The 72,089-nt window shown below is 36.3% G+C and overlaps 3 protein-coding genes, 1 long non-coding RNA gene and 1 pseudogene across 5 annotated transcripts; 4 read left to right on the forward strand and 1 right to left on the reverse strand.

The window, feature by feature from the left end:
- LOC146937869 (trifunctional UDP-glucose 4,6-dehydratase/UDP-4-keto-6-deoxy-D-glucose 3,5-epimerase/UDP-4-keto-L-rhamnose-reductase RHM2-like) overlaps positions 1-9,877 on the reverse strand; it is a 10,913-nt pseudogene extending 1,036 nt beyond the window's left edge.
- Positions 9,878-22,662: 12,785 nt separating this feature from the next.
- LOC146937870 (putative pentatricopeptide repeat-containing protein At1g16830) lies at positions 22,663-24,266 on the forward strand. Its single transcript, XM_085751965.1, has 2 exons — positions 22,663-22,710; positions 23,070-24,266. Exon 2 carries the CDS (start codon positions 23,072-23,074, stop codon positions 24,077-24,079), a length of 1,008 nt encoding a protein of 335 aa, XP_085608091.1. The 5' UTR covers positions 22,663-22,710; positions 23,070-23,071; the 3' UTR covers positions 24,080-24,266.
- Positions 24,267-29,293: 5,027 nt separating this feature from the next.
- Positions 29,294-31,972, forward strand: LOC146937871 (uncharacterized). The gene is made up of 4 exons (XM_085757803.1): positions 29,294-29,626; positions 29,766-30,072; positions 31,206-31,267; positions 31,708-31,972. The coding sequence occupies exons 1-3, from the start codon at positions 29,610-29,612 to the stop codon at positions 31,236-31,238; spliced, it is 357 nt and encodes a 118-aa protein (XP_085613929.1). The 5' UTR covers positions 29,294-29,609; the 3' UTR covers positions 31,239-31,267; positions 31,708-31,972.
- Positions 31,973-34,545: 2,573 nt separating this feature from the next.
- Positions 34,546-36,486, forward strand: HVA22F (HVA22-like protein F). The gene is made up of 5 exons (XM_085757804.1): positions 34,546-34,672; positions 34,980-35,006; positions 35,144-35,266; positions 35,955-36,207; positions 36,336-36,486. Exons 1-5 carry the CDS (start codon positions 34,626-34,628, stop codon positions 36,360-36,362), a joined length of 477 nt encoding a protein of 158 aa, XP_085613930.1. The 5' UTR covers positions 34,546-34,625; the 3' UTR covers positions 36,363-36,486.
- Positions 36,487-49,015: 12,529 nt separating this feature from the next.
- LOC146937873 (uncharacterized) lies at positions 49,016-53,000 on the forward strand. 2 transcript variants are annotated; one of them, XR_015031056.1, is made up of 7 exons: positions 49,016-49,521; positions 49,637-49,783; positions 50,678-50,765; positions 51,201-51,273; positions 51,518-51,654; positions 52,171-52,287; positions 52,783-53,000. It is a non-coding gene; the product is annotated as an uncharacterized LOC146937873 (long non-coding RNA). The 2 variants fall into 2 exon arrangements; XR_015031057.1 differs by having other exon boundaries at positions 49,239-49,544.
- The last annotated feature ends 19,089 nt before the right edge of the window (positions 53,001-72,089 follow it).

The following is a 72,089-nucleotide window of genomic DNA, read 5'->3' on the forward strand; positions in this document are numbered from 1 at the left end:
TGAGACATCGGAGACGGCTAGAAGGGCGATTTCTTCATCCTTTTACCAATTCATGTATGTTTTAATTATTTCATTGATTATGCTATTTGTAAACTCGATTATGAGTAGCTAAATCTCTTAGAGATTAGATCCGAGATGAATCTTTGTAACCCTAATTGACACATGTTGCTGTGAAACTCTATTTTGTTTATGAATTCAATTCTAGTTTATTCAATTCAATTGTTCTTAATGCTTTTTATATCTTGATCACATATAACTTGATTTCGTGAGAATGAATGACCACTGACCATGGCTTTCAACTTAGACCTAATTGAATTGTTCTAATAAACAGGGTTAGTCTAGGAATAGATAATCGTTTGTTAGTGATAATAGGTTAACGTTCGGTAAAACCTTCAAGAATTAATAGACCACCTAAGGAATTAGGGGCTGTAGTTTAAGAAGAGAGTCCTAACTCAAGGGATTGATTAGGGCTATTTTGTTAATCATCGTAAACTAGAAGAGGGTTCATAACAAATAGGTGCAGTAGACCAATTAGGGGAACTTAGAGGATTCGACGGATCTGATCTCATCTTTCTCTCTTATTTTCTTAATCAAATCTAATTTCTTTTATTTGATTTCATAAAATCAAACCAAATCTTCTGCCTAGTGGCAAACTAAAAATAAACTTTACACATCCTAATTATATAACGAAATTGAATTATTGAAGTTAAAAACAGTCCTCGTGGGATCGATATTTTTACTACTTCGATAGTATTTGGTGCACTTGCCAGAGATCTATCAAGTTTTTGGCGCCGTTGCCGGGGACTGTTGATTTATTTCAACAAGGCAATTACGTTATTATTTAGGATTTCTGTCTTTTATATTTTTGTATATATATATTAAAAAAATATTATGCTTTTTTTTTTCTTCTCATTGTACTGTGCTACTGAAAAGTTTATCCAAGTTTTGCAGCTATGATAGACAGGGTACTCCTCTATGACACAGAAGAGATTGCTAAGTTGCAGTATGAAAAATATATGCTATCTTTTAAGATCAAAATTTTGGACAACAAAATCTCGAGTTGTGGTCATTATGAGGCGAATCAACCAGGTAGTGATGGTGAAGGGAAGAAAGAGGTGATCAACATCGATTACAATACTCAACTTCAGAATATTTTAGATGACTTCTTGGTGTCAAATCAAGTTTCATTTGAGAAGTTTGATGTTCAGTGTGGTGATCTTGTTGAGAAAGCACATGAGTCTCAGATGAAGCTGGTTCAGATGGAGATTGAGTGTCACAAGGTTGTGGTGGAAGAAAATCCAAAAGTGAGGAGTGCTGACATTTTCCCGAAGTCTGAACAAACAGGGGTTAAGGAAATCACTCGTGTGCAAATGGATGCATGTCCTTCTCTAAGGTGGGAGAGCTTAAATTCCAAAGGTTTAACTGTGAGTGCATGGGAGCATCTACTTCTTTGTTACAAATTCATGGAATTCCTACCAAACAATAGGAAGAAGAAGGATGATGTGTTCTTTTTGACATATTTGCCACCCTAACAGTGGTTGAAACGTCAAGCTCAATGACGTAAAAGAAAGCGCTTGGTGGGAGGCAACCCACTATTTATTTTTCAGGTATGATTTTATTGCTTTCAAAAACAAAAACACAAAAATATTTTTCTTTTCTTTTAATACAAGGCAGGAAAGTCTAAAAATTTGTTCAAGTATACCTCCTGCCAAGAAAATCATGCAAGGTACTGATGTCTTGCATGATTCTCTCCTCAAAAGTTTTTCAGAAATTAAAGGAACTCAGGCATTTTTCAAGAAAACAAAAATTTTGGCCTGAGGAAGCAAAACATGCTCCCTGTTTGACCAAAATCGCGCCGCGCCTGTATATGGCCGCAGCGCGATTTTCACAAGCAAAGAACCAAACTCCCTGTTTTGAGGAAATCGTGGCACGCCTGATATTAGCCGCGGCGCGATTTTCCTCCTCAGCCTATAAAAACCTCACTATTCATCATCATTTTCATTCCATTTTTCCTACTTTTCTCTACCAAAAATTTCCCTAGACTTCCCATTCACGAATTTTTCCCATCTTAATCTACCTTATCACTTCCTAAACATCATCAAACCACAATCCAATCACAAATTCATCAATCCAAACCATTATCATTCACAATCCATCACAATCCATCATAATTTTCCCAAACTTCACAAAACTTCCTTTTCACCATCTTCCTTAACCACAAATGGCCTCCAATCCACGAAACACCCGCTCAAAGAAAGCCACCAACCCCAAGCCATCCACAAGCAAAGCCAAACGCCCTCGTACCGCATCCGAACCACCCAAAAACGCCATTCATTTTATCAATGACCAAGCCCAAGAGTTCCACAAAGCCATGAAAAGTTTTGAAGTTGTGGGGTTGAGGAAGTTTGAATTCACAAAGCTTGTGAATTATCCGTTCTTTGAGGCTGAGTTACAAAGGAGAGGGTGGACGAAGTTGAATGAGATGATCGATGAAGCGAACAACAAAACCGTGATCGTCAAATTCTTTGCAAATGCACGGGTTTCCGATACACCCTTTCAATTTTTTGTTTGGGGCAAGATCATTGATTTCAGCCCTGAAGCCATTAATGCATTGTTGAATGTTCAACCGCCGGAGGAGTGTTGGGTTGAGAAACTGAGGAGGGAAATCACTGACGATTTCAATGCCACCGAGCAAGATCAAGGGGATGGCATCTTTGAAGGATTGAGGACACCGGGGGCTGGACACTCGGATGATGATCAGGACATGGGCTGATCTACTGATGGATTAGCATTTTCTGCTTTGTATTTTATTTTTCAGTCATTTTTCTTTTGGTGTATTTTCTTTTTATTTTCTTTTTAATGTCGAAGTCCATTGAACTTATTTCCCTATTGTAATTGCTCCTGCACTTGTTTATTATTAATGAATTTGTTTTGTTTCATGTGACCTATTCCAGTTTAGTAACAGTTGTTTGATGAAACGGTGTTCCAAAAGTTCTAAAGGAGGGGTGACTTGATTCAAAGGCGAAGTGTACGGCGTTGCTAGGTAGTCACATACTCCCAGAAATCTCAGCCATAAGGTTCATTGCCAAATCTTGTTTTTCAATTTACTTATATTTAGATTAGTTTTCCATGCGACTACATTTCTAGAACTTGCATTGTTTCTCTATTATTGATTGGTCTCTGTCAATTACACACTGAGGCAAAAGTGCTTGGTCCTGTGAGCCTTTTTGAAGCCTACCCTGTTTTAATTTGTTGAATTTATCCTTTCTTAACCAATTGTGAGCCGGTAGGATTAGAACTTTTTGTTCGGTGACAAACTACATTACAAGCCTAGAGACTTTAGGACTTGTCCCTTAATGAATTTCTGAGTTAAGGCATTGTAGAATGTTGCTAAAGATTAAGTTTGGGGTTGCTATTGGAATTTGCAACCAACTAAGTTTGGGGTGGGGGTACTAGAGAATAAGAGAACAAAAATATGAAATTGACATGCAAAATACACACAAAAATGGTGTATCAAAAAAAAAAAGAGAAATTGAATGATGAAAAAGGGACAAAACATTGAAAATCCGAGTAACTTCAAACTCGATTGTCCCTAAATATTAAAAATGTTCTCTAGTACCTTTGCATTGATTGTATTTCCACAAGGTGAATGAATGAAGGATTGAATTTTGTACTTTAACTTTCGTAGGAATGCCTAACTCAAATATTGTGTAGCCTACTTATCCAAATATATCCCACCTTTCACCTAAGCCCCGTTATAACCCTAAAGACCTCAAAAGTGTGTAATGATATTGACTTTGATTGATGTTTAGAAACTTTTCAAGCGTATGGTAATATGTAGACCTGCATGTCGACTGGTAGAACCCTATTTCATATTGATGCGTGGAGTTGTGAACTGGTGGATGCGAACAAGCCAAACTAGCTCATCTTTAGCTAGAAGGAGAATGAACTTTTGGGTACTATCGTTTTGTCAGGTAACTGTTATTTTACTGTCGTTTGTCACTGTTGCAAGCAAATTCCTTGAGGACAAGGAATGGTTTAAGTTTGGGGTTGTGATGACATCCTGTCATTACGTAATATTAGGGACTTATTGTGACATTTTGATAGAGTTCTCATGCAATTTATACTGTTCTGGAGTGCAAAAAGCTTAAAATTTGAAGTCTGTTCGAAGGAAATCGCGCCACGCCAATTTACAGCCGTGCTGCGATTTTTGAAACAAAATTACACACTTCCTGTAAAGAGGAAATCGCGGCACGCCATAATACAAGGCGCGGCACGATTTTGATGGGTCAGGCCCATGACTTCTATAAATACTGCACTCAAGCTGAAGAACAGGGGTTACGATTTTGGAGAGCAAAGTGCGATTTTGAGACATCGGAGACGGCTAGAAGGGCGATTTCTTCATCCTTTTACCAATTCATGTATGTTTTAATTATTTCATTGATTATGCTATTTGTAAACTCGATTATGAGTAGCTAAATCTCTTAGAGATTAGATCCGAGATGAATCTTTGTAACCCTAATTGACACATGTTGCTGTGAAACTCTATTTTGTTTATGAATTCAATTCTAGTTTATTTAATTCAATTGTTCTTAATGCTTTTTATATCTTGATCACATATAACTTGATTTCGTGAGAATGAATGACCACTGACCATGGCTTTCAACTTAGACCTAATTGAATTGTTCTAATAAACAGGGTTAGTCTAGGAATAGATAATCGTTTGTTAGTGATAATAGGTTAACGTTCGGTAAAACCTTCAAGAATTAATAGACCACCTAAGGAATTAGGGGCTGTAGTTTAAGAAGAGAGTCCTAACTCAAGGGATTGATTAGGGCTATTTTGTTAATCATCGTAAACTAGAAGAGGGTTCATAACAAATAGGTGCAGTAGACCAATTAGGGGAACTTAGAGGATTCGACGGATCTGATCTCATCTTTCTCTCTTATTTTCTTAATCAAATCTAATTTCTTTTATTTGATTTCATAAAATCAAACCAAATCTTCTGCCTAGTGGCAAACTAAAAATAAACTTTACACATCCTAATTATATAACGAAATTGAATTATTGAAGTTAAAAACAGTCCTCGTGGGATCGATATTTTTACTACTTCGATAGTATTTGGTGCACTTGCCAGAGATCTATCAAGAATCATCACCATGAATCGATAGATTCTTTCCTTTCATGGCTAAAAGCATAAAATTTGGAATCAATTTCTCTAGAAACTGATTTGGCTCATAAACTTTGTTCCCTCTAGTCGTTATAACTGGTAAACCATATAATCTACCATAAGCAATAACAAAGCATTTCGGCACCGGCTTTCGTTGCAGAATAAGGGTTTGTTGGTAAAAGTTGAGAGGCTTCATGGTTTCCAACAACTGCATTTTCATTGGTTTCGCCATAAACTTTGTTGGTGCTAATATGAATAAACCTCTTGACTTGATTTTTTGAGACTTTGCAGGCTTCTAAAAGGACGTGAGTTCCATAAATGTTGTTTTCTTGAACTCAAAACTATTTCCGAAAGAGTTGTCAACCCAAGTTTGAGTGGCAAAATTCATTATTATATCAATGGATTCAGTTAATATGATGTAGGTCAGCACTTCTGCAATGTCTCCTTTGATGAACTTTGGGAGATGAATTTAAGGAATTTAATTCTTTAGATTTCACCAGTAATTAAGTTTGTCTAAAACTATGATTTTATATGCTGCGTATTTTTGGACCAGTCTGTTGTATACATGGGATGCTATGAAGCATGTTGCTCCAGTTATGAGAATGTTCTTTGGATTGTAGTTGCAGGACAACTTTAATTAATGAAAAACCACTTCATTATATAGTGGAGGTTGGATAGCTCAGCTGGTTGAGTTAAGGGTAAGAAGTTGAAGATCATGGGTTCAGACCCGAACAAAGGAGAAAAAATTACTCTAACAAATAACCATTAACATTATTGTAAACAACCAACAATGTCATTTACACATGAATGCCAATCTGATCGAGTGTTAATTTGTGGTTCCAAAGCGGTTCTACCATAAACTACTCAAGACAGCAGCCCCTTGACCTCAAACATTCTTGTCTTTCTTACTACAGATGTTCAAAACCACCTCCTTCTCCACCAAATTAAAGGTGCTGGTTTATGACAGGCAGCTGGCCTGCAGCGCTCCAACAGCTCACAATCATAGAAAGCATGCCAATTGTCTTTGATCTCTGCCGATCATATCGTCATTGGATGTGTTGCTCTCTCTGTCTCGTACAGGTTGGGATGCAGAATGTAGTTCCTGCATACACACCATGTCAAATAATGAACTTTTGGCGGCGCACACACTCTCCATAAACTATTCCAATCGTCCGGCTCATGAAGTTTACAGTTCTCATTGTCTATTATATCCAGACATAACTGAGTAACATCCATTGCTGTGGTATTAATATATGTCCCAGATTTTTTTTCATGTGTTTCGAAATATTAATCACTTTTGCTATGAAAATACTAAGATTAAGAATAGCCTTTATGGATTGAAACAAGCCAGCTGAAAATGGATTAAAAATGGTTTACAACATTTTTAATGTATGTGGATGACATCAAAAGGTAAATTATCTTTCGTTCTGATTTTTATTTTTGTTCTACCCAAAGCTTTTTCTTATGATGAAAAAATAGAGATTGGTAGAAATACACCACAAAAGGTCAAGAAAAAACACTATCTCCTTGAAGATCTACGTACTTTAAAAAAAACAAATATTAACGTATTAACAAGTGCATCTTATTTTGATTTTTTTTTTTTCATTCTTTGCTAATTGGGCACAATTTTTCATTCTTTGCGATACATACTCAATTGGGTGCAAGTAACTTTCGAATCCTTGTAACATACATCAAGGCTGTAAAAAAATCTTGCACGTTGGAATTCTATAACATGAGAAAAGATATTTTTTGTCCCCTTTGTTTTGGTTTTAGACTATAATATTTGTCTACATTAAAACTAATTCATGGTGCTTTATTTTAGACTTTAGCACCCATTAAAGCACCAATACGGTACAGGTAAATGTGAATAAAATTTGTTACATTTTCAAATTTGGATTCATGACCTAGTCGTACAACAATTTTCAAACATGTATCGAGTCACTTATGTATCAAGTCAAATGGCAAATCTAAATGGCTGTAACGCATTTTGTGACCTGTTCGTGAATTTTGCATTGGCTACAAATAGCATCGCCCAATTAGTTTTAGTTCCAGCATGAAACCAGACAGGTTTTTTAGAGACTTGGCTGAAAAATATGTAAATTAATCTTGAACAGCAGACTCAACCTCAAGTACAATCATATTCATTCCTTCTATACAAGACTTGCACAAAATCTTTTTACCAAGACTGCCCCAAGTGATTCAGTGCACCAAAACATTCATTCATGCAGAGGCAGTAACATATGGCCAATTATGGGCCAGCAGCACACTGAACTGTTTTCTAAAACTCGGCTAAAAGTTGTCTGTCCCCATGTTTGTTCATCATCCCAACTAGACACCAAAGTCGAAAATATGGGAGTCCATATAATCTAACATTGAAGTTTCGAAATCAGAGATGACACAAGAGGTTGATGATATTTCAAATGATTTCACACTCAAATTATTTTAGGAGGTATATCAAATCCTAGAAACTAACATAGCCACTAAATTATTAACATTTGTCTATTCAAAAATAATCATATTAATTTAAGATATATTTGAAAGGAATCTTCTCAACCAAGTCTTCTTATATGCCGGCGCCATGTTTCACAAACATGTTGCAAAATCAGGGACACCCGAAAAGGGCGGTTGGAAGTGGGGAAATCTAGGAGGGTAATAAGGAACTTAAGATGAGTGAATGATATCTTTTTATTACTACTTCGATAGATCGTGCACTTGATGTTTGGCCTATCAACGTGCTACAACAGAAACATCACCTTGAGGACAAGGTGATTTTTCTAGACCCAGGTGATGTTAGCTAAAGCCCAATTCCATCTGCAGCCCAATTGAACACTAAGCCCAAGAGACTCATCAAGAACCCAGCTCACCTCAAGGACTATGTGTGAGTGGCGATTCAAATGGGTGATGCAAAGGATGGGAGAAGTCACCGCTAGCTGACAAATAATGTGTCTGATTCCATCTGTTTGTACTCTATCTTTTATTTAATTGCTGGCACTAGGCCGTTAGTTGTTCCCCTGTAGCAAGGGCAACCGTATGATCAATTGTATAACAGCCATTAGATCAATACTCTGTGGCTATAAGAATCAAATTGAATCATGAAATAAACAAGCAGAAAAATTATTCCAGTCTCTCTCTAAATTCTTAAGGAGGATTCCCTTGTCTTATCCCAACAAGGAACAAAACCCTAACAAATTGGTGCTTTCATTGCCTCTACTCTCTTTCCATGGCACCCACAAACTCAGAATGACTTGATGAATTATCAGAGAAGGTCGATACCATCCTTAACCAACTCGCCATACTCACTACCACCCCATCTCCACCACCACCACCTCCACCACCACCATCACCAAATCCACCCCCCGTATGAAACTCGATGTACCCAGATTTGATGGCACTGATGCAATGGGCTGGATATTCAAAATAAACCAGTTCTTTGACTACCATCAAACCTCTGTGGAAGATAGACTTACCGTTGCTTCCTTCTACATGGAAGGTCAAGCTCTGAGCTGGTACCAATGGATGCATAGGAACTAACAAATCACTTCCTGGTATGGTTTGTTGCAAGCCCTTGAAACCCGTTTTGCCCCTTCCAACTATGTGTGTGTTTGGTATAGCGGTGGTGAGAATTGATTTTGATAGAATTGAGTTTGAGAGAATTGATTTTGGTAAAAAGTGAGTTGAATGTGAATTGATTTTTGTTTGGATACACTCATTTAAAAGTGATTTTTATTAGTTGATGTTGTTTGGATAGTGTAAATCAAAATTAATTTTAAATGTAAAATGACCAAACACCCCAAACATAATTTTTTTTATATCACATTTGCAAAACCTGAATTTGATTGTGTGATAAAAAATCACTACAACCCAACCAATTTTCAAAAAAATAAAAAATAAGAAGTGTGATTATTTTTTTCAACAAAAAACACATCAACCAAGAAATAAAGAAAAAACTACAATTTTATCAGTCAAGGGATTTCTGCACTCCTGCGCCTGTCCCTTTCTTTTCTCGACAAACCTTCTTTCATCTCTCAATACTGTTTGTTCTTCCTCCATCTCAATAATTCCATTCTTCCGTTCAACCAGAGTGAAATTCAGAGGGAAATTAAAATCCCTTCTTTAATGATTTCATGATTTTATTTGTTTATGAGTTGCAGAGGAAAATCCAGATCTGTGTGGTTGCGAGTTTGCAGGTGGTTGGAGTGCAAGATCTGGGTTAGATGGAGAAGAAAGTAATGGGTAATTTGGTAAAGTGTATCAATCACCAAAAATTAAAACCCAAACTTGATTTTGCTTTGCCGTGGAAGCTAGGAATTCCAGCTTCATCTCTACCGGCGTTTTGCACTGAAACTGCGTTTCACAGAAGCACGTTTTCTGTACCCAAACAAAACAAAAAAGTTGAAAACCGAGTTTGGTAAAGAAAACCCGCGTTTTGGGGAGGAAAACGTGTTGCCAAACAGTCACTATGACGACCCATCCAGTGCCATGTTCAAACTCACTCAACGTTCTTCCATCAACCAATATCTCCATGAGTTCGAACGACTTGCAAACCGCATCGTCGGCCTCCCACAACCGTTCCTCTTGAGCTGTTTTATCTCCGGTCTCACGCCGGATATCCGCCGTGAAGTTCAGGCTCTCCGGCCAATGAACCTTTCTCAGGCCACCGCCCTTGCAAAGCTCTAGGAAGACAAGCTCACCGCCCACCGCCACCATATTAAGGGTAAGAACCACAATCCCTCACCTCTTTCTGTGGTTCCTTCCTCTTCCACCTTACCACCACTTCTCCCTGCTCCAACACCTTCACGTGTTAATTTTCGCAAACTTTTGACGGAGGAGATGGCCTCTCGTCGCGAAAAGGGACTCTGTTATAACTGTGATAAAACCTTCACCTCACAACACAAATGCATAGACCGATTCTTCCCCCTCATCTCCGATATTGACCCAAACACCATTGTCACTGAACCACCCGACCAAGAAGCACACATAAGCTTTCACGCCCTCTCCGACGGTACCGACCCAGCCACCATTCGAATACGAAGCCAAGTCTCAAACCACCCAGTTACAGTCCTTATCGACGGCGGTAGTACCCATAATTTTGTTCAATCTCGTCTAGCAAAATTTTTGGAGCTGCCTTCACATCCAACAAATACCCTCAAGGTCATGGTTGGAAATGGTAGCATACTGGAATGTCATAGTCTATATTCATCCATTCCCATCACACTACAAACACAGACCTTCAATATTGAATTTTACTCCTTACCACTTTGCGGAGCTGATGTATCTTAGGAGCCCCTAGGCTGAGATCTATTAGCCCTGTACTCATGGATTACACCTCCCTCACACTTTCATACACCTCCAATAACAAAACAATTACACTTACCGGGATTAGAGCAAATGAGCCCAACCCAGTCTCGGCCCAACAACTCAAAAGATGTGTCCAAACCCATTCAGCTTCTGAAGTATTCCATATCCAAGTTGTAACCTGACCCAAGACCCAAAACTCACCCGACCCACACCCAATCTCACCAATCCAAAACCTTCTCCATCGTTTCTAGAAAGTTTTCACTGAACCCACCAACTTACCTCCATCACGACCCTCATACCACCGCATCACCACACTTCCCAACTCAAAACCAATCAATATCCGACCATACCGCTACCCATATTTCTAGAAAAACAAAATCGAAAGACAAATTCAAACCATGTTGGCCTCCCACATCATCCGACCGAGCCATAGCTCTTTCTCCTCACTGGTGTTGCTTGTCAAAAAGAAAGACGGTACATGGCGCTTCTGCGTCGATTACCGTGCGCTCAACATTATCACTATCCGCGACAGATTTCCCATGCCCACTATCGATGAGTTACTCGACGAACTTGGCAGAGCTTCATGGTTTTCCAAACTTGACCTCTGACAAGGCTTTCACCAGATCCGGATGCATGAGGAAGACATCCCAAAGACAACATTCCGCACCCACCAAGGGCACTATAAATTTCGAGTCATGCCTTTCGGCCCCAACAACACACCATCCACCTTCCAAGGCACCATGAACGATTTGTTCCGACCCTTCTTCCGCCGCTTTGTAATCGTCTTCTTCGACGATATACTGGTCTACAGTAAATCCTTAAAGGAGCACCTTCAACATTTGGAACAAGTATTCCAAACCTTGGTAAATGGAAATTTTTTCCTGAAGCTTTCTAAGTGCTTATTCGCTCAGTGACAACTTGAATACTTGGGTCACATGGTCTCCACTGATGGCGTGTTCCCAGAACCTTCCAAAATTCAATCAATACTCAACTGGCCATTTCCTAAGTCTGTCACGGAATTAAGAGGATTCCTTGGTTTAACCGGATTCTACAGAAAATTCGTCAAAGGTTATGCCTCCATAGCACTACCCTTAACCAATCTCCTTCGTAAGGACTCATTTATCTGGTCCGACGAAGCGGCTGCTGCTTTCCAAGCCCTCCAGAAAGCAATGACCCAGACTCCGACCTTAGCCTTACCAAATTTCTCTAAACCATCTGTCTTGGAAACAGACGTATCCGGCCTTGCCATGGGAGCCGTATTCATGCAAGATGCTCACCCAATAGCCTTCTTCAGCAAACCATTCTGCCCTTGCTTGCGACGGTCTTCTACTTACATCATAGAGCTCCATGCCATCACCACCACCGTGAAGAAATGGCACCAGTACTTACCTGGCCACCCATTTGTGATATTTACCGATCACCAAAGCCTCAAAGAGTTATTAACCCAAGTCATTCAAACACCGGAACAACAACTTTACTTGTCCAAACTGATGGGATATGATTACTCAATTCAATACAAATCCGGTAAAACCAACGTCGTAGCCGATGCACTCTCCCGCCATCCAGAGACAACCTCAGGTATGAATCTCTCTCTCTCTCTCTCTCTCTCTCTCTCTCTCTCTCTCTATGCCACACTTCACCTTCTTAGAGCATCTCAAACTAGGATTGGCTGCTAGCCAACACCTTGCTCACTCAAATTCAACAAAATCCCCAATCATTTCCACACCACAAAATTCAAAATGGACTCATTTTTTTACAAAAACAGAATCTGGTTGGACCCTACCTTGCCGTTATGTTTAACCATCTTAGAAGAATACCATGCTTCCCCCTTGGGCGGCCATATGGGCATCACCAAGACATTTACAAAAGTACAAGCCAATTTTTGGTGGGAGGACATGTGTAATGATGTCAAGGCATTCATCACCGAGTGCTTAATTTGCCAACAGATGAAATATGAAACTAAAAAAACCCCTGGCCTCCTCCAACCCCTACCCGTCCCAAATGCCATTTGGGAAGACTTATCACTTGATTTCATCACCAATTTACCACCGTCCAATACCCACACTGCCATCTTAGTTGTTGTTGATCGCTTCTCCAAGGGCGTCCACCTAGCCCCTCTTGCACCCAACTTTACTGCCCACCAAGTTGACACTATATTTTTTAGCAACATTTGCAAGCTACATGGCATACCGCAGAGTCTTGTCTCCGACAGGGACCTAATTTATCTCAGCAAATTCTGGCGTGACCTGTTCTCTCTATGTGGTACTAAGCTACGCATGAGCACCACATATCACCCCGAATCTGATGGTCAAACCGAGGTATACAACCGCATCTTGGAACTATATTTACGCTCATTTGCCCACACCAAACCGTCCCAATGGGTGTATGTCCGCCTCCGCCTTTTATCGCCAGAAGAGTCTCTCTGATGCTGCCGACACAAAGTTATCCAAACGCTTCTATGGGCCTTTCTGCATCACTGAATGCATTGGAAAGGTTGCCTACCATCTTGAGTTACCACCACAGTCCAGAATTCACCCCGTCTTCCATTGTTCACTCCTCAAACCATATCATGGACCTGTCGCATCCTCCAATGACCTGCCACCTTCTGCAGTTGAGAACCATCCCTTGGTGGAATCGCTTGCAGTGATCAATCAAAAGCTGGATACTACTACCGATCCACCTACTCCTATGGTTCTGGTTCAGTGGAAAGGGCTTGCCCCTGAGGACACTAGCTGGGAAGATTGTAACGTGTGATGAGTCAATATTTAGTCTATTTTTATATAATATTTAGTATTGTTTTAATTAGATTTAAGTTTATTTTATTTTAATATTATTTCCTTTTTGAGCTATTTTACTTTAATTGCATATTATTATATTTCAGGAACGAATATTTGATAGATTGAGTCTTGGAGCAAAAGAAAGAGGACTAGGAGCTGATTCGGGTGAAAAATACGAAGATTGAAGACAAAAATATAATCCTCCAAAGTCAGAAGCTTGGCACGGGCAGTGCCAATAGTTGGCACGGCCGTGCCACCCTCCAAAGCCACTTTTGCTGCTTTTGCTTCAAGAATAAGCTACCTGTTTTGACCGACAAGCCCGTGGTTTCTTGTGGAACATTCTACTGTATAGTTGCTTAGGTTTTAAGTCGACATAAGACTATAAATAGAGTAGCCATCTATCATTTGTTTTATCTTGGTTTTTCGGGTGTCAAACATTGATTACGTTTGAACCTTTTTAACCTTTGATATCTCATTTTTTCTTGGGAAGGGAAAAAAATAAGCAAAACCCTTGAGAATCGAAGTCCGGGAGTTGTTTTCGCTACGGGAAGGTGTTAGGCACCCATAACGACTATAGTATCCTATAGGAACCGTCTTTACTTTCTACGCGCGCGCTTTATTTTTAATTGCTATTTGAACGTGTTTATTTATGCCTAAAGGTTTACTAAGTGAAGAATTGGAGGGAGAAGAGTGTTTGAATTTTTATTTTATTTGAATTGAAGGAATTTTGGTTCCTTGCCTACGTACCCTTTTAAGGGATCAAATCGACCGTAGTTCTCTTCAAAAATATTTTTGTTTTTGTTGGTTGATTTAAAGTTTGAAAATTTGGAGTTTTGAGGAATGAGAGAGAGAGGCCTCAAGGGCATAAGATTGTGAAATTGTGAGGTTGAATTAGTTATTTTGCAAAAGAACTCTAAGTTTGATTAAGATTCATTAAGATTTTATTTAAGAAAATAAAAGGAAAATCAATGGGATTTTGATCCCAAAGTTTATTTAGAAAATGATTTGAGTGATATTGTTCATATATTTTTGGAAAATTTATTTTTCTAAGTGTAGAACCTAAGCATTCATCTAAACATGCAATCCTAAACATACATCTAAACATGCATATCCTAGCCATACATCTAAAGTAACCATGTGAGGTGTGTGCTAGTGTCGGTGCTTGTGTCGGTGTACATCATTAGAGTCCATTGTCCTTTACATCATTGGCCTAGATACATTCTATGGTCTTGCAAGAATTTTAAAGGCATAAAAGTAAAGTACAAGAATTCCTAGGCTTTACATACTAAGTCTTTAAAGCTATAGAAATGAAGTGAGATGAGGAATGCTTATGAATGAATGAAACATGAAATGAAATGGTTAGTAGGATAAGGCATAATAGCATGAAAATTATAAGCAAAAGGAACATTAAACAAAGTGGAAAAAAAAACTTAAAAAAGGTAACTAAACTCTTAGCAAAGTATGCCTAAAATTTATCATGATAACAAGACAAGTGTATGACCTATAACTCCCATATCATGACAATGTTCAAAGATTTTTATCACAAACAATAATATGAGAATTATGAGAACATATCCAAGTCAAGAATCATGACATTTTTTAGGCATGTTTGGCATTTAATTTCACAACCAAATATTCACATGACTTGTAAAACAAGAAACCAATTACACATATTTAAATGCAGCAAGAAACACATACAAACAGGGGTCAAAGCTTCACAAAATCATATGGTAATAGATCACAAACTTTTATCAAAAGATTGGGACTAGAATCTAGCAATTTTCACAATTTTTTTAATACAAAACATCATAAAATTAGCAAGGAAATCCACACATTATTTTTATCAAGTTTAATATGCAACAATCATCACTAAAACACCACAATATTGTCAAGAAATATGCATGAAATTTTTTTAGAATTTTTAAAGAATTTTTAGACACAAGAACATACAAAACTTCACAAATTTTAACAAACATAGTAAACAATTAACAAGAAAATACCACATATTTTTTTTATCAAGATTTAACACCTAACAACACCACAAAAATGTCAAGAAAATGATCAAGAACACATAGAATTTTTTTTAAGAATTTTTAAAGGACAAAAATAAGCATGCAGGAGTGTATAGAGCAAGAAACAGTGTAGAAATAGCAACAAATCACTAAAAACGAATGCAGTAAGAAATCCAGGCCCAAGCCCAAGGCTAATGATGGATCCTGGACTATCCAGATGCCTCAGAGGCGTTGGATTGATCCAAGTCCATCAAAACCCTAGATCTAAGGGCTGGGAGTGCATGGCGCATGATAAGCTCAAACGGACACACCAGAAGATTGAATCAGGACCACACATCTAATCAAACAGCAAGATCAACGGTTAAGCACATGGTCCAGGAGTGAACCAGACCGGTTCGAATGAACCAGTCCGGTTCACACCTATATAAAAACATAAGGGACCGGTTTAATTCATTTTAACCCTAATCTCTCTCTCTTCTCTTCAGACTCTCTCGTCTTCTCTCATCTTCACATGCTTTTTCACTCGTTCCTTCATGATTTTCAAACCGTAAACTATGAATTAACCCACAAATCAGCATAGATTGGACACAAAACGTTTCGATCTTGCTATTTTCTGAAGGAAGTTGTTCAAACCGTTTCGATCTTGTTGTTTTTCGAAGAAAATAGTTCGAAACGTTTCGATCTTGATGTTTTTTGAAGAAAATTGTTCGAAATGTTTTGATTCACACTGATTCGAACAGATTTGGTTTCAAGCCTTCACAGTTTCGAAACGTTTTGGATCTTTGAAGCCTTTTGAAATGAAACCCTAATCTACACTATTTCTCTCACTGATGATGATTATGAGCCTGGGTTTACGAAATAAACGGTGAATCTTTGAAGATTTACATTTTTAGGGTTTCGTTTCGAAGTTTTTCGAATCTTTTCAAAGTTTACGCTTCGATTCACCGTTTATTTGTGTTTGTGGATCTTCGTTGAGCTTTTGCGATGAAAACGAAGGAGTTTTGAGGATCACCTGGTTTTATTTGGAGATTCGAACGAAAAGATCCTTGCTGAAGCTTCTGGTAAGTTCTGGAACCGAAAATAAATCGGTTATCCTCTTCTTCTTCTTCACTGATTCGAAATTGCTTCGATCTCTCTTCTTCTCTTCCAAAAAATCCTTCGTGATCGCGCTTGCGCTTGAATCGCGAAGGTACAAATTCGATGATGAAGATTCTTGATGAATCTCTGAGAATTCGTGTAAATTCGTACTGATTTTGTATGATAATTGCTGAATTGAGCTTTTTGGTGAATTTGATATGAATTTTGTGATGAATTGGTGTGGGTTTGTGTTTGTTACGGTGGTTGAGAGTTGGTTACGATTGTTTTTGTGGTGGTCGAGAGTTTGTTACGGTGGCTGGCTAGGGTTTAGAGAGAGAGAAAGTTTGTTAGAACTTTCTGTGATGATGTGTCGTTTCTGGAATGGTGATTGTGCTGTGCATTGATGATTTGGCTCCTTTTATAGACTGACATGTGTCCTTGAGACCCAATGGCATGGTGACATGTGTCCTGGACCTTAACTGATTCGGCCTTGACTGATTTTTGGACTTGAGGGCTTTTCTGCAAAAATTAAAAGTTGCAAGGACCAATATGCAATTATTGAATTTGGAGGACTGGACTGCAATTGACCTAAAAAGGACTCTAAAACAAAAGTTTGACCTAAAATGGACTAAAACCCAAATTTTTACAAGAGATAAAATGAAAAAAGGACTAAGGTGCAATTTTCAAAAGTTTGAAGGACTGAAATGCAATTTTGAGAATCTTGAGGACTAAAAATGAAAAATTAAAACAAAATTGAATTTAAAATTGGTAAATGGAAAATAACGTAAAGTGGAACCAGTAAAAAACACAAAATGGACTAAAACGAACCAATTACTTAAATGAGGTACTTCAAAGTAACCTCTCTCTGTCAAAATTTCGTGTGAAATGACCAAAATGCCCCTAGGGACTAAAATGACTCGAAGTGTCTCAGATGCAATTTTAAAGTGGTTTTTAACAAGGAATTAAAGCAAGAGCTTATACAAGCAAATTAAAAGACTCAGAGACAATTCTTAGAAATTAAACAGAGTTTTAACACATGAAAAGACTAAAATGCCCCTAGGGGCTAAACTGACTCAAAATGACTTCAAATGCAATTTTTGAAATGGATTTTGACATGGAATTGAAATAAGGACTCATTCAAACCAATTGAAAAGACTTAGACAATTTTTAAAGGACTAAAATGAGTTTGGATACAGGAAATGACTAAAATACCCTTTTTCATGAATTTCGCAAGTAACATTGAAATAAGATGCAGAGAAGGATGCAATTGATCAAAGACATATCAGATGACTTAAAATGCAAGAAATATGTTTTTTGGATGACTTGAAATGCAATAAAACATGGACAAATACACAGTTAAAAGATTTGTAAAGCTAAGTTGAGAGATAAAGCAGAGTAAAACGTCAGTGTAAACAATAGTAAATTGGCAATTCTTCAAAAGTGATAGACATATATCAAAGATGAAAGAAAATTTTGAACAAGTATTTTTAGGTCCAAAATTAGGGTATAACATCATTAACATTCATCTTTTGTTCTTGGAATAAAAGTTCACTTTTATTTTATTGTTCCTTTATTTTATATTTTTCTTCTTCTCCTTCTTCTCTATGTCTACAATGAATGTTAGTGAGTAAACTTCTCTTGTCTTGGGATTGTTGGATAAGTCTAATGACATAATCCTAATCGAACCAAGCTATAACCCTAATTTCATGTAACCGTAATTTCTAATCTAGATTCACCGTTTTAACATGAATTAACCATTATCAAACTGTGGAAACGAAAGTGGAGGGTTTGATAATTGTTAATCCATCATCTCAAATATCAATTCATAATGCGAAAGCGGAGCTTTGATATTGGAACAAGTGAATCTAGACAAGAATTGCAAAGGCAGTGAAATAGTCTTTGCAATTCTTGAGACATGTGTAGTTTCAATCCTAAAAGCTTCTTCTTGTAATCAAGTCAGCGAAATAGGCTTGGTTGCTAGGGGTAAACTCTCACCGGACTTGATCGGAAAGGTGAGGGGCTAAGGGAAACCGGTCTTTAGAAATTAAGGTGTAAAACATGAGATTAGAAGTTAAGGTTTTGGCTAGTGAAGGATTTGTCATTAGGATGAACTAATAATCCCAAGGCACTTTTACTTTATTATTGTTATTTTATTATAATTAAAAATCCAAACTTTATTCTCAGAACCTTCATCTAATCGTTATCTAAAGTTAATTGAATTCATAACTCCCTGTCGGAATGATATCTTTTTATTACTACTTCGATAGATCGTGCACTTGATGTTTGGCCTATCAACGTGCTACAACAGAAACATCACCTTGAGGACAAGGTGATTTTTCTAGACCCAGGTGATGTTAGCTAGAGCCCAATTCCATCTGCAGCCCAATTGAACACTAAGCCCAAGAGACTCATCAAGAACCCAGCTCACCTCAAGGACTATGTGTGAGTGGCGATTCAAATGGGTGATGCAAAGGATGGGAGAAGTCACCGCTAGCTGACAAATAATGTGTCTGATTCCATCTGTTTTTACTCTATCTTTTATTTAATTGCTGGCACTAGGCCGTTAGTTGTTCCCCTGTAGCAAGGGCAACCGTATGATCAATTGTATAACAGCCATTAGATCAATACTCTGTGGCTATAAGAATCAAATTGAATCATGAAATAAACAAGCAGAAAAATTATTCCAGTCTCTCTCAAAATTCTTAAGGAGGATTCCCTTGTCCTATCCCAACAAGGAACAAAACCCTAACAAATTGGTGCTTTCATTGCCTCTACTCTCTTTCCATGGCACCCATAAACTCAAAATGACTTGATGAATTATCAGAGAAGGTCGATACCATCCTTACCCAACTCGCCATACTCTCTACCACCCCATCTCCACCACCACCACCTTCACCACCACCATCACCAAATCCACCCCCCCTCGTATGAAACTCGATGTACCCAGATTTGATGGCACTGATGCAATGGGCTGGATATTCAAAATAAACCAGTTCTTTGACTACCATCAAACCTCTGTGGAAGATAGACTTACCGTTGCTTCCTTCTACATGGAAGGTCAAGCTCTGAGCTGGTACCAATGGATGCATAGGAACTAACAAATCACTTCCTGGTATGGTTTGTTGCAAGCCCTTGAAACCCGTTTTGCCCCTTCGATTAAAGTCGTGTATTGAATAATTTCTATTACAAATTGCGTATTCGAATAAAGAGTAATTAAATCTAACATGAATTCGAATAAAAATTTCCTAATGAATAAATAAATTCGAAAAGTGAATAAATAAATTATTGTTCCATTCAAAACAACATGTATTATGCAGAATCAACTATATATGTTATAACATCAAATTGCCTCGTATAAGATGAGTCATCACATAAAGAATGAGGTGCATTCCGTGACACTCATCTTAATTATATGAAGGAATTCGACATCATAACGTAAAAGTTACATTACATTACATAAAGTTCCTAAATATGTCCTATCATTACATTACATTACATTACATTCGGGTAGAGCCTTCCAACTACAACAATTGTATTACCTCTGAAATTGGGTAAATTCAAACTTGCTAAACAACAGCTCTCAAGCATTCACCTGACATCTCTATTGTTCCATTAAAAAGACTAAAATATTTTTAGGCTTGGTTTAAATGATGGTATTCAAGTGTCAAAAGAATGAGGTGCATTTCTGGACACTTCAATACCTTCATCTAAACCATCCTAACAAGAATTTAATCTTTTGAAAGGAACAATAGGAATGTCAGGTGAATGCTTGGGAACTGCCGTTTAACAAGTTTGAATTACCCCATTTCAGAGTAAGACAATTGTTGTAGTTGCAAGGTGCATTCCCTACCTAATCACGATCTTCTGGCAGAATCAGACTGTTGATAATATCTTCAGTTGATGTCAGCAACGTTACCCGCATATCGATCCACTCGAACATGATGTGCTCCCAAAACATGCTCCTTACGTTTTTGTCGTTCGATAATTTCACCCAACTAAATGATATTGTCCCCTTGTCGAGCGTTGGACATTTATACCGAACGTATTCCACCTTCCTTGTGTCTCCGGGGTTGACTCCTTGGTTGAATTCATTCAGTTGATCCTTTAGACCTCTTAACGTGACACCAAGGCACCGAACCTTCAACCTCTGAGGTTCTCCGCCGTTGAATTGTGCATGAAAGTCGAACATATCAATCATTGTTTCAGATCTACACAATAAGAAATTAAAAACAATCAATGAAAAACTCATTCAAACATTTAATCAAACACTTGATGTGCAAATTATACAGAAACCCTAAAAATCATAAAAATAACCCTAAAATGTTTTACTCTAAAAAACAAAACGTAAAAATTCAAAAAATATAACAAAATTATTCAACTTATATCTACTCTTAAAATAAATCATATACTCCTACGTTTAAATCATTTTAAAAACTAAAATAAAAAAATAAATATAAAACACCAAAATTTAAAATAACCATAAAATTATAAACTATAATATAAACATCATGCAAACATTTTAACTAAATTAATCAACTTGCATCTACTATAAAAATGAATTATAACAGATAAATCTATTTAAAAAAAATCTACTTAAAAACTACAAAAAAAAAAACATTTATAACAACTAAATTGTAAGTTAATAGCACTATGATTTACTTACTTGTGAATTTGTTAAATAAATTTGATTTGGGTTTTTAGAGAGTTTTTGAGAGAGATTGGAAAAATTGTGTGAGATTTGGAGGGTAATAATGGATGAGAGAGCTCCTGCCAGATTTGAATCAATACGTATCGGCAGTTAACTGCCGAAGTTTTCCTCGAAAGTTAATTGCCGTCGGTTCCATTCATAATTCGACAGTTAACTGTCGTGAAAGCTTTTCGTCTTTTACACGTGTTTTTCAACCTTATCAAATGTGTATACAACAATTTTCTTGTTATTTCTTCAAAAAAAAAAATTTCTTGTTATATTTTTTTTTTGGGTACAAATTTCTTGTTATATTTAAAAGCTAAAAAAGAAAACACAGCTTTTTTCCTTGTTCCTGTGTTAGCCGCCTCTTATCCTTGTTTTGTCCCATATCGAAGTTAATATTGAACTCAATTTTTATCCGAACTCGACTCATCTCGAAGAAAATTGCTGTTGACACATTAGCTTTGGCTAGGACACACATGTAAAAGACGTTTTTACCCCTTCGGTAGTTAACTGCCGAATTATAAAACCGGCTGCAGTTAACTACCGAGGAAAACTTCGGCAGTAAACTACCGAGGAAAATTAAAAACTTCGGCAGTTAACTGCCGAGGAAACCTCAAACCTGTTTTTTTTTGACAAAAACCATTAATTCTTTAAACCTAAATTTTCCTTAATTAAATTTAATTCTTTAATTATTTTATGGAATTAAACATAATTCTTTTTATGATTTCATTAATGTGATTTTGTTGCCATAATGAAGAAATATGGATTTTGTTGCCATTAAATACACGATTCTTTTTATAAAGTTGTTGATTTCATTCATATAATTTTGTTGCCATAAATAAAAAAATATGAGATCCTATAATTACTACATATTCAATCACGTTTCTTAATTAAAAAGAGGGGTTTTTTTTAAAGAATAGAGAAGTGGTTTTATTTGTACAAAAAAAAAAGGTATTATTGATAGAATAATTACTAATATAATTATTTGAAAGAGAGATGAATAATATTTGAAATATTATAATTTGTCAACAACAAATTTTTTTTGAAATATTATAATTAATTGCTAATAATTACAAATATAATTATTCTATCATTTGTAACGTTTTTGTTGTTGCATTTTTTTTTATTGAATCATCATTTTAGGTCCATTAACTACTGATTGCAGATATTATTCATCTCTCGTATTTCTTCATTTATGGCAACAAAATCACATGAATGAAATCATAAAAATAATTATGTTTAATTCCTTAAAAGGATTAAAGAATTAAATTTATTTAAGGAAAATTTAGATTTAAAGAATAAAAAGAATTAATGGTTTTTGTCAAAAAAAAAAAACAGGTTTGAGGTTTCCTCGGCAGTTAACTGCTGAAGTTTTCAGATTTCCTCAGCAATTAACTGCCGAAGTTTTCCTCGGTAGTTAACTGCAGCCGGTTTCATAATTCGCCAGTTAACTACCGAAGGGGTAAAAACGTCTTTTACATGTGTGTCCTAGCCAAAGCTAATGTGTCAACAGCAATTTTCCATCTCGAATATAACTCATGTCTAAATGTGGGGTAAAAGATGTATTGGACAGTTTTGCCCTGAAAAAAAATTCATAATTCCATTTTCAGACATAACCCTATTTCATCCTCCTTGTGATTCACAGCGTGCACACTCTTTGGCAAACGACAGCAATTCTTTCTGCAGGTATCGATCTTGATTTCTCTTTCACTCTTAACGACCTACCATGATTTCTGCTTCTTCTACTCAATTCCATGCTTGTTGTTACACAATCATATTCGCTCGCTTTTATCAGTTTCTTGAATTTTCTCGATTCAATATCAATTATGTTTCCGCTTTTCAAAAATATGAATGAATGTAGACTTATGATTTTCTAACAACTTATGATTTTCTTATTCCCACACCCTTGTAAATAGTAAATGTGAAGGCTGTGTTTTGTATCTGACATCACAAGGAAGAAAGAAAAGTCCCACATTATAAATTTTTAATTCTTCTCCACCCTTGACACATGCATTGCGTTGTTTACTTTTTTCCTTGTATTGTAGGCATGAACTCCAGTTTATCAATGTTATTGCGGCCATCACCACGCCGCATCCTCAAAATTTTCACAAAGATGATGACAACACAAACCCATACTCCCCGATTGGCGGATCCCATCAATTACACAGCCAGGGTTTTGAAAAAACACCCAAACTTTCCCCCCATGTCAAACTTATGGCTACTAACCCCCTACATTCTGATGGACATCTCGTCTGATGATGACATGGATGATCTAATGCTTCCCACTTTAGATCAAATGACTCCCTTTGTCAATCGCCTCATTCGCTATTTCAAATCATTTGACACTTTTATCTTGAAGTTGGAAAATATTGGTTATCTCGATTCAAATAAAGACTCTCGTCTACCTTGTGTACATTTGTTAAGGTGTTTGTCTCATGCAGGTAACCACGATCTGCTCGTTCATACCTATCACCACTTGGTAAAATTTCATGCCTTCGTTCCAAATACCTTTGCTTCAAATTTATATATGGATTCTCTCTTTACAACTGGTCAAACTCAATTTGCTTTTTCTGTTTTCAAACAAATCAAGTCCCCTAATTTTTTCACTTTTGACATTGCACTTTTTCACCTTTCCCATTTGAATGATATTGCCAATATTTCACATGTTCTCACAAACATGTTGAGTATGTCATATTATCCTTGTCATGATACTTTTATTAAACTTTTGTATTCCCTTTGTGAAATCAACGCCATGCCGCAAGTGTACCAACTTTTGAGTCTAATGGTGGTTAAGTTAGGGATTGAAATGGATGTCAGTGTTTGGACTTTACTCGTTACTAAGTTCATTGAATTAGAAAGCTTCAATGAGATGAATGCCATGCTTTCTGAAGGTTTTGTGCCCGAAGATAAAGGTAGTTGTGTTGCGCACATACATGAAGTTTGTGATCAAGTTAGAAATGTTGCGGCATCTGGTGTGTTTCATATTCCAGATTGTGAATATCAAGCATACCCGATTTTTTATTTAAAACAAGTGGTTGATTCAAGATGGAGTTGAGCGACAGAACTTGTGAAAAAACAGTGAAACAGACTTATGCTTATTTCTATGTTTTATTTCAAATAAATTATGGATTAGTAGTAGTACTGGGATTATTTCTTATTAATTGTTTGTTTTTGCAATGTACTATATTATCTTGGTTATTCTGTGGTTCAGCAATGTAATGTATATGTAAATTATGCTGTAACACCCCTCTAACTCTTCCCTTCTGTATCTTGTACTTTTCCATTATTAATAGACATTCATTCCAACTTTTCAAGGTGGAATAGATTCAAATAAAAGGCTACACTAGCCCAAGAAATGGTCACCCTTGCATTTTTGTGAACAACCAACATTATCAGCATCCCTATTGAATGGGAATGACAACCAACAATGTCATTTACACATGAATGCCAATCTGATCGAGTGTTAATTTGTGGTTCCAAAGCGGTTCTACAACAAACTACTCAAGACAGCAGCCCCTTGACCTCAAACATTCTTATCTTTCTTACTACAGATGTTCAAAACCACCTCCTTCTCCACCAAATTAAAGGTGCTGGTTTATGACAGGCAGCAGGCCTGCAGCGCTCCAACAGCTCACATTCATAAAAAGCATGCCAATTGTCTTGGATCTCTGCCGAGCATATGGTCATTGGATGTGTTGCTCTCTCTGTCTCGTTCAGGTTGGGATGCAGAATGTAGTTTTTGCATATACACCATGTCAAATAATAAACTTTTGGCGGCGCATGCAGTCTCCACAAACTATTCCAATCGTCCGGCTCATGAAGTTTACGGTTCTCATTGTCTATTAATTTGTTCTCGTACAAAATTAATTTGTTCTTTAAAACCGAAAAGAAAAGAGGGACAGCTAGTATAACTTCAACTTACATTATCAGAAAATGATTCGTGAATTTTAATAGCATTTCATCTTTTCTCGTTCTCCACCAACAGTTGATTAAAAAACATTATTACATGCTTGGTTAATCGTAGTCATAAGATGAGTTATCTTTTTCTATATTCCTTGCTGTGGAATTAATATATGTCCCAGATTTTTTTCATGTGTTTTGGCTAATGTTTTGAAATATTAATCACTTTTGCTATGAAAATACTAAGCTTAAGAATAGCCTTCATGGATTGAAACAAGCCAGCTGAAAATGGTTAGAGAAGCTAACTTAACTTTAAAGACCAATGATGGGTTTACAACATTTTTAATGTATGTGGATGACATCATAGTATCAGGAACATCAAATGTTAAATTGACATAATAAAGTTCATTTTTTTAAGGATTATTTGGGTATAATAGATGATATTCAAATTTGTGTAAATATAATAAACTCTCTAGATAGCTTACCAAAATAATAATTTACGTGCACCTTATCTTACGTTCTGATTTTAATTTTTATTCTACCCAAAGCTTTTTCTTATGATGAAAAAATTGAGATTGGTAAAAACACACCACAAAAGGTCAAGTAAAAACACTATCTCCTTGAAGATCTACGTACTTAAAAAAAAAAAAATAATATTAAGGTATTAACAAGTGCATCTTATTCTGATTTTTTTTCATTTTTTGCTAATTGGGCACAATTTTTCATTCTTTGCGATATATACTCAATTGGGTGCAAGTAACTTTCGAATCCTTGTAAAGGTTGTAAAAAAATCTTGCACTTACGTCAAAGGGAAGGATATGTTTTCTCATTCTCTACAACTCCAAAAGCCAAAGGAAAGTATTGGTCATTTACATCTCTACCCACTGCAATAAATAATATTCCAGTGATAAGTAGAGTATCGTATCAACAAGGATTTTCGTTTCGTCCAAACAATTCGCGTTACTTATTTTTAGTTGACAATAATATAAAAGAGTTAAAGGGTTAGAGATTTACAATTTTTATCTCTTTGCAATAGAGCAAGTTACCTGTTTTGGTTGCAGAAAAGTAAGCAGCGGTTAGGATTCTTCGAATCCCCCTATTTATATTGTTGGATATTAAAAAATAGTCATGTCGCATTTATCTATTCTTTTTAGACTATACTAGTGATGAGACCATTGGGGCGTGACTAATTTAGTCGATCGTCAAGTTGCATATGCTGATCACACGGTGATCCTTACGTGTGGGGTCTTACCATCCATAAGTTAATTGAAAGCATAGACTGAAATTGGCTTTTTAAGATTTCCCAAGGCAATGAAGGCCAATGTTCCTATAGGTCTACCCATCTATGAATCTTAGGACACCCATAACTCTCTCTCTCTCTCTCTCTCTCTCTCTCTCTCTCTCTCTCTCTCTCTCTCTCTCTCTCTCTCTCTCTCTCTCTCTTAGTAGTTATACAGACGGGCAGCCCTATCAAAGTCTACCTTACCAGGGTTTAAGAAAATGGTTCTACTAGGCTACGGTTTATTTCCTTCAAGCAGACATTTGTTTCCTTAATTATAACTAGTTACCTCCTAAGTTCAGCAGATTTTACTCAATATTAGTAATGTTACCTCCTAAGTACCTACTACTAGGGTCAACTCGCTTTCGATATCTTCCGCTAGTTAAAACTAATTACTTCCTAGGCATATAGATACTAGTATCAAGATATACATATCACGATATAAGTATCGGAATAGTACGTAATATCAATATTAGGCTCTGTCACAACCTAAGCATCTAATCTAGGATTGCACTATTGCAGAAATAAACTAAATTCCTAATAAAACTAAATAGCGAACAAAAAATAAATAAAATATAAAAGACAATAAATTAAATAAATATCCAAAAAAAATAAATAGAGGCTCATCTTAGAACTTTAACCTAAAAAGAATTAGTTACACATGGTAACTAAAAACAAATTACTAAAGTTAAAAACATACCCTAGAAAATCAAGGAGAAGATAGAAACTCCTCCGAAGCTCTAGAAATGTCTTCCTCTTGAATCGCTTCAGTTCTGAATGAGAAATTCTGAATGAGGAAGACTGGTATTTATAGTGAGAGTTTCTACCCGAGTTTGGGCTAAAAGTGCGGGCTTTACCCACAAAAGGCAAGAAAAGACGCTTGCGCCCCGCGCTTTTGAGATGTACGGGCCACATGCCATACATGCTAGGCGCACGTGAGTGCTCCAAAAACCCTACCCTAGGTGCATGGCTTGCAAAATCCATGCCCTAGGCGCATGGTAAATGTGCTAGGCACATGGCACACCTTCCCGTGCCCAGTTTCTCCGATTTTCCGTCGTTTTAGGTCTTCGTCTTCAAATATCTTGCCTCGGAACTTGGGAACATAATTCCTCCCTCTTGTAAGTCTCCTAAGGACTCTTGAATCTTCATTCTTGGTCTTCCTAAGTCTTCACAAATCTTCGGATGTTCTTGATTTGTCGATTTGCATGATTTTTTCGTGAATTGCTTCAAAAACCCCCTAAAATTGCTACGTTTCAGGAAAATTAGAATTACAGACTCAAATATAGAAAACATTACAAATGTTCCGAAATCATAGGAAATCATTCTAATACTCCTCCTTTTTGCTGATAAAACCTACTGAAAATGACTGAAAAACATGTTAAGAATAACGTATGATGACTGTCATCATATGGGTGTGAGTTTTATTCATCACTAGGGATGATTGTGCATAATGGGTAGAATTTTGGTTATTGTGTTTTCATGAATTAATGATGATTAAATTAATTTTCGTGCTCCATTAATTATGTTAATTTTGGATATGATAAAAGTTGTGAAAGTGTGTTGTTGATGTGCTAAAACTCATGTTTGGTCATATGGAATAAGTGCTTTTGAGATTTTATCTTAATTTCGTGAAAATCATGATATTGTTGATGATTATTACTTAACCCATGTCCTAATTACTTGTCATGTTATTGGGTGTGTCTTTATGTTGAAATTCATGGAAGTGATTATGTTAAATGTGATGTTTGAATTAAGATGTGGTGTTGATGGTGAATGTTGTGAGAAAAGGGTAATAATCTTGAACGTTGTCTTTTAATAAATTGGGTTACATGAATTGTGTTGAAGAGGTTGTTATTATGATGAAATGGATAGGAAATTATGTTATGGTTGTGAACTTTTTGGGTGTGGGATTGAAATGGATAAAATGGGTTTTAAGCTAAAAGTCGTTATAAGTAATTATGTGAATTAATCTATGTTGTGTTAAGTTGATTTGAATCGTTTTGAGTTAGAAATGATGTTAAATGGTAGGTATAAGTGGCTTATGTGTTTGGAACGAATTTGGTGCGAACGAGATCGAAAAAGGCTTTGAAATGAAGTGTTTACCCGCGAAAACATTAAAAATCAGGTTTTCCCACCTGACATGGTGGCACGACCGTGCGCATGGGTGGCACAGGCCGTGCCAAAGTTTCTGACTTAGGTGGCATGACCGTGCGCCCCTGCAGCACAACCGTGCGCACCCCTCTATGCAGGGGAAGTCTGATTTTTCGTCGTGTTTCAATTTTTAACAGAATCGTACGTAGGGTGTAGCATGAAGCCACACTTTTATAGTTGAGCTCAACGTAACTTTTTCCGTGAAATCTAGCAACGGATATGAGTGTTCATTGGAGATTAGTCCAACAATCGGAATTTGTTTAGGCAATGTTCCTTTGTGGTTAGGTTCAAATGTAACCTCCCGTGTATCCTTTAGCAGGGTGAATTGGGTTACTGGGTGTAGTACGTTGGATTGTTGTATGGGTCGAAATCCAATCTTGAACACATTTATTAATATATGTATTCTTTTTTACAATTTATAAATTTATTTTCTCTCAATCGGTTATTATATTTCTTCAAAATATCATAATCAAATAGTCTTGGTAAATAAGATAGAAATAAATAGTTAAATGATATTATTCTTATTGGGATGAAAATGTTCATATTGCAAATGCATTTAACTAAGTATTTGATTAAAAATTTATATAATACAATAAAAAACATCAACTTATAAATACAATAATTTCAATGAAGGGTATAATTGGAAGAAAAATTATTACGTCAAAACTATAGGTACTCTCTTTATATATTAGTATAGAGGATTAATTTTATTAGACTATTCATATAAAAAAAATTCTACCCTTTTTATCAATTATAAATATTAAATAATTAAAATTATTTAACTTTGGTCATAAACTTTTAAAATGATACTCATAACTAGTTATTGTAGGTATAAAATTTTTCTTATGAAAGTTAATCTCATATTTTATATGTAAAGCACTAAAAACCTAATAACGAGACATTGACATCGATATTGGTGATAATTCGAGAAAATAAAAATAATTTAATGTGGACACCGACAAGTGTTAACATAAAACACATCTTCTATCATATATGTCGATGTTGTATAGCTAAGCACCCCCTGGCGTCTTTTCCAATGAGCGGGAATAGAAAATAAATAATTATTATGGTCCTTAGTTTTTATATACATTCCTCTAAATAAAACAAAAAAAATAAATAAAAAAAAATAAGATCCCTATTGCTTACTCTCTCAATACAATAAAAAAATCACAATCTGTGTGTTCCTCTGTCACATCACTTTTTCTTCATCATCCTTAATTTCTTCAGTCATTGTTATCTCTGTGCATCAACAATCATGTCATTCTCCATAAGGTATCAATTAATCTATAATCAATAAATATTTTAGTTTTTTATTTTTATTTTTTGATTTTCAATTTGTTCTCTGTCTTATGAAAGTGAGTGCAATGTAACAAACTCTATCGCTATTTGTGGTGTTAATTCTTTGCTCCAGGGACTACACTTATAAGATGAGGACCATCAATGCTTTTGAATGTTGGCCATTCGATTCCGAGAAGGAGCTCACACATGAGAATATCCGATCGATGTTGCCTCCCATGGACATTTCGATGCAGGAGAGTGAGACTCCCGAACACAATGAAAAGAGAAAATCAAAGAAATTGAATAAGCGTGTTCGAGATGTCGATATTGCATCGACATCGGGAGAGAAATCGTTGACTAGGTCAAAATTGAGGCGCCGCACAATTGAGGAGATTTTCAATGGGAAGAAGGATGATAAGAAACAGCCGTCGTCTCCGGTGGTAATACTTCTACAAATTTTGATTTAATTGTAGATCTTATCTTCTTTATTATAAGGATTAATCTCATGGACAAAAGAATTTACTTTGACTTGTAAAATTTAATAAATAATAGGACTAAAATTGGACAAAATTAATATTCGGGCTAAACTTAAAATATCTTAATTTTACAGGGACTAGAAATAAATTAACCCATATTATTAATTTGTTACAGTTTGTGTACATGTCTTTGTCAAAAAAATGTATATAATTTTGTACTACACTGCTCACTTTATATAGATTTTTATTGTAATTCATTTGTCTTGGAACTTATTTTTGTCTATCAACAAATATAAAGAGTGAGAATGAGATTGTTATGGAATATAATCAAAATTATTTATTGAAAAATATTAGTTCTCTAGTGCATTTAAGTGTGTATTGCATGTGGATGACTCAAAATGAGAAGATTTTCCATAACATTAGCATGAAAACGAGAGCTTTGGGGTCTGGGGATGAAGATCAACCATCATAGGTTTGTCATCATGAGTACTATGTGCATGAAGAAAAGTATTCTTCATAATTCTGATTTATCGAAATTGATTTTGACTCACAGGTGGATGAGAGTTTGGTGTTAAATGGGTGTGGTGTTTGTCACCCTTGTTTTTTTTATTGGTGTCTTAAATTTAAGATATTATTTATCAACTTGATCATTACAATATAGAACCTTTTTTCATGAGTTTAACGAAGCAAAGATTACATTTGCAAAGTATGATCTGATTTTAGAGAACTATAAGACTATTTTTTATGTTATTTCAAAGTTTACTTCCTTCTTCTTGTTGGGTGATTTGTATCATGTTTCCTTTCCTATAAATTTTTCATTTAGTTTTTTGTTTCTTTGTTGGGTTACAAGCCCTTTTTCCATCAATTTTATTCTAGGTGCCTACATACTCATCTAGCATATTTAATTGTCAAGATACAATTCTTATGTCTATATTTAATGGAATTATGTATATGATTATATGTTGACATATTATTGTTATTTTGAGCATGCTTATTCATATTGTATTTAAATATCTTGTAATTATTTCCTTAAATGTCGTGTTTTCCTGAAGTTTCTTTTGACAATTATACTTAGCGAAATTGTTCAATTTTTGCAGAATCAAGAGAATACTCATATAAGCTTATCTTGACTTGATTTTGTTGGCCATGAACTTATAAAGTAAGTAATTGTTTTATCTTGTCATGAATGAATATTTAAATTTTAGTGCTCGTTCATATCGTTCTACTAATGTTTTATTGTTGTATTAAAGTATCAGAAGATTCTTATATTATATAAGATTGAAATGATATTGTTCTGCTAAATTTATTGTTCTACTAATGTTTTTTTTAATTCAGTTTTATTTTAACTTTGTTTAAAATCTATCAGATTGTAGGGTCTTCGGTTTTTATACATTTTTTCTTTCAAAAATAAGGAATGAATACAATCTGTAAATCATTGAAAGTTTTAGTAATATTAGTTTATTACTTCCAAAATTTGTATTGTATGATTCCTATTTATGTTGATTTCTAATCTGATGTAAATCGTGATCATAATATGGAGATTGTATCTTGTTAATATATTTATTAGTGATAACGTAATGATTTTTATATTTTGTGAAGGTTGCAGAGGTAGGAAGTAAAGCTTCATGAGAGCATATCATCATAGTCCTTTTAGTGGCACAAGATTGTTTATTTTATTTTGATATTTTTAAACTTTCTTGTTTTCGAAGTACCTAAATATATTTTAATCAAATTGTAGATTTATTATGTTATTTTGAAGATATTGAAAACTTACAATGACTTATATATTAATTGACTTTGTTAAGGTAAAATCTATTGTTATGCTTGACTTATTAGTGAATGGATACCGGAGGATTGAAAATAATCAATTTTGTTGTGCATTGATCTCCATGCTTCAATGTTATTGGAGGATATTGAAGTAACCTTCCTTGGAAAGATTTACCCGTACTTGGTTAATCTCCTAGGAGGGAATACTTTGAAAATCATTCCTTGATAGGGAATTAACCAATAGACACAATTGTAGCTTGTATTATGCGCAGGAAATATTGGAGTAGTGGAGATAGTGATTGTACAATTGTCCTTCACTGTCTTTTCTCCGTGAATAAACATCAAACGCCTTATAATTCTTCAGAAATATTTGTTGCTTCAGTCTTCTATTCCTTCTGGATATTTGTGTCTTCAATATATCCATAATAACTAACTTCAGGTTTTTCACTTCAGCTTATGATGATCTTCAGACTCTGGGTGAACTTCAGACTCTGACAGTCAACTTCTAGATGTCTTCAGACTCTAATTTCTTCAGACTCTGACTTGCAACTAAGTTTCCCTTGAAAATTCTTTTTCACTCATTTGTTCCTCCAGAACCAATATTGTGCTTTAAGACATAAATTTTAGTCTATGGTCCTGCACACTTGAACAAATATTAACATATCTAATTGAACTTTTAATGCCTTGTTATCATCAAAACTTTAACAGATGTTGTTAAACTCATTTTGTTCCAACAATTTTGCTGAGAGATTGCCCACTTCCACTGCTTTTTTGATGAAATGTGTGGTGCTATGAAAGCTATAGAGATTGCATACCTCAATCAATGGTCCAACCTTTGGATTATGACTTGTAAAGCTTCTACTGTGATTCATTGGGAATTAAGAAATATATCGGAAAATTGCACAGTTTTATCTAGCAACATGAGATTAATAGTTTCACATATTTACAGGGAGGGAAATCAATGTGCTGATAAGTTAGCTAACATAGGTTTACAGCTGAACTCTTTAATGGTTTGACATAGTTTACCTTTTGAGCTCAGTTTTATGTTTTCTAGAGAAAAGCTTGGTTTTCCGAGCTTTAGGTTTGCTTTTGGTTGAGGTAGTTTTGACCTAGTCCCCTACCTTTTGTTTCTTCTTTTGGTTTTAATATATTTTGGGGTGGTAGCATCTTGCTATCTTGCTATCCCTCTTTGGTTTAAAAAAAAAAATACCTCCTCTAAAAAAAATTGTTACAAAAATTACCAAACCATTATATTGTTTGGAAAAGAATTAAAAAAGAGTGGACAATGTTGAAATGTCAAATGATTAAATTGAGACATAATTATATTTTTCTGATAATTAGCTTTTATCTATACTATCTATAAAAACACAGAGGATTTGAGCTGACTTTCTCATCATTTCAAGTATACTCTTAAACAATTTTTTCTGATGTTATATTGTTGATTTTACGAAAAAAGATAGGAATTGATATTATATTTGCTATATTGTTGATGCCATTAAAAAAATAAACATAGTTTTCTGGATGTGTGATAGTTTAAATGTCACAAACATTTATATCTATACTTTTAATCAAAATTGAAATTTTATAAAAAAAACACTATTTATTACCTCCCCCCGTTCCCTTTTAAGTGTTGTGAATATTTGCACCAAATTAACAAAGTGTATTTTCACACATTTTCTTCCTATTATACCCTCATTTCAATTCATCAATAAATTCTTAATTTTTGCACACAATTTCTCTTTCCAATAAATTTAATATGTTATTTTTCTCTCGTAACAAACAATTGTTAGTTACTATTATCTCTTTCTCCAGCAAATTTATATTTTTCGCACACTTTCTCTCCTAACAAATAACTATCAATTTTTTTAAATATTGTACACATCTATTTAATTATTTTAAGTCAATTTCCAATGAGTCTTCCACTTTTTCATCCTTTTGAATCTTCATGGAGTCTTTTATTTTTTTCTCTCAGATATGTTCTTTTACTTTGCACTTAAATTTTTTAACTATTACTGCTCATCTTATTTATAGAATTTTAACTCTTCTTTGAACCATTATTGTAACAAAATTTTGTTTAAATTTGAAGATAACAAGAAACAACCTTGTTAAAAAAAACAAACAAACAAACTTTAGTTTTTCAAATATATATCATTAATTAGTTTTATTGAAAAAGATAAAAGTAATCGACAAAGGGTATAATTGACAAATCGTACACTTAAAATACTAAAATGACAGTAAACTAAAATTCTCAGTTAAACGACATTTAAAAAGAAAATGAGTATTTATAAATGTTAACGCAATAAAATAACAAAAAGACGAACATATGAGTACTCGACTTTGTACCGATAATTATAAAGATTATACAGTTCGGTTATCCTGGACTGTGTTCGGAGAAAGTGGACTTTTTTTGAAATGAAAGACAAAAATTAACCAAGTACGAATCTAATAAAGCTAAAGTAAATCCTAAAGTACATGCAAATCCCAATCTTGTAAAATAACCCCTCTTTTTGTTGTATATGCCTATAGCCCTTTGATTCTTTCTTCTCTTACGAGAAAAGAAGACTTTTGGGTCGTCTTCCACACATTCTTTGCTTCTTTCCTTAACCCTTACGGTTAGTATATATAAAATATCTTTGTCTGAAGTATATCTAATTCTAACTTTACAAACCAAATTTCACGTTATATATTTGTAAACATCAATCTATTAATCATAATAGATCTGAAGAATAACGTAACCCAACTACTTTATCATGGCGGTCCTTGGAAGTATGGCAAGAATTTTGGATACAATAATAGGGTACAATAATATATACTTCTAGAAAACAAAATGAATTCTGTCTTTAATTATATTTTTGTTTGTAATTCATTTATTTTCCTGATAGTCCTAACTCCTATTGATAACAAAGTATTTTTCTTCCATTAAAAAAAATAGAGCATTTTTCTTTTTTTTTTTTTTGGTGTAAAATAGAGCATTTTTCTATTTAATACTTACTGTACAATCTTTTTTTCTTTTATACAAAACAAAAAAAAAATCTTTTATAGTATGTTCTTAATTTATTTCTTTTTCTTTACAAATATAATTAACATTTTTTTTTGTATACCAGGCCTGGAGTAATGCTTCTTTATCCTTTGTAAGTATCAATGGAAAATACTACATCGTTAATTTTAACTTTATTTTAGCAACGATTAATTCGTAATTAACACAAGAAAAAATATAAAAAATTTCTTGTAGTTTTATCAAGATTTATGAGTAATACATATCTAACAGGTATTCATCAATGAGGGCAATTGAGAGTCCTTCAACCTTAGATGATCAGCAGTGGCTCACATATTGGGTTTTATACTCCTTCATGACTCTCTTTGAGCTTTCATTTTACAGGATCCTAGCATGGTAAGTTATTAAAACAGATTAAGTTTTTACGTTGTTTATAATAATAAAATATAGGGTTATTAGATATATTTTTAGCCTCAATAATTATCTCGAATTTTGTTTTTGATTCATGTATAATTGTATATCCACTTTTCAGTCCCAAAACATAACAAATAAAATCACATGTTTTTTTTGTCTATCTTTAGGGTACAACAATACAAGGTTTAATTTTTTCAAAAAAAATAAAAAATACAAGGTTTAATTACAGTTTTGATTCTCTTATTTATACCCATTTATGGAATTGGTCCTCTCATTTTAAAGTCACTCAATTTTGATCTTCATTAGTTTATTACTTTTTATATTAAAATTGGTGATTTAAAGTATTTTAAATGACGTTATATACGACATGATGATGTGAAGTGATCAACACTGATGAAATTAGAAGATAACCAATTGAAAACTTTGGTTTCAACTTCCGTTCCACCATCTTTTAAATGCAAAACCATGATGAAAGAACCAAAATTGTGTGATTTTAAAATGAGGAGGCCAATTTAGTAAATGAGTAAATATAAATGGAGGAAAACCGTAAATAAGTCTAACTAAAAACATGATTAAATTTAATTGAAATAATAAATTACAAATTTCACCTTAAAATAAATTAATATTTAATACATTTTTAAGAGAATCTAAACATTTTTCTTTTATATAGGTTTCCCATATGGCCATACATGAAACTTGTGTTTTGTATATGGTTGGTATTACCAATGTTCAATGGAGCTGCTTTTATATATGAGAACTATGTGAGGCAATATGTAAAGCAAATAGGAAGCTATGGAGGTTTCAACAAGTATCCAGATGAACAAAGGAAAGTCCTTCAAATGATCAGTTTGGATGCAAGAAAATCTGTTGAACGTTACATAGATAGATATGGCCCTGATGCCTTTGAGAGAGTAATCAAAGTGGTATATACTGTAAACAACTCCAGCTAGTTTTATTAATTTTTCTTTTTCTTTTTCTTTTTCTTTTAACATTTTTATTATGTTTCTTGGAAAAAAAAATCATTTATGTCATATTCATGCTTGATTTGCAGGCCGAGAAAGAAGCAAGGAAGCACTAAAGATTTGTGTGAAAAAATGATACTATTTTAAGTGTCATGTGCATTAACGACTCATGAGTTTCAGAATTGTAGTATAAAATATTTAAAATTGAAATAAAATGACATCAATCTTGAGCTTTTGACACTTGAAATTAAAAGTATAAAATATTTAAAATTGAAATAAAATGACATCAATCTTGAGCTTTTGACACTTGAAATTAAATTATAAATTATCTTTTTTTTTTGTGGTGGCCGGGATTCGAAACCCGGACCTTGCATATATTATGTATTATCCTTATTATCTATCATTTCATGGTATGACATTGGTTTGATTTTTTTAATTATAAATATTACTTTTTTTTTTAAATGCCAAATATTATTCACGTCAGAAAAATGCAAGGAGCATTCACCGCGGATAAAACATCAAAAAATACAAACGACACCGCATACCGAAAACCCCAACCACCTAAACACAAGCTACCAGAAAGAAATGAGGCGAAACTATACGCACTAAAAAACACACGCATACCCCCGCCTTCACTGCCAAAACAGAAAACCGGAAGCTACAAAAAAACCAAGACAGGAACCCCTAACAACAGCCTGCACACACCAGCAAAATGCAGAGGCCAAAAAACCCCAACAACCGCACCAATTAAGGACAGAAGCTCCTCTCCACCCTGCTGTTCCAATGCTCAAAACAGCTAGGACACCAGAACAGATCCGCCACACAAAAACTGGTAAACACGCACCAAAGGCCTTCCGAGACAATATACGGGATTCCAACACCATTCGTAATATAAACACACAAGAATACTCATTCTCTCCAACACCCACTGCCAAGATAAAACCTTAATTTCGTCCACAATCTCTTCCACCTCATAATTGCAACCTTTAAAAATCTTATCATTCCGAACTTTCCACAAAACCCAAATAGTGGTTAGCCAAATCAACCACAAACCTCTCAACAAGTTTTTATTACCTCCCCTCCAACTCCAACGCTCCCAATGAACAAAGAGGTTAGGAGGGATCAAAAAATGGCACTCCAACCATAACATCAACCGAGACCACACCATACTCGCCACATTACAATGCAAAAAGAGGTGATTCGATGTTTCAACCCCCCCCCCCCCCCCCAATTTACACATGACACATAATAAAGCATCTTCCGGATTTAACACATTTCTCATGGCAAGGTTCTCTTTTATAGGAATACAATCAAGCAACACCTTCCAAGCGAACGCTACCACCTTTGACCGAAGCCGGACTCTTCCATAATTTATTGAACACCCGTCTCTCATCAACTCCCCACATAACACCCAGACCTACCAAACCCACCAAAGCCTCCTCATAAGCCGATTTAACCGAAAAGACTCACAAGCAAACTCCTCTTCCCAAACGAAAAGATGCCGCCGCCAACTAAACAACCACTCCCTCCCCTCCTCCGAAACCACACCCACCTCCCCCACCATTTCCTCTCTTTGATTTGAAATCATAGAGTCTAGGATATTTTAGCCTAAAGAACCTCTCCCCTTTCCACCTCACATTCCAAAAACTAGTGTTCATGCCATTACCCACACAACGAGAAACTTCGGAATTGAACCACCCTTGCCCTCCAAAATCATCTAACTTCACCAAATCTTTCCACCATAACGAAGAATGTCTCGGCCAAGAATAGTTCACCCCCTCCACCAAACTCTCTAAGCACGGCCCATACCTCTCCTCTACGACATCCTTCCACAAGGTTCTCTCCCACTCTAGCAACCTCCAACGCCACATCGCTAATAAACTCACATTCATAACCCGGATATCCTTCACCCCCAAACCTCCATTCTTCTTATGTTGACAAACCGTCTCCCACTTTACCCAACTAATTTTCTTCCCTCCTCCTACACCTCCCCAAAGAAATTCTCTTTGGACACCCACAATTTTCCTCCAAACTGTTACCGGCATCTTTAAAAAAGATAGATATAAAATAGGAATCAAATTAAGCACCGAATTCAAAAGAACAATTCTACCTCCAAAACTAATATATTTATGACCCCACAAATTCAACCTCCTATTCAAAGTCTCCACCAAAGGTTCCCAAGTTGACATACTCCTCCCATTAGCTCCAACCGGAAAGCCCAAGTAATTAAACGGAATACTACCCTTACTGCAATTTAAGAAATTACAAGCCATATCCATAAACTCCTCTGGCACATTCACCCTGATCAAGGAACTCTTAAAGAAATTAATCTTTAATCTGGAGACCATTTCAAAACCTCGAAGGAAAAACTTCATCGCCCAAAGATTACCAACCGTTGCTTTCCAAATGCAAAGCGTATCATCAGCATATTGTAAGTGAGAAACTACCAAACCATTGTTGCTCATTTCGAATCCCTCAAACAAATTAGCCTTCCTTGCTTTCCTCATCAAGCCACTAAATCCCTCTGTCACCAAAAGAAACAAAAAAGGAGCCAATGAATCCCCTTGCTTAAGGCCACGACGAATATTAATTTCCTATGTTTGGCTCCCATTAACAAGAATAGACATAGTAACACACATAAGCCTTCATCCAAGCTATACTGAAACATTTTCTCCAGTCAACAAGAAGGCATTGACTATACTGAAACATATGCTCCAGTTGCAAGATTGGAAGCAATCAGGTTACTTCTATCCTATGCAGTAAATCATGGCATAATATTATATCAAATGGATGTCAAGAGTGCATTTCTTAATGAAGTCATTGAAGAAGAAGTGTTTGTCAAGCAAGCTTCTGGTTTTGAGGATCTTAAGTATCCTGACCATGTTTACAAACTTAAGAAATCATTATATGGCTTGAAACAAGCTCCCAGAGCTTGGTATGATAGACTAAGTAATTTCTTGATCAAAAATGATTTTAAAAGAGGTCAGGTTGACACAACACACTTCAAAAGGACTCTTGAGAAAAACATTCTTGTTGTGCATATATATGTTGATGATATAATATTTCGTTCTACTAATGCATCTCTTTGCAAGGAATTTTCTAAGTTAATGCAGGATGAATTTGAAATGAGCATGATGGGAGAGTTCAAGTTCTTCCTTGGAATTCAAATCACTCAAAGTAAAGATGGAGTATATGTTCATCAAACAAAGTATACTAAGGAGGTTCTGAAGAAGTTCAAGTTGAAAGATTGTAAAGTGATGAACACTCCAATGCATCCAACCTGCACCTTAAGCAAAGAAAATACTGGAACAAAGGTAGACCAGAAGCTGTATAGAGGTATGATTGGTTCTTTGTTATACCTCACTACATCTAGGCCAGATATTTTATTCAGTGTATGCTTGTGTGCAAGATTCCAATCAGATCCTAGAGTCTCATTTAACTGCTGTTAAGAGAATCTTCAGGTATTTGAAAGGAACAACTAATCTTGGACTCCTTTATAGGAAATCTCTATATTATCATTTGGTTGGATTTTGTGATGCTGACTATGCTGGTGATAGGATTGAAAGAAAATCAACCAGTGGCAACTGCCAATTTCTGGGTGATAATCTGATATCCTGGGCTAGCAAAAGACAAGCAACTATTGCTATGTCTACAACAGAAGCAGAATCCTGTTGGAACAAAATGTGTTTAACAATGATCCTTAAAGAGTTTTGATGATAACAAGGTATTAAAAATTGTAAATTGGACTAGCTAATATTTGTTCAAGTGTACAGGACCACAATTAAAAAGTTACACCATTGTTTGGTTCTGAATGAGCAAATAAAGAGCAAAAGAAAATGAAGCTTAGATGATTATGAAGGCAAAGCGCTCCTGAAGTCAAGCTGCTCCTGAAGAAATAGCGCTCCTGAAGTAAAGCTGCTCCTGAAGAATAGTGCTTCTGAAGACAAGAGGTCCAGAAGCCACATCATCAGAAGCTGAAGAAACTGCACCATCAGAAGCTGCAGAAGCTACTTCATCAGAAGCTGCATCATCAGAAGCTGCCTCATCAGAAGTCATTTCACCATAAGCTGAAGATCAACTGAATTTGCAAAACATTCAAAGATTGAAGAATCTGCATTGCAAAAGCTGTCTATTGGTTTCGAAAACACAGCAGAAAATTAGTGGAACATTGCAACGGTCATTTCAAAAGGCATGTGCTTGCAATTTGGATGAAAGCGTTGACATTGTACTTTGTACGAATTGTACAACCACGTTCTCCACTACTCTGTTTTGTGTCCACGCTACAAGACAAGAAAACAGCTCCAGAATACGGTCTCGCCTGCATATATGTTCCTTTGGATAAGGAATAGATTTCAAATTGGTTCTTCATAGGACAACAACCAAATCAGGCAAAAGATCATTGGTGAAAGATCAAGCTTCAACAACGACTCTTTGGTGTGATGGCAATTTCACAACGTCTCTTTCACACCTCTATATAAAGGAGTGAAGACCTAAAGATTTGGTAATGCAAGAACGCTGAACGAAAGACTCATAACATTTTTACAAGTGCCAAATCTCTGCTGAAATTGTTCTGCATTCACTTAGAATTTCTGTGTCTTAAAGTCATATCTTAGAAATTCTTAAGTCCATTGAGTCTGTATCTGATTTGTATTGAGAGCACCTCTGATTGTATATCAAGTGTTCAACCTTAAACAATTTTCTGTGTAATTTTGTTTAGTTAGGAAGTCTCTTGCAGTTGTGCTTGAGCAGGAAGTCTCTTGGTTGTGTTCTTGAGCAAAGGAAGTCTCTAGCTTGTGTGCTTGAGCAAAGGAAGTCTCTTGCTTGTGTGCTTGAGCATTTGTAATCAGATATTACTCATAGTGAAATCTCCTTGGAAGTGCAAGGGGGACTGGACTACTTCCGGATTGTGGAAGGAACCAGTATAATTGCTTTGTGTCGTTCTTCTTCTCTCTCTCTGTTTTATTCCGCTGCATTTAGATTCTGATTATCACTTCAGAAGCTGTCTCACTTAGCATCTGATCAGTGTGTTCAGTTTTTAGGAGAAATTGAAGAATTTTTAAAAACACAATTCAACCCCCCCTTCTTGTGTTTTTCTCACCTTCAATTGGTATCTAGAGCCTTGGTCTGTTGTGTAACACTTAACCGTGCAACAGTCAAAGATCTGAGAAAAACATGTCTACTCCTCCTCCTACTGGTTCTGATGATACTAGTTATAAACATGTCTCACATGATTATAGTGATAGTAAGAAATCCATTGTTGGAAAGATTCCAAAATTCAATGGAGATGCTGAAGAGTTCTCTTGGTGGAAGACCAACTTTTACAGTTACATCATGAGCCTGGATGAAGAATTATGGGATATTCTGGAAGATGGTGTTGGTGATTTAGTCCTTGATGAAGAAGGAGCTGTTGTGGATAGAAAGAAACATACTCCAGAACTGAGGAAACTTTACAAGAAGCATCATATTATCAGAGGAGCCCTTGTCACTGCCATACCCAAAACAGAATACATGAAGATGAGTAACAAATCCACTGCTAAAGCTATGTTTGCTTCTCTCTGTTCAAATTATGAAGGGAGCAAGAAGGTCAAAGAGGCAAAGGCTCTCCTGCTCGTACATCAGTATGAGTTATTCAAGATGAAGGATGATGAAACTATTGAGGAGATGTACTCAAGGTTTCAAACCTTAGTTTCTGGGCTACAGATTCTAAAGAAGAGCTATGTTGCTTCTGATCATGCAAGCAAGATACTCAGAAGCTTACCTGCAAGATGGAGACCAAAGTGACTGCCATTGAGGAAGCTAAAGATTTAAACACTTTAAGTGTCGAAGATCTTGTTAGTTCTCTCAAAGTTCATGAGTTAAGTCTTAATGAACATGAGTCTACTAAGAAGAGTAAATCAATAGCTCTTCCATCCAAAGGCAAGTCATCAAAAGCTCTCAAAGTGGTTGAATCTGAAGAGGAAGAACAGTCAAGTTCAGATTCTGAACCAGATGCTGCTGAAATGGCCATGCTCTCAAACAGACTTCAATATCTGGCCAAGAAGAACAGAAAGTTTCTCTCCAGAAGAGGTAACTCCAGAAGCTCAAAGAAAGAAGATCAGAAGGGATGCTTCAACTGTAAGAAGCCTGGACACTTCATTGCTGAATGCCCTGATCTTCAAAGAGAAAAGTCAAAGAGGTCTACATTCAAACCAAGCAAATTCAAGAAGCAGATTAAGCAGAGTTTAATGGCAACCTGGGATGATTTGGGTAGTGAATCTGGATCTGATAAAGAGGAAGCTGATGAAGATGCAAAGGTAGCTGTTGGGTTGGTAGCAACAGCAACTTCAGAAGCTGGATCAGATTCAGACTCAGAAGATGAAAACGAGGTATATTCCAAAATTCCCAGAGATGAACTTGTTGAGTCACTTAAAGAACTTCTTACACATTTTGAAGTAAGAACCAATGAGTTGAAGGATTTAAAAGAAAAATATGCTGATTTGGTACAACAGCAAAAATCAACTCTATTGGATCTGAAAGCTTCTGAACAAGGACTTAGGGGCTTTGACTTCATGTGTAAAACATATGAAGATCAGCTCAGGTTCTTATGTCAGAAGCTACAAGAAAAGTGTAATGAAAAACCTTTAAGTAACCATGAAATTGCTCTTGAAGATTTTATTATATCTGGCATTGACAGAAGCAGAGTAGCTTCTATGATTTATCGCATTTACAAGAACAATGGCAGAGGAATTGGTTTTCCAGAAGTGAAACTTGAGAAAACCAATCTAAAATCTTGTTGTGAATGCATCAAGGAAGGACTGAAAACCTTCTTTGTACCAGAAGGGGCTGAGTTGGAAACTGTTGTTCAATCAGAACCTGAAGCTTCTAGTTCTAAGGCTAAGATTACTTCAAAGCCAAAGAACTCTAAGTCAAAGGCTATGATCAAATCTGATTCCAAGACTTCAAAGGTTAGGATCCTGAAAAGATCAGAACCTATTCCTCAGAGTCTGGTGAAACCAAAATCTGGGGTTCTGAAGTCTAAGTTTCAGAAGAAGACAGTTACTGCTTCTGAAGTACCAAAACCTAAGGTGATGGTTAATCAGAAGCAACCCAACTCACAGCACAAGGTACAAGAAGTGAAGAGTAAAGCCTTAAGTACTAACCTTCCAGGACCCATAGAACAATGGGTACCTAAATCTAAAAATGTCAATGATGCAGGTATGTCTAAGAGCAGTGCCAAAGCAAAGATCATGGTACCTAGACAGCGGTTGCTCAAGACACATGACAGGAGACAAGTCCATGTTCCTCAGCCTAACAATGAAAGAGGGAGGAAATGTGAAATTTGGAGGCAACCAGTCAGGCAAGATCATAGGTACAGGAACTATTGGTAATTCCTCTACCTCAATTAATAATGTATGGTTGGTAGATGGTCTTGAACATAACCTTTTGAGCATTAGTCAATTTTGTGATAATGGTTATGATGTGCTTTTTGAAAAACCCAACTGTACAGTAATCAACAAGGAAGATAAATCCATTGTGTTCAAAGGAAAGAGAGTTGACAATGTCTATAAAATCAATTTTTCTAAACTGGCTGATCAGAAGGTATTTTGCCTACTATCAGTGAATGATAAGAAATGGATGTGGCACAGAAGGTTGGGACATGCTAACTGGAGGTTAATCTCTAAGCTTAGTAAGTTACAACTTGTGAAAGGGCTACCAGACATTGACTATCATTCAGATGCACTCTGTGGTGCATGTCAGAGAGGGAAAATTGTGAAATCATCTTTTAAAACCAAAGACATCGTTTCAACCTCAAGACCTTTAGAATTACTCCATATTGATTTATTTGGACCAGTGAGTACTGCATCCTTATATGGAAGTAAATATGGATTAGTCATCGTTGATGATTACAGCAGATGGACTTGGGTGAAATTCATAAAGAGTAAAGATGTTGCGTGTGATGTATTCAGTAGCTTCTGCACTCAAATTCAATCTGAAAAAGAATCAAAAATTTTGAAAGTCAGAAGTGATCATGGTGGAGAATTTGAAAATGAGCCATTTGAAGCTTTTTGTGAAAAACATGGAATTTTCCATGAATTCTCTTCTCCTAGAACACCACAACAAAATGGAGTTGTAGAGAGAAAGAATAGAACGTTACAAGAAATGGCCAGAACCATGATTCATGAAAACAATTTACCAAAACATTTTTGGGCAGAAGCAGTGAATACAGCATGCTATGTTCAAAACAGGATCTATATCAGACCTATTTTGGAGAAAACAACATATGAACTCTTTAAAGGAAGAAAACCCAATATCTCTTACTTTCATCAATTTGGATGTACATGTTACATTCTGAACAACAAGCTCTACCTAAAGAAATTTGATGCCAAGGCCCAAAGAGGAATCTTTTTAGGTTACTCTGAAAGGTCAAAGGCATACAGAGTGTATAATTCAGAAACACTCTGTGTTGAAGAATCTATGCACGTTAAATTTGATGATAAGGAGCTTGAAGATAAAACTTCAAAGCAAGGTGAAAGTTTTGCAGAGATACAGGTTCCTGAAGCTACTCCAGAACCTGATCAGATAGCTGAGTCTGAAGATAGTCCAGAAGCTGAAACCACATCAGATGCGCAAGATGAAGCTGCTTCTGATGAAGCACAAGATGGCTCACATCAAGAGGATCCTCCCAGAAACACATTCAAACACAAGTCTTCACATCCTGAGGAGCTAATCATTGGAAACAAAGATAGTCCAAGAAGAACTAGATCACATTTCAGACAAGTAGAGTCAATGATTGGACTAATCTCAATGATTGAACCTACAACAGTTGATGAAGCACTTTCAGATGATGGATGGATCCTAGCTATGCAAGAAGAGTTGAATCAATTTCAAAGAAATGATGTGTGGGATCTGGTACCCAAACCTCAGCACAAGAACATTATTGGAACAAAATGGGTATTCAGAAACAAGCTGAATGAGCAAGGTGAAGTAACAAGAAACAAAGCCAGGCTTGTTGCACAAGGGTATAGTCAACAAGAAGGCATTGATTACACTGAAACGTTTGCTCCAGTTGCAAGATTGGAAGCAATCAGGTTACTTCTTTCCTATGCAGTTAATCATGGCATAATATTATATCAAATGGATGTCAAGAGTGCATTTCTAAATGGTGTCATAGAAGAAGAAGTGTATGTCAAGCAACCTCCTGGATTTGAGGATATTAAATATCCTGACCATGTTTTTAAACTGAAGAAATCACTATATGGCTTGAAACAAGCTCCCAGAGCTTGGTATGATAGACTAAGTAATTTCTTAATCAAGAATGATTTTAAAAGAGGACAGGTTGATACTACACTCTTCAGAAGGACCCTTGGGAAGGATATTCTTGTTGTGCAAATATATGTTGATGATATAATATTTGGTTCTACTAATGCATCTCTTTGCAAGGAATTTTCTGAGTTAATGCAGGATGAATTTGAAATGAGCATGATGGGAGAGCTGAAGTTCTTCCTTGGCATTCAAATCAATCAATGCAAAGATGGAGTCTATGTTCATCAATCAAAGTACACGAAGGAGCTTCTGAAGAAGTTCAAACTTGAAGATTGTAAAGTGATGAACACTCCAATGCACCCTACGTGCACCTTAAGCAAAGAAGATGAAGGAGCTAAAGTAGATCAGAAGCTGTATAGAGGTATGATTGGTTCTTTGTTATACCTCACTGCATCTAGGCCATATATTTTATTCAGTGTATGCTTGTGTGCAAGATTCCAATCAGATCCTAGAGAATCTCATATGACTGCTGTCAAGAGAATCTTCAGGTATTTGAAAGGAACAACTAATCTTGGACTCCTTTATAGGAAATCCTTAGATTATAAGCTAATTGGATTCTGTGATGCTGATTATGCTGGTGATAGGATTGAAAGAAAGTCAACCAGTGGCAATTGTCAATTTCTGGGTGATAATCTTATATCCTGGGCTAGCAAAAGACAAACAACTATTGCTATGTCTACAGCAGAAGCAGAATACATTTCAGCTGCAAGTTGTTGTACACAACTACTTTGGATGAAACATCAGTTGGAAGATTATCAGATAACTACTAACAGTATTCCCATTTATTGTGATAATACTACTGCTATTTGTTTGTCTAAAAATCCAATTTTGCATTCAAGAGCTAAGCACATTGAAATCAAACACCATTTTATCAGAGATTATGTTCAAAAAGGAATTTTAGATATACAATTCATTGATACTGAAAATCAATGGGCTGATATATTTACTAAGCCTTTAACTGTTGAAAGATTTGATTTTATAAAGAAAAATTTGAACATGCACTACGTGTCTGATTAGATGTTTGCTTGCTCCTGAATAGAATTTTAGGTTCTGAAGTTAGTTCAGAAGCAGTAGTCCATCAGAAGCTCTTTATTGAGATTCTGAGGAAAACTCGCTTCTGATGATGACGTCAGCATCTGAAGTCCAGAAGTTGGATTTATTGCTTCTGAATAGTTGAATTAGTGGAAACGTTGGGAGTTACCTTTTAAAAGTAACTTCTGGCCCACTAACTTGGTAGTTACTCTGTGAACTTCTTACGTGGCCTGTATGTGTTGGTGTATAACTAAAAGGGCAATGATGATTTTAGCTTTGAAAGTACTTTTCACGCGCTCCCAATTTTGTCATTAATGTTATGTTTGTTTGTCTCTTTTGAATTGCAATCGTTTTACTTTTAACACTTTGTCAATTCACACACTACTCACTCACAACAAACACATTTGCTCTCAAACTTCTTGCGAAGTAAGCGCATTCTCTCAACCTTAGAACCCTAAAATCTTCATCTTCTTCAAATCTTCGTCTATCATCAAATGGCATCATCAAGTTCGCAACAAGAAGATTCAGTATCTACTTCACGAATGGTCCCGGAATATGACTACAGAGGAAGAAGCATGAAATTGGAAGAATGGGATTTACAAGTTCAGATAGAGAATCCAGTGGATTTTGATTCTCTGGGTTTTCATAAGTGTTGGATCAGAAGCTACTTTGAAGAGCAAGGACTCATGCATTACTTCAAAATGTTGAATGGACCAACATACGAAGCTCTGGTTAGACACTTCTGGGTAAGAGCAAAATTTTACAACAGAGCGGCATCCCTAGCTGAGGAAAGTCAGATGGTGTTAATCTATCCTGAATTAGAAGGGAAAACAAGAGAAGAAATGGGTCTTGCGCCGTTTATTGAGGATGAAATCAGATCAAGTATCTGCGGTATTCCAGTAAGAATTACTCAATGGCAAATAGAAGCTGTTCTTAAGGTTGAAGCGTCTGGATATTACTCTGGAATTGATCTTTCAAGTGCTGCTGAACAACGCATTTAGAAGGAAAGAGCTAACTTGGTTATATACAATTCTGAAAAGGAGAAGAAATATGCTGAATTAAACATGGAAACCAAGATGCTTCTGAAGATTCAGAATGAGGATTTGTTTCCATGTGGTGATAATGAGAAACCAAATTTGGCTCAGAAGGTCTTTCTCCAGCACCTCATCAAGAAGGAAAAGGTGAATGTGCCCAAATACATGTTCAAGTACTTGGTAGAGTGTCTGAAACAGAGTCAGCTGTAGGATAAACCAAGGCCCTGGGTACCTTATGGAAGACTCTTATCAGAGATATTCTATCAAGGAGGTGTCTTGGACAGTTTAAGCAGAGCTCAAGGCTACACAGATCAGATGCTGGATACAAAAACTGGAGCATTCATAAATGCTCAAACTCTCAAGAACATGAAGCTGATCAGCAAGGTCACCAAACTTAGAACTGATCTAAGTGAATCTCATGTCGTGTCTGATCTTATGAGGGATTTTCCACCCATCTGCAAACAGGATCCTATTGAAGTACAGATGAGGTACATCAAGGAACACTATGTGGCAACCAAAGAGGTCATCAGGTTGGATGAGGTACCTGAGGAAATGTATGGTGGTACTGTGCCTCTGGCAAAAAGCAGGAGTGTTAAGAGGAAAATGACCAAAGAAGAGTATCTGAAGGTTGAAGAATCTGCTAAGAAGGCAAGACCTGCTTCTGTCAAGCTTAAGATTGGTGGTTCTGCAATGCCATCAATTGAAGAAGTAGCTGAAGACAACAACTCTTGTGTAGTCCTAAGTTCTGGTATTGCCCCTGTACAACCAGCTATACCAAAGAGGAAGAGGAAGCCAGCTTTGAGGAGGACCAAGGATTTTCCTTATATCACCATGACAGCTCAAGCTGCTTCTGATTTGGAGTTAAAGGACTTACAAGGGAAGAAGGCAGCAGCTGAAAAAGTCTTGGAAATTGCTGCTGAGCTACAAGAGTCTGTAGTTTCAGAAGCCAAGCAACTGATGCTGATGACCAGTGAGTCTGCTAAAGAGGATTCTGAAGGTGAGAAAAACACAAGAAGGGGGGGGGGGGGTTGAATTGTGTTTTGAAAAATTCTTCGTTTCTCCTAAAAACTGAATACACTGATCAGAAGCTAAGTGAGACAGCTTCTGAAGTGATGATCAGAATCTAAATGCAGCGGAATAAAGCAGAGAGAGAGAAGAAGAACGACACAAAGCAATTATACTGGTTCCTTCCACAATCCGGAAGTAGTCCAGTCCCCCTTGCACTTCCAAGGAGATTTCACTATGAGTAATATCTGATTACAAATGCTCAAGCACACAAGCAAGAGACTTCCAATGCTCAAGCACACAAGCAAGAGACTTCCTTTGCTCAAGAACACAATCAAGAGACTTCCTGCTCAAGCACAACTGCAAGAGACTTCCTAACTAAACAAAATTACACAGAAAATTCACTACAAGAAAATCAGCATTTTGCGACACTTCGTTTGCGACCCTTACCTTATAACTGCCTCAATATGCATATTTGCAACAGTTGTTGCGACGCTTATAATCAACAGTCGCAGGTTTTTTTTTATTGAATTAGAAGGCGCGTTGTTAATTGTCCATTCCCGCGCGGCCAAAATTTTCATTCACTCTAATACTCAGTTTCACCTCCCGCTCCATCTCACTTTCCCAAAATTTTCTCTAAACCCTAAGACCCAATAATTTCATCTCACTCTCAAATCTCAAAAATTTTCTCAATTTCATCCCCAAATCTTTGTTCCCTGAATCTTCTCACTCTCAATCGTTCAACCCCAAAACCTAACCTCTCAATCGGTGCTCAACTCACTCACTCAATCGGTGTTATGTCTGAATCTGTTTGAATCGGTGCTCAATCGGTGCTGAATCATGGCCAACTCAATCAATCGATGCTCAACTCACTTACTCAATCGGTGTTTTATCTGAATCGGTGCTCAACTCTCTCTTTCTCTGGTACTCAATCGGTGTGATGTGCGAATGTATGTTTGTTGAATCGTATATTGAACATTTGTTTATTTTTGTCATTATGCGTACCGTTACTACAGGATTGGGATTTGGTGGTGGTGGCGGGGCTCCTACTGGAACGTTGATGTCTTTGTCGTATTTGTTGGGGTTTGAGGAAGAAGGAATCAACAACAACAACAACTACACACTCATTCATACACCTCATCGTAAACTTTTTCCTCTTTCTGGTAATTTTTACTTTCCTTTTTATTCTACTACCTTTTAAACTTAATCATTACAAATTTATTTGTATTTATTCATTAAATTTTGGAGAATGATTTGTTTTGTTTTCCTTTTTTGAAGTTGCAATGTGTTATTCTAGAGATTTGTCTTTTCTTGAATATGTGTGTTCTTTTAGCTGATTAAGAAATTGCTATATTCAATATTCATGAGTGTATTAATTTGTTGTTATAGTTAATTTGTGTGTGACCTTTCACACATCTTTTGAACAATTGATTTTTCTTTTTACCCTTTTGAACTTGTTAGATTTTCTGGTTATTGATTTTGCTGAAATGGTTTTTGTTTGTTTCTTTTTTAACTCAACAATATTGGTAAAAGGGTTGTTTCTGTTCATTGATGAATTGCACTAGCACATGAGCAGTAGTAGTTGTGTGCTGCTTAAGGGCTATTTTGTTCTTGTTTGTGTGAAAACTTAATTTATTAGTAGTGTTTTGTCTCGGTGTGTATCCTTGATTTTGTTCTTGTTTGTGTGAAAACTTAATTTATCGTCTTCGTCTTCTCATTATCTAAGTGATGTAACCTTCCAGGATTGACTATGAAACTTTTACTTGTTATCTTCTAAATGTATAAGAAAATTACTTGAAATAGAAAGGGGATTTATACGATTTTTGTTGAATGTTGTTTTGGGATTGTTTGCTCATAAGGTTTTTGGGTTTATGATTCATGTTTATCATAAGTTTTGTTAAGTTTTCTTGTAACTTTAATTGATGACCATATGCTAGATGCTTTTGTTCGCACACTAGTATGTTGATTTTGTTCACTAATACATCGTGAATATAGTTTGTTTGATTCTTATAAAATTTTGATTCGACTTCTTTACTCGGTTTACTTTTATCAAACAGGTTGAAAATGATGATAGCGATGATGAAAGGAGCTATGGGACTACTCCTCGTACTGATTTTCAAAAATATTTCAGATTCAAGAGAAGCGGTAAGTTTTGTATTGATTTTTGAGTTTAATGAAATTTCAATGTTGCTCTGATTGAAAGAAAGAAAAGAATGAGTTTTTATTATAAACATCTAGGTGATTTAAACTTAGAATTTGGAAAGATGGTTTTCTTCCCGCTGTTTTGATTAAAAGTTTCATGTTGGCTTTTTTGTTGCTATATATTTTCTTATTATGTACATACTTTTATAATAGAAGCTCTGAATTCATTAGAAAGGGTTGAATTAATTCCATCATAAAGTTTCATCTTATCTAGTGATGTTGCATATTAGCCTTTTCAGAGTTGAAATTTTTGATTTTTTGTGTATGTAATTATGTACTGATTATTGGATTGGTGTTATGAAATATGATTGCTGCATGCCCTGATAAGCAACATTGTTTTGATCCTTTTTGGTTAACTCGTATCCCATTACATTGAAGGTGTCTTGGCTTTGAATTCTACTTGTGTGGAGAGCTATTTGTGAGCCTTGGAAGCAAGTGAAATGCTTCAATTGTAAGTATTAGATTTGTTTTTAATTATGCTTCACCTGTTGGTGCAAAATTTATGAAGTTTTACTATCCATTGCAAAGACAATATTACTTTATCTTATGGTAACAGATTTTGCCTTATTTCACCTATTATGTTGTGATGTAAATTGTGGTCCAGACCTTTATTTAAAACCCTGATTTATCATGTGTTTGTTTTTTGGGATTGAATTTGATTCAAATTTATGATGTTTATAATTTGCAATTTGTAGAACATAGATAAGCTTGGAAAAGCTGGTGAAACTGTCAAAGTTGCCCCTCTGGATTTTTTCGCAATCACCTAATGCCTAAGGTCCATGCTGTCCCTAACATTGATAAGTTTGCTCATCTCCTCACCGAGAAGCGCAAGGTTTACTTCTGCTCCCTTATGTTTGTTTTTCCTACTATTACTTCATCAATGTGAGTCAGTCATCATTATGTAAATTCATGTCTTTGAATTTGATAATCTTCATAAGTAGTGGCGCCATAGCAGAGCAATGTTGTTGAGTAGCAGCGCTATCGCGTAGCAGAATTTTATGAAATTGCGATTGTTCTGTGAAAAGCTATATAGTATGAAATGTTGGCAAAAATACGGCTAGAGTGGTACTATAGCTCTATTGTGTAGCGGAATTTGAACCAATCTGCGATTGACAATATTGATCTGGAGTAACTTTTTAATTCTTGATATGAATCGTGATAATGCTGTCAAATTTCTGATCTGAAAACAACATCCTTTCCCTGTGTTTCTTTGTTTATTTGAATATCTGCATAAAACACTGTCAACATTATATTTGCCAAATATACATGTGCACACTCACATAACCATTCTCTATAACAAGTTACGTTGCCTTCATCAATTGCTAGAATAATGTTTTAAATGTTTCAGATTTATCAACCTACTGAAGAAGTGAAGCAAGAAGATGTTGTTCTTGTTACCGAGTCAAAGGAAGATTTGATGAAAGAGTATGAAAGGGCCGCACTGATTCTTGATAAAGCTAAGCTGGTTAGTAGTTTACTCTTCAAAGTCTTTCAAGCCTGTTTGATTGAAACCATTTCTATGGTCCTTTTTTGGGAATTATTTTCTAGTTAAATGATTGCTTCATATTTATTGCCATTCGTTGAGGAATTTGCCAAAGACCCAAGATGGCTTTAATGAAGGTATTTATATTATTATAGAGAATAAGAATATTATAAAAGCATACATTAGTTCAACTAAACATATTATACAAGACTCCAAAGAGAATTAATCTTATTGCCAATTTAGATATCTAGTAAGGAGTTAAGAAGGAAAGGTAGTGATTTATTTGTTTCACATCGAATGCAATTAAGTGGTCTTGTGAATAAATAGCTAATGGTTATTCCGTAGTGGTTATTTTTGACATCTTTATCAGAAACTAATTATAGTTTAATTGCACGATAAGTTAGAATCATGACTTGCGTGACATTATTGCTAATTTTTGTTAATTGGTGTCTTATATAATCTTTGACTTATTTTTAGGTGGAAGACTTGGAATCACCAAACAGAGCGTAACATTCTTTGGAGTCTATTCATCTCTAGTTGATCAAAACAACTTCCTCGCCAAATATCATCTACATAATTGATTAAATTTTCATGTTAGGAACTCAAGAAACCTTATTGTATCACTTGTTTGTATTTTATATGAATGTAAAATTCATATTTTAGTTTATGAATTTGTTCATATTTTTTATTATGAATTATTTTAGTTTTATATATTTTTTATTAGTAAATAGTTCTATTAAAAATTCAGGAAAAAACTGATTTTTTTTTTTTAAATTAACTCAACATCTGCGACCCTTGCAAACTGTCGCAATGTTTTTTTATAAATAAATTTTATGCATCTGCGACCCTTCCCCAACTGTCGCAAGTCCCTTGAAATCCATTTGAGTCTCCTCATTTGCGACCCTTAGCAACTGTCGCAATGCCTTTTGCGGCAGTTGGTGCGGCTGTTCTATGAAGGGTCGCAAAAGACACTTGCGACCCCAACATCCGTGACTGTTGGGGAAGGGTCGCAATTGTACATCTGCGACCCTTCTAACAGTCGCAATCTGCCATTTTAAAGGTCGCAAAATGCAGTTTTTCTTGTAGTGATTGTTTAAGGTTGAACACTTGATATACAATCAGAGGTGCTCACAATACAAATCAGATACAGACTCAATGGACTTAAGAATTTCTAAGATATGACTTTGAGACACAGAAATTCTAAGTGAATGCAGAACAATTTCAGCAGAGGTTTGGTACTTATGAAAATCTTGTGAGTCTTTCGTTCAGCGTTCTTGCATTACCAATTCTCTAGGTCTTCACTCCTTTATATAGAGGTGTGAAAGAGACGTTGTGAAATTGCCAGCACACCAAAGAGTCGTTGTTGAAGCTTGATCTTTCACCAATGATCTTTTGCCTGATTTGGTTGTTGTCCTATGAAGAACAAATTTGAAATCCATTCCTTATCCAAAGGAACATCTATGCAGGCGAGACCGTATTCTGGAGCTGTTTTCTTGTCTTGAAGCGCAGACACAAAACAGAGTAGTGGAGAACGTGGTTGTACAATTCGTACAAAGTACAATGTCAACGCTTTCGTCCAAATTGCAAACACACACCTTCAAACACCTTTGAAATGACCGTTGCAAACTCCACTAATCCTTTGTTTGTGTTTTCGAATCCAATAGACAGCTTTTGCATTGATGATTCTTCAATTCTTGATTCTTTGCAAATCCAGTTGATATTCAGCTTCTGGTGAAATGGCTTCTGATGAGGCAGCTTCTGATGATGCAGCTTCTGATGATGCAGCTTCTGATGAGATGACTTCTGCAGCTTCTGATGATGTGGCTTCTGGACCTCTTGTCTTCAGAAGCACTATTCTTCAGGAGCAGCTTACTTCAGGAGCGCTATTTCTTCAGGAGCAGCTTGACTTCAGGAGCGCTTTTTCTTCAGGAGCAAGTTGCCTTCAGGAGCGTCCAAGCTTCAAATTTTTGTTGTTTCCATAGCTCTTTATTTGCTCATTCAGAACCAATGATGATGTAACTTTATAATTATGGTCCTGTACACTTGAACAAATATTAGCTAGTCCAATTTACAATTTTTAATACCTTGTTATCATCAAAACTCTTTAAGGTTCATTGTTAAACACATTTTGTTCCAACAATCTCCCCCTTTTTGATGATGACAAACAAAAGTATTTAAAATTGATCAATTGTTGTTAATCTAATTAACAAGTTGACTTTGGGGTTCTGAGGTTTGTAAGCTCAGAATCTGAGGTTTGTAAGCTCAAACTCCCCCTGAGTCTGATAGTCTTTAAGGTGAGGTTTGTAAGCTCCCCCTAAGTTCTATCCAGGTTAATTAAATTCATTTTTCGCGCAATAATATTATCAGAGCTTAAAAGCAAAATTGAATCATTGAAAGAATTAACTTATAGATAAGAAGAATGGTTCAATTAACTTTACTTGAATTTTGATACTCCTTCGTTCATTCATAGCCTTATACCAATAAGGTAAAAAGATAGAAGTTTTTCAAAAATTTCAAATGCCATTAATGGGGCTCAGAGCCTTTAAATACTTGTCACATATACTCCCCCTTTTGTCATTATCAAAAAAAATTAAAATAAATTTAAGCACAAAAGACAAAAAGATATGAGAAAAACTCAAACGTGAGAGAGTATATTAAGCAATGAACTAAATAAATCAGAGCAAAAATCATGTATATTCAATTTGTCAGAAGCAGCTAAACAGTCAGAATCAGTAAGCATTCAGAAGCAAAAGAAATAAGACAAGATGATTTCAGAGGCAAGGACTAAGAAATTTTAAAACAAACAACAAACAAAGAAAAACACAAGGGTGTGCAACTAAGGGTTGGTTTGTTGTTGTTTCTTCATCTCTTCCATTTCTTCAATCTTCTTCTTCAACAATTCTTCAAGTTGTTGTTGCCTCTGAAGAAGAGCTTGTTCCCTTTCTTTAGCTTCTTGCTGCTGCTGTGCCATCTGTTTCTTCAGAAGCTTACACAGCCTTGCTTCTCTGGTCAAGTAATCCGTTTCAAAGAAGAAAGGCTGGTTTGCCTGGAGCAGTGTAGAGCTTCTTACTCTCAGACTCTGATTCACTTGCTCCATTAGCCTTCTGACTGAAGCTTGCTTGACTCTGATGCATTTGGCCTTGATTTCTTCAATAAGCCCAGCTGCCCGGTTCTGAAGAGATGCCCAGGAGTCTTCATATGCACTTGTGAGATCAATTGTCCTTCTTTGATCCACCAGATTGTGCATCTGACTCAAGATTGTCAGAAACTCAGAATTATTATATCCAGATTCCAGGATGTTTGTGGGGGGATGATCAAGGGTTTCAAGATCAGAATCACTGATTTCTAAATCTTGAATAGGGTTAGGAACTGGAATGGTAAGGAGTGTTTGTGTGTTTGAAGATGAGGGCTGGTCAGAATCAATGTGTGTGGTGGAGGTTGAGGCTTGAACGTTGACTAGAGAGATGTCAACATCCATGGGAGTTGGTTCTGGAGAGTGTTCAGGTAAAGGTTGAAGTTCGGTTTCAGTTGGTGGTTGTTGTGGTGAAGTTGTTGTTTGATTGTTGAGTTGGGGGTCAATGATAGCTATTGGTGATTGAGGGGGTGTTGTGGGTTTATGTGGTTCAGGTGTTTGTTGATGGGGGTTTTCTGAAACAACATTTTCAGAAGCAGTTGCTTCTGGAGTTGTTTCAGAGGCTTTTTCTGAGGTGGACTCAACATTTTCAGGAGGAATCATGTTGAGAGGTTGAATGCAAAGGGGTTGAGGGTTAAGGCGAAAGATAGAATCAATGACTCTTTCTCTATGCTCAGCCAGTTCAGCTAACTTCTCATTAATTATGTGGCCAACTGGTTCATAAGAAGTTGACGAAGAGGGCTTATCGTTGGTTTTGGTTGATGTTGATTGGCTTTTTACTGGTTTTTGAAAAAGTTGAGCTAGGGGTACATCATCATCAGAATCATCAGAATCTGATAATGATGCGGATGCGGAATCTGATGATATATTAATTACCTTTTCTGGTTCAGGATCAGAATCCTCTTTAGCAGATTCACTGGACATCTGCAACAGTTGCTTGGCTTCTGAAACTACAGACTCTCGTAGCTCAGCAGCAATTTCCAGAACTTTTTCAGCGGCTGCTTTCTTCTCTTGTAACTCTTTTAACTTCAAATCAGAAGCAGCTTGAGCTCTTAAGGTGATGTGAGGAAAATCCTTGGTTCTCCTCAAGGCTGGCTTTCTCTTCCTCTTTGGTATAGCAGGTTGATCAAGAGAAATGTCAACACCCATGATCATCCTGGAGTCCATGTCTTCAATGGCTTCTTCAATAGAAGGTACTGATGAACTACCAATTTTGAGCTTGTCAGCAGCAACTTTTGCCTTTTTAGCAGGTTGTTCAACCTCTAGATATTGCTCTGCAGTCATCTTCCTTTTTGACTTTCTGCCTCTGGCTCGTGGCAGAGCACCACCATACATTTCCTCTGGAATATCTTCTAATCTGATTCTCTCATTGGTTGCCTCAAAATGTTCTTTGATATAGTACATCTGCACTTCAATGGGATCCTTCTTGCAGATGGGTGGAAAGTCCTTCATAAGATCAGACTTAACAAGTGATTCACTTAAATCAGTTTGAAGTTTGGTGACTTCACTGATTAGCTTCATATTCAAAAGAGTATGAGCATTAATGAATTTTCCAGCTTTTGTGTCAAGTAGCTGATCTGTGAAGCCTTGTGATTGACTGAGACTGTCCAAGATACCTCCTTGATAGAATATCTCTGAGAGTAGTCTTCCATAAGGAACCCAGGGTTTATCCAGTAGCTGACTCTGTTTCAAACACTCTACCAAGTACTTGAACATGTATTTGGGCACATTCACCTTTTCCTTCTTGATGAAGTGCTGGAGAAGGACCTTCTGAGCTAGGTTTGGTTTCACACAGTCACCACTTGGAAACAGGTTCTCATTCTGAATCTTCAGAAGCATCTTAGTTTCCATGCTCAATTCAGCATATTTCTTCTCCTTCTCAGAATTGTATATTACCAAGTTGGCTTGCTTCTTCCAAATGCGTTTTTCAGCAGCATCTGAAAGATCAATTCCAGAGTAGTATCCAGAGGCTGCAGCCTTGAGAACATACTCTATGTGCCATTGTGCAATTCTTAATGGAATACCACAGATGCTGGACCTGATTTCATCTTCAACAAATGGCGCAAGACCCATTTCTTCTCTTGTTTTCCCTTCTAATTCAGGATACATTAGTACCATCTGACTTTCCTCAGCTAAGGATGCCGCTTTGTTGTAAAATTTTGCTCTTACCCAGAAGTGTCTAACCAGAGCTTCATATATTGGTCCATTCAACATTCTGAAATAATCCATGAGTCCTTGCTCTTCATAGTAGCTTCTGATTGAACACCCATGGAAATTCAGAGAATCAAAGTCCACTGGATTCTCTATCTGAACTTGCAAATCCCATTCTTCCAATTTCATGCTTCTTCCTCTGTAGTCATATTCAGGTACCATTCGTGAAGTAGATACTGAATCTTCTCGTTGCGAGCTTGATGATGCCATTTGATGATTGACGAAGATTTGAAGAAGATGAGGATTTTAGGGTTCTAAGTTTGAGAGAATGCGCTTACTTCGCAAAAGGTTTGAGAGCAAATGTGTTTGTTGTGAGTGAGTAGTGTGTGAATTGACAAAGTGTTAAAAGTAAAACGATTGCAATTCAAAAGAGACAAACAAACATAACATTAATGACAAAATTGGGGGCGCGTGAAAAGTACTTTCAAAGCTTTTAAATCATCATTGCCCTTTTAGTTATATACCAACACATACAGGCCACGTAAGAAGTTCACAGAGTAACTAGCAAGTTAGTGGGCCAGAAGTTACTTTAAAAAGTAACTCCCAACGTTTCCACTAATTCAACTATTCAGAAGCAACAAATCCAGCTTCTGGACTTCAGATGCTGATGTCATCATCAGAAGCGAGTTTTCCTCAGAACCTCAATAAAGAGCTTCTGATGGACTACCGCTTCTGAACTAACTTCAGAACCTAAAATCCTATTCAGGAGCAAGCAAACATTTAATCAGACACGAAGTGCATGTTCAAATTTTTCTTTATAAAATCAAATCTTTCAACAGTTAAAGGCTTAGTAAATATATCAGCCCATTGATTTTCAGTATCAATGAATTGTATATCTAAAATTCCTTTTTGAACATAATCTCTGATAAAATGGTGTTTGATTTCAATGTGCTTAGCTCTTGAATGCAAAATTGGATTTTTAGACAAACAAATAGCAGTAGTATTATCACAATAAATGGGAATACTGTTAGCAGTTATCTGATAATCTTCCAACTGATGTCTCATCCAAAGTAGTTGTGTACAACAACTTGCAGCTGAAATGTATTCTGCTTCTGCTGTAGACATAGCAATAGTTGTTTGTCTTTTGCTAGCCCAGGATATAAGATTATCACCCAGAAATTGACAATTGCCACTGGTTGATTTTCTTTCAATCCTATCACCAGCATAATCAGCATCACAGAATCCAATCAGCTTATAATCTAAGGATTTCCTATAAAGGAGTCCAAGATTAGTTGTTCCCTTCAAATACCTGAAGATTCTCTTGACAGCAGTCATATGAGATTCTTTAGGATCTGATTGGAATCTTGCACACAAGCATACACTGAATAAAATATCTGGCCTAGATGCAGTGAGGTATAACAAAGAACCGATCATACCTCTATACAGCTTCTGATCTACTTTAGCTCCTTCATCTTCTTTGCTTAAGGTGCACGTAGGGTGCATTGGAGTGTTCATCACTTTACAATCTTCAAGTTTGAACTTCTTCAGAAGCTCCTTTGTGTACTTTGATTGATGAACATAGACTCCATCTTTGCATTGATTGATTTGAATGCCCAGAAAGAACTTCAGCTCTCCCATCATGCTCATTTCAAATTCATCCTGCATTAACTTAGAAAATTCCTTGCAAAGAGATGCATTAGTAGAACCAAATATTATATCATCAACATATATTTGCACAACAAGAATATCTTTCCCAAGGGTCCTTCTGAAGAGTGTAGTGTCAACCTGTCCTCTCTTAAAATCATTTTTGATTAAGAAATTACTTAGTCTATCATACCAAGCTCTGGGAGCTTGTTTCAAGCCATATAGTGATTTCTTCAGTTTAAAAACATGGTCAGGATATTTAATATCCTCAAATCCAGGAGGTTGCTTAACATACACTTCTTCTTCTATGACACCATTGAGAAATGCACTCTTGACATCCATCTGATATAATATTATGCCATGATTAACTGCATAGGAAAGAAGTAACCTGATTGCTTCCAATCTTGCAACTGGAGCAAACGTTTCAGTGTAATCAATGCCTTCTTGTTGACTATACCCTTGTGCGACAAGTCTGGCTTTGTTTCTAGTTACTTCACCTTGCTCATTCAGCTTGTTTCTGAATACCCATTTTGTTCCAATAATGTTCTTGTGCTGAGGTTTGGGTACCAGATCCCACACATCATTTCTTTGAAATTGATTCAACTCTTCTTGCATAGCTAGGATCCACCCATCATCTGAAAGTGCTTCATCAACTGTTGTAGGTTCAATCATTGAGATTAGTCCAATCATTGACTCTTCTTGTCTGAAATGTGATCTTGTTCTTCTTGGACTATCTTTGTTTCCAATGATTAGCTCCTCAGGATGTGAAGACTTGTGTTTGAATGTGTTTCTGGGAGGATCTTCTTGATGTGAGCCATCTTGTGCTTCATCAGAAGCAGCTTCATCTTGTGCTTCTGATGTGGGTTCAGCTTCTGGACTGTCTTCAGACTCAGCTATCTGATCAGGTTCTGGAGTAGCTTCAGGAACCTGTATCTCTGCAAAACTTTCACCTTGCTTTGAAGTTTTATCTTCAAGCTCCTTGTCATCAAATTTAACGTGCATAGATTCTTCAACACAGAGTGTTTCTGAATTATACACTCTGTATGCCTTTGACCTTTCAGAGTAACCTAAAAAGATTCCTCTTTGGGCCTTGGCATCAAATTTCTTTAGGTAGAGCTTGTTGTTCAGAATGTAACATGTACATCCAAATTGATGAAAGTAAGAGATATTGGGTTTTCTTCCTTTAAAGAGTTCATATGCTGTTTTCTCCAAAATAGGTCTAATATAGATCCTGTTTTGAACATAGCATGCTGTATTCACTGCTTCTGCCCAAAAATGTTTTGGTAAATTGTTTTCTTGAATCATGGTTCTGGCCATTTCTTGTAAAGTTCTATTCTTTCTCTCTACAACTCCATTTTGTTGTGGTGTTCTAGGAGAAGAGAATTCATGGAAAATTCCATGTTTTTCACAAAAAGCTTCAAATGGCTCATTTTCAAATTCTCCACCATGATCACTTCTGACTTTCAAAATTTTTGATTCTTTTTCAGATTGAATTTGAGTGCAGAAGCTACTGAATACATCACACGCAACATCTTTACTCTTTATGAATTTCACCCAAGTCCATCTGCTGTAATCATCAACAATGACTAATCCATATCTACTTCCATATAAGGATGCAGTACTCACTGGTCCAAATAAATCAATATGGAGTAATTCTAAAGGTCTTGAGGTTGAGACAATGTCTTTGGTTTTAAAAGATGATTTCACAATTTTCCCTCTCTGACATGCACCACAAAGTGCATCTGAATGATAGTCAATGTCTGGTAGCCCTTTCACAAGTTGTAACTTACTAAGCTTAGAGATTAACCTCCAGTTAGCATGTCCCAACCTTCTGTGCCACATCCATTTCTTATCATTCACTGATAGTAGGCAAATCACCTTCTGATCAGCCAGTTCAGAAAAATTGATTTCATAGACATTGTCAACTCTCTTTCCCTTGAACACAATGGATTTGTCTTCCTTGTTGATTACTGTACAGTTGGGTTTTTCAAAAAGCACATTATAACCATTATCACAAAATTGACTAATGCTCAAAAGGTTATGTTCAAGACCATCTACCAACCATACATTATTAATTGAGGTAGAGGAATTACCAATAGTTCCTGTACCTATGATCTTGCCTGACTGGTTGCCTCCAAATTTCACATTTCCTCCCTCTTTCATTGTTAGACTGAGGAACATGGACTTGTCTCCTGTCATGTGTCTTGAGCAACCACTGTCTAGGTACCATGACCTTTGCTTTGGCACTGCTCTTAGACATACCTGCATCATTGACATTTTTAGATTTAGGTACCCATTGTTCTATGGGTCCTGGAAGGTTAGTACTTAAGGCTTTACTCTTCACTTCTTGTACCTTGTGCTGTGAGTTGGGTTGCTTCTAATTAACCATTACCTTAGGTTTTGGTACTTCAGAAGCAGTAACTGTCTTCTTCTGAAACTTAGACTTCAGAACCCCAGATTTTGGTTTCACCAGACTCTGAGGAATAGGTTCTGATCTTTTCAGGATCCTAACTTTTGAAGTCTTGGAATCAGATTTGATCATAACCTTTGACTTAGAGTTCTTTGGCTTTGAAGTAATCTTAGCCTTAGACCTCGAAGCTTCAGGTTCTGATTGAACAACAGTTTCCAACTCAGCACCTTCTGGTACAAAGAATGTTTTCAGACCTTCCTTGATGCATTCACAACAAGACTTTAGATTGGTTTTATCAAGTTTCACTTCTGGAAAACCAATTCCTCTGCCATTGTTCTTGTAAATGCTATAAATCATAGAAGCTACTCTGCTTCTGTCAATGCCAGATATAATGAAATCTTCAAGAGCAATTTCATGATTACTTAAAGGTTTTTCATTACACTTTTCTTGTAGCTTCTGACATAAGAACCTGAGCTGGTCTTCATATGTTTTACACATGAAGTCAAAGCCCCTAAGTCCTTGTTCAGAAGCTTTCAGATCCAATAGAGTTGATTTTTGCTGTTGTACCAAATCAGCATATTTTTCTTTTAAATCCTTCAACTCATTGGTTCTTACTTCAAAATGTGTAAGAAGTTCTTTAAGTGACTCAACAAGTTCATCTCTGGGAATTTTGGAATATACCTCATTTTCATCTTCTGAGTCTGAATCTGATCCAGCTTCTGAAGTTGCTGTTGCTACCAACCCAACAGCTACCTTTGCATCTTCATCAGCTTCCTCTTTATCAGATCCAGATTCACTACCCAAATCATCCCAGGTTGCCATTAAACTCTGCTTAATCTGCTTCTTGAATTTGCTTGGTTTGAATGTAGACCTCTTTGACTTGTCCTTTGACTTTTCTCTTTGAAGATCAGGGCATTCAGCAATGAAGTGTCCAGGCTTCTTACAGTTGAAGCATCCCTTCTGATCTTCTTTCCTTGAGCTTCTGGAGTTACCCCTTTTGGCGAGAAACTTTCTATTCTTCTTGGCCAGATATTGAAGTCTGTTTGAGAGCATGGCCATTTCAGCAGCATCTGGTTCAGAATCTGAACTTGACTGTTCTTCCTCTTCAGATTCAACCACTCTGAGAGCTTTTGATGACTTGCCTTTGGATGGAAGAGCTATTGATTTACTCTTCTTAGTAGACTCATGTTCATTAAGACTTAACTCATGAACTTTGAGAGAACTAACAAGATCTTCGACACTTAAAGTGTTTAAATCTTTAGCTTCCTCAATGGCAGTCACCTTCGGTCTCCATCTGGCAGGTAAGCTTCTGAGAATCTTGCTTACATGATCAGAAGCAACATAGCTCTTCTTTAGAATCTGTAGCCCAGAAACTAAGGTTTGAAACCTTGAGTACATCTCCTCAATAGTTTCATCATCCTTCATCTTGAATAACTCATACTGATGTACAAGCAGGAGAGCCTTTGCTTCTTTGACCTTCTTGCTCCCTTCATAATTTGAACAGAGAGAAGCAAACATAGCTTTAGCAGTGGATTTGTCACTCATCTTCATGTATTCTGCTTTGGGTATGGCAGTGACAAGAGCTCCTCTGATAATATGATGCTTCTTGTAAAGTTTCCTCAGTTCTGGAGTATGTTTCTTTCTATCCACAGCAGCTCCTTCTTCATCAAGGACCAAATCACCAACACCATCTTCCAGAATATCCCATAATTCTTCATCCAGGCTCATGATGTAACTGTAAAAGTTGGTCTTCCACCAAGAGAACTCTTCAGCTTCTCCATTGAACTTTGGAACTTTTCCAACACTGGTTTTCTTACTATCACTGTAATCATGTGAGACATGTTTATAGCTAGTATCACTAGAACCAGAACCATTAGGAGGAGGAGTAGTCATGTTTTTCTCAGATCTTTGACTGTTGCACGGTTAAGTGTTACACAACAGACCAAGGCTCTAGATACCAATTGAAGGTGAGAAAAACACAAGAAGGGGGGGTTGAATTGTGTTTTGAAAAATTCTTCGTTTCTCCTAAAAACTGAATACACTGATCAGAAGCTAAGTGAGACAGCTTCTGAAGTGATGATCAGAATCTAAATGCAGCGGAATAAAGCAGAGAGAGAGAAGAAGAACGACACAAAGCAATTATACTGGTTCCTTCCACAATCCGGAAGTAGTCCAGTCCCCCTTGCACTTCCAAGGAGATTTCACTATGAGTAATATCTGATTACAAATGCTCAAGCACACAAGCAAGAGACTTCCAATGCTCAAGCACACAAGCAAGAGACTTCCTTTGCTCAAGAACACAATCAAGAGACTTCCTGCTCAAGCACAACTGCAAGAGACTTCCTAACTAAACAAAATTACACAGAAAATTGTTTAAGGTTGAACACTTGATATACAATCAGAGGTGCTCACAATACAAATCAGATACAGACTCAATGGACTTAAGAATTTCTAAGATATGACTTTGAGACACAGAAATTCTAAGTGAATGCAGAACAATTTCAGCAGAGGTTTGGTACTTGTGAAAATCTTGTGAGTCTTTCGTTCAGCGTTCTTGCATTACCAATTCTCTAGGTCTTCACTCCTTTATATAGAGGTGTGAAAGAGACGTTGTGAAATTGCCAGCACACCAAAGAGTCGTTGTTGAAGCTTGATCTTTCACCAATGATCTTTTGCCTGATTTGGTTGTTGTCCTATGAAGAACAAATTTGAAATCCATTCCTTATCCAAAGGAACATCTATGCAGGCGAGACCGTATTCTGGAGCTGTTTTCTTGTCTTGAAGCGCAGACACAAAACAGAGTAGTGGAGAACGTGGTTGTACAATTCGTACAAAGTACAATGTCAACGCTTTCGTCCAAATTGCAAACACACACCTTCAAACACCTTTGAAATGACCGTTGCAAACTCCACTAATCCTTTGTTTGTGTTTTCGAATCCAATAGACAGCTTTTGCATTGATGATTCTTCAATTCTTGATTCTTTGCAAATCCAGTTTATATTCAGCTTCTGGTGAAATGGCTTCTGATGAGGCAGCTTCTGATGATGCAGCTTCTGATGATGCAGCTTCTGATGAGATGACTTCTGCAGCTTCTGATGATGTGGCTTCTGGACCTCTTGTCTTCAGAAGCACTATTCTTCAGGAGCAGCTTACTTCAGGAGCGCTATTTCTTCAGGAGCAGCTTGACTTCAGGAGCGCTTTTTCTTCAGGAGCAAGTTGCCTTCAGGAGCGTCCAAGCTTCAAATTTTTGTTGTTTCCATAGCTCTTTATTTGCTCATTCAGAACCAATGATGATGTAACTTTATAATTATGGTCCTGTACACTTGAACAAATATTAGCTAGTCCAATTTACAATTTTTAATACCTTGTTATCATCAAAACTCTTTAAGGTTCATTGTTAAACACATTTTGTTCCAACAGATTCTGATCCTGAACCAGAGAAGGTAATTAATATATCATCAGATTCCGCATCCTCATCATTATTAGAATCTGATGATTCTGATGATGATATACCCTTAGCTCAACTCTTTCAAAAACCAGTAAAAAGCCAGTCAACATCAACCAAAACCAACAAAAAGCCCTCTCAGTCAACTACTTATGAACCAGTTGGTCACATAATTAATGAGAAGTTGGCTGAAATGGCTGAGCAGAGAGAAAGAGTCATTGATACTATCTTTCGCCTTAACCCTCAACCCCTTAACATTCAACCTCTCAACATGATTCCTCCAGAAAATGTTGAGTCTACCTCAGAAAAAGCCTCTGAAACAACTCCAGAAGCAGCTGCTTCTGAAAATGTTGCTTCAGAAAACCCCCATCAACAAACACCTGAACCACATAAACCCACAACACCCCCACAATCACCAACAGCTACCATTGACCCCCAACTCAACACTCAAACATCAACTTCACCACAACAACCACCAACTGAAACTGAAACCCAACCAGAGCACATTGAACCCCAACCAACTCCCATGGATATTGACAACTCTCAAGTCAATGTCCAAGACCTAACCTCTACCGCACACATTGCTTCTGACCAACCATCAACCTCAACCCCAACTCAACACATCACCATTCCAATTTCTAGCCCTGTTCAAGACCCTGAACTTAGTGATTCTGATCCTGAAATTCTTGAACAACCACCCACAAACACCCTGGAATCTGGATATATTAATGCTGAGCTACTCTCTATTCTCTCTCAAATGCATAATCTGGTGGATCAATGGATGACAATTGATCTCACCAACGCATATGAAGACTTCTGGGCATCACTTCAGAACCGGGCAACTGAGCTAATTGAAAACATAAAGGCTAAGTGCATCAGAGTCAAGCAAGCTTCAGTCAGAAGGCTTATGGAAAATCTGAATCAGAGTCTCAGAGTTAGAAATCCTACACTGCTCCTGGCAAACCAGCCTTTCTTCTTAGAAATGGACTACTTGACCAGAGAAGCAAGGTTGTGTAAGCTTCTTAAGAAACAGATGGCACAGCAGCAGCAAGAGGCTAGAGAAAGGGAACAGGCTCTTCTCCAAAGGCAACAATTTCTTGAAGACCAGTTGCAGAAGAAAATTGAAGAAATGGAGAAGATGAAGAAACAACAACAAACCAACCCTTAGTTGCACACCTTAGTGTTATCTTTTGTTTGTTGTTTGTTTTAAATTCTTAGTCCTTGCTTCTGAAACCATCTTGTTTTTCTATGTTTCTGTGTGCTTAATGGTTCTGACTGCTTAGCTACTTCTGATTTCTGTACAATGCCTGGATATTCTTGTTCATTTACATTGCACTAATTGACTTAGTTATTTTTCTATTATACTCTCTTCATGTTTGAATTTTTCTCAAATCTTTTTGTCTTTTGTGCTTATTTTTTTTAATCTTTTTGATAATGACAAAAGGGGGAGTATATGTGACAAGTATTTAAAGGCTCTGAGCCCCATTAATGGCATTTGAAATTTTTTGAAAAACTTCTATCATTTTTTACCTTACTGGTATAAGCTATGAACGAAAGAAGGAGTATCAAAATTCAAGTAAAATTAATTGAACCATTCTTCTTATCTCCTAATTAATTCTTTCATTGATTCATTCTTTAAAGCTCTGATAATTTTATTGTGCGAAAAATGAATTTAATTAACCTGGATAGAACTTAGGGGGAGCTTACAAACCTCACCTTAAAGACTATCAGACTTAGGGGGAGTTTGAGCTTACAAACCTCAGATTCTGAGCTTACAAACCTCAGAACCCCAAAGTCAACTTGTTAATTAGATTAACAACAATTGATCAATTTTTAAATACTATTGTTTGTCATCATCAAAAAGGGGGATATTGTTGGAACAAAATGTGTTTAACAATGATCCTTAAAGAGTTTTGATGATAACAAGGTATTAAAAATTGTAAATTGGACTAGCTAATATTTGTTCAAGTGTACAGGACCACAGTTAAAAAGTTACACCATTGTTTGGTTCTGAATGAGCAAATAAAGAGCAAAAGAAAATGAAGCTTAGATGATTCTGAAGGCAAAGCGCTCCTGAAGTCAAGCTGCTCCTGAAGAAATAGCGCTCCTGAAGTAAAGCTGCTCCTGAAGAATAATGCTTCTGAAGACAAGAGGTCCAGAAGCCACATCATCAGAAGCTGAAGAAACTGCACCATCAGAAGCTGCAGAAGCTACTTCATCAGAAGCTGCATCATCAGAAGCTGCCTCATCAGAAGTCATTTCACCAAAAGCTGAAGATCAACTGAATTTGCAAAACATTCAAAGATTGAAGAATCTGCATTGCAAAAGCTGTCTATTGGTTTCGAAAACACAGCAGAAAATTAGTGGAACATTGCAACGGTCATTTCAAAAGGCATGTGCTTGCAATTTGGATGAAAGCGTTGACATTGTACTTTGTACGAATTGTACAACCACGTTCTCCACTACTCTGTTTTGTGTCCACGCTACAAGACAAGAAAACAGCTCCATAATACGGTCTCGCCTGCATATATGTTCCTTTGGATAAGGAATGGATTTCAAATTGGTTCTTCATAGGACAACAACCAAATCAGGCAAAAGATCATTGGTGAAAGATCAAGCTTCAACAACGACTCTTTGGTGTGCTGGCAATTTCACAACGTCTCTTTCACACCTCTATATAAAGGAGTGAAGACCTAAAGATTTGGTAATGCAAGAACGCTGAACGAAAGACTCATAACATTTTTACAAGTGCCAAATCTCTGCTGAAATTGTTCTGCATTCACTTAGAATTTCTGTGTCTTAAAGTCATATCTTAGAAATTCTTAAGTCCATTGAGTCTGTATCTGATTTGTATTGAGAGCACCTCTGATTGTATATCAAGTGTTCAACCTTAAACAATTTTCTGTGTAATTTTGTTTAGTTAGGAAGTCTCTTGCAGTTGTGCTTGAGCAGGAAGTCTCTTGATTGTGTTCTTGAGTAAAGGAAGTCTCTAGCTTGTGTGCTTGAGCAAAGGAAGTCTCTTGCTTATGTGCTTGAGCATTTGTAATCAGATATTACTCATAGTGAAATCTCCTTGGAAGTGCAAGGGGGACTGGACTACTTCCGGATTGTGGAAGGAACCAGTATAATTGCTTTGTGTCGTTCTTCTTCTCTCTCTCTGTTTTATTTCGCTGCATTTAGATTCTGATTATCACTTCAGAAGCTGTCTCACTTAGCATCTGATCAGTGTGTTCAGTTTTTAGGAGAAATTGAAGAATTTTTAAAAACACAATTCAACCCCCCCTTCTTGTGTTTTTCTCACCTTCAAATCCATCTCAGCAGCAAGTTGTTGTACAAAACTACTTTGGATGAAACATCAGTTGGAAGACTATCAGATTAATGCTAACAGTATTCCCATTTATTGTGATAATACTGCTGCTATTTGTTTGTCAAAGAATCCAATTCTACATTCAAAAGCCAAGCATATTGAAATCAAACACAACTTTATTAGAGACTATGTTCAAAAAGGAATCTTAGATATACAATTCATTGATACTGAGCATCAATGGGCTGATATATTTTCTAAGCCTTTAACTGTGGAAAGATTTGACTTTATAAAGAAAAATTTGAACTTGCACTTTGTGACTGATTAAAGTTTGCTTGCTCCTGAATAGGAATTTAGGTCCTGAAGTCGTTCAGAAGTTGTGGTCCATCAGAAGCTCTTTATTGAGGTTCTGAAGAAATTGTGCTTATGAAGATGACATCAGCATCTGAACTCCAGAAGCTAGACTTTGTGCTCCTGAATAGCAGAGTTAGTGGAAACGCTGGAAGAGGGCAATGATGATTTTTTGGCAGTTACTCTAAAAAACTCTAATGTGGCTTATGTGTACTGGTGTATAGCGTAAGAGGGCAATGATGATTTTATGCTTTGAAAGTACTATCTGGCGCCCCCTAAGTCATTAATGCTGTGTTTGTTTGTCCCCTACTGAATTGCAATCGTTTTTACTCAAAACACTTAGACAATTCACACACTACTCACTTCACAACAAACACTTTCTATTCTCAACTGTTCTCTGCGAATTAAAATGCATTCTCTGCAATCAAAACCTAGAACCCTAAAAAGCTTTCTTCAACATCAATGGCAAGTTCAAGTTCTGTTCAAGAAACATTTTCAAGCATGCAAGAAGCACAGACCGACCGATGACATCTTCAAGCATGCAAGAAGAACCATGTCTTTGGAAGAATGACATCTTAGAATACAAATAGAGAATCCGGTGGACTTCATCTCTTTAGCACATCATGGGTGTGACATCAGCAGCTATTTTGAAGCACAAGGTCTAATGGAATACTTTAATATGTTGAATGGCCCAACATACAAGACCTTGGTTAGGCACTTCTGGGTGAGAGCGCATGTCTTTGATAGAAATTCTGCTAAGTGGGAAGAAACAGAGAAGGTGTTGATTGACCCCACCTTGAAAGGGAAGACAAGAGAAGAAATGGGGCTGGAACCATTCAGATGCACTGAAATCAGGTCTAGCATCATGGGCATTCCAGTTTTCATCTCAGAAGAGATTATAGCATTTTTTTCTCAAAAGAGATGCATCAGGAAAACACACAGGTGGGATATCTAATCCCAAGACCAGTCCATGGAATGAGATTGTAAATCAATCCATGCTCAACAACACAAAGAAGGGTGCATATGGTGATTTGAGCATGGAGAAGAAAATGCTTCTGAAGATTCAGAATGAGAACCTGCTACCAAAAGGTGGTGGTAATGATCAACCATCTCTAGAGCACAGGGTATTCCTTCACTAATTCATCACGAAGGAAAAAGCAAATGTGCCCAAATATATCTTCAAGCATATGATCAAGGAGCTTAGGGAAAGCCAGGAGAGGAGAAGATGTTGGGTTCCCTATGGATGACTCATCTCAAAGATCCTTCATCAAGGAGGGATTTTGAAAACTCTCAGCAATGTCAACTTCTTCACTGATGAGCAGCTTGACACTGAGACTGGCAAGGTCATCAATGGGAGAACATTCAAGAACATGAAGCTGATTGACACCTTCACAAAGCTCAGCACTGACTTGAGTGAATCAAATGCACAGTCAAATCTGATGGAAGACTTTCCTCCCATATGCAAGAAGGACCCTCTTGAAGTCCATATGAATTACATCAAAGACCATTTTGCAACAACTGGTAAGGTCATCAGGCTTGAAGATGTTCTTGAGAACATGTATGGTGGTGCTTTGCCTGTAGTAAGAAGCAGAAAGTCCAAGAGAAAAGCAATCACCAAGGATGAGTATCTGGATGATGCTCCAGAACAACCTGCAAAGAAAGCCAAGAAGGCAAAGAAGGAGAAGGCTCTTGCTAAGGTGAATGTTGGTCCTGGTCTACCATCAATTCAAGAAGAGGTTCTGGACATGAATGTTGATGCGGTTCTGAAGAAGAGAACCAGAAGTGGGAAAGCTGCTGCAACTTCTCAAACTGCTCATGATTGATGAGTCAATAATTAGTCTAATTTAATGCATTACTTAGTTTAGTTTTATTAAAGATTTGATTTGATTTTATTGCAATTTATTTCCTTTTTGAATATTTTACTTCAAATTGCTTTTTATTATATTTTAGGAACGAATATATGGTGGAAGGTGTTTTGGAGGAAAAGAAAGAGGACTGGAGCAAATACAGTGCGAAAATACGAAGATACGGAACAAAAATATGTTCCCACCAAGTCAGAAGCTTGGCACGGCCAGTGCCAACATGTGGCACGGCCGTGCCACCTCCAGAGGCCACTTTTGTTGCTTTTTCTTCAAGCTCAAGTTACCCTGTTGCAGCTTTACTGTTTTGCCCTTTTAGTTGCTTAGTTTCTAAGTCAATTGTAAAGCTATAAATAGAGTAGCTCTCCACCATAAACATTCACCTTTACTTTGAATATTTCAAGTATTATTTCAATAAAGTCTTTATTTCCTTTTACTTTCTTTTCTCGCAATTTACTTTATCGCATTCTCTCTTCTTCCCCTTTGTCTACGATGAACATGAGTGAGTAGACTTCTTTGTCTTGGGATTGTTAGATAAGTCTAATGGCGTAATCCGGATCAAGCCAAGCCTTAAACCCTAATTATATGTTACCTTAATTCCTAATCTAAATTCACCGTTTTAACATGAATTAATTATTATCAAACTGTGGAAGCGAACGGGGAGGGTTTGATAATGGTTAATTCATCATCACATATATCAATTCATAAAGCGAACGCGGAGCTTTGATATTCGAACAAGTGAATTTAGACAAGGTTTGCGAAACATGAGAATAGCCTAGCAAACCTTGGGACACATAATGTTTTGAACTTCAAGGGTCCCAAAGGCAATCACCCATGAGAATAGGTGTGGTTGTTGGAGGGATACACTCACTGACTTCGAGAGAAGCTGTGATATGCTAAAGAGAAACTTTTCCTTAGAAATTAAGATTAACATGGAATTATAAAGTTTAAGGCTTGCTTGTGAAAAGATTCGTTATTATGATGAACCAATGATCCCAAGGCTCTTTATTATTATTGTTATTTACTTTCAAACAACTGCACTCTCAAACTTCTTATTTCTTTCTCCCTAATCATTTTCTAAAAGTTAATTAGATTGAACAACTCCCTAGTGGAACGATACTCTACTTACTACTATTACTTCGATAGGCCGTGCACTTGCGGTTTGGCCCTATCAAGTTTTTGGCGCCGTTGCCGGGGAGTTAACTAATTTAATTAACTTTTTTTTTTCTAGTGATTAGAATCCTCTCTCTTCTTCTCTTTCTTTTCCTTTTTTATTTTTATTTTTCTGTTATCTTTAACTTCTTGGGTTACCAATTTTTTATGCGAAAAACAAGGAATCGAGTTGTAATAATCAACGAGATCGAAAGGTATTTGCATAAACGAAAGAGAGACGCACGAAATAACACCGCCATGGCTAATCGCACTCTCAAAGAGTATGCAACGTCGTCTATGGCTGAGCCACAAGCTGTTATTGTGTACCCAACGGT

Source organism: Medicago sativa, chromosome 3, assembly GCF_051527215.1.
Source record: "Medicago sativa cultivar Bolivia chromosome 3, Bolivia_mono, whole genome shotgun sequence".
NCBI classification, from domain to species: Eukaryota; Viridiplantae; Streptophyta; class Magnoliopsida; order Fabales; family Fabaceae; genus Medicago; species Medicago sativa.

Bases quoted from the DNA above. Each gene is read 5' to 3' on its own strand.
- LOC146937870 (XM_085751965.1), top strand. From the start codon at position 23,072: ATGAACTCCAGTTTATCAATGTTATTGCGGCCATCACCACGCCGCATC.
- LOC146937871 (XM_085757803.1), top strand. The intron at 30,073-31,205 runs GTAATACTTCTA...CAATTTTTGCAG, and splicing joins AACAGCCGTCGTCTCCGGTG to AATCAAGAGAATACTCATAT.
- HVA22F (XM_085757804.1), top strand. From the start codon at position 34,626: ATGGCGGTCCTTGGAAGTATGGCAAGAATTTTGGATACAATAATAGG. The intron at 35,007-35,143 runs GTAAGTATCAAT...CATATCTAACAG, and splicing joins GTAATGCTTCTTTATCCTTT to GTATTCATCAATGAGGGCAA. The intron at 36,208-36,335 runs GTATATACTGTA...CTTGATTTGCAG, and splicing joins TTGAGAGAGTAATCAAAGTG to GCCGAGAAAGAAGCAAGGAA.